Raw genomic sequence first — 72,089 nt, 5'->3', positions numbered from 1 at the left:
GAACCAGAAAGAAAATTTCAATGGACCTTTTAATGTGAGGTGTGGCCATTGATCAATTTTAGATTTCATAGATTTCTGCCTGGCATAATTAAGCCCTGGCAATGGTTCTTAGAACCAGAAAGCAAACTCCAACAGCCTTTTACTAATGCTAGATCTGGCTGTTGATTTATGAAAGATCTTATAGTTTTCTAGCTTTGGAGAATAAGGGTTGGAGCAAGTGCTGGCAAATTTTCCTTGGAAGAGACAACACTTGTTGGGCACATCAGAAGAAGAAAGAAGTCTGAAAGAAGAAACCAGAAAGCAGGAAAATGTCTCCAGACCAAGACTGTTGGTCTTCTGCTGTTATGTCATCATCTATGCTGTGTGGTAAGTTTGGCTGAATCTTACAGTCCCCCAAGGTTTTAGGATACGGGTGGGGTTCATCTTCCACTACTTTATGCTAATCAGGGTAACCCTGCACATCAAATAAAAGAATGCACCACTGAGTATTGTGAATCTTAGGAGTAAAACTCCAGTAGCAACTGAAGTAACGTTGATTTTTTTAATTTTATTTCAAAGGCATGTACCACACCAACTTAGAAGACAGACTATTTACTTGCCAGCCTGCGGGGTTGATAGGAAAAATAGAAATTTAGCCCTAGCAATGGTTCTTAGAACCCGTATGAATATCTAAATGGCCCTTTTTAATAATAGATGTGGTCAATAATTGATAATAGATTTTATATCTTTTTTGCCTGGCATAATTTAGCCCTGGCAAAGGTTCTTAGAACTAGAAAGAAAACCTCTATAGCCTTTTTTACTATGAGGTGTGGCCAGTAATTGATAATCGGTTTTATACCTATTTTGCCTGGCCTAATTTAGCTCTGGCATTGGCTCCTAGAACCAGAAAGAAAATTTCAATGGACCTTTTTAATGTGAGGTGTGGCCATTGATCAATTTTAGATTTCATAGATTTCTGCCTGGCATAATTAAGCCCTGGCAATGGTTCTTAGAACCAGAAAGAAACCTCAACAGCCTTTTACTAATGCTAGATCTGGCTGTTGATTTATGAAAGATCTTATAGTTTTCTAGCTTTGGAGAATAAGGGATGGAGCAAGTGCTGGCAAATTTTCCTTGGAAGAGACAACACTTGTTGGGCACATCAGAAGAAGAAAGAAGTCTGAAAGAAGAAACCAGAAAGCAGGAAAATGTCTCCAGACCAAGACTGTTGGTCTTCAGCTGTTATGTCATCATCTATGCTGTGTGGTAAGTTTGGCTGAGTCTTACAGTCCCCCAAGGTTTTAGGATATGGGTGGGGTTCATCTTCCACTACTTTATGCTAATCAGGGTAACCCTGCATATGAAATAAAAGAATGCACCACTGAGTATTGTGAATCTTAGGAGTAAAACTCCAGTAGCAAATGAAGTAACATTGATTTTTTTAATTTTATTTCAAAGGCATGTACCACACCAACTTAGAAGACAGACTATTCACTTGCCAGCCTGCGGGGTTGATAGTAAAAATAGAAATTTAGCCCTAGCAATGGTTCTCAGAACCATTATGGAGATCTAAATGGCCCTTTTTAATACTAGATGTGGCCAATAATCGATAATGTATTTTATACCTTTTTTGCCTGGCATAATTAAGCCGTGGCAATGGTTCTTAGAACCAGAAGGAAACCTCAACAGCCTTTTACTAATGCTAAATCTGGCTGTTGATTTATGAAAGACCTTATAGTTTTCTAGCTTTGGAGAATAAGGGATGGAGCAAGTGCTGGCAAATTTTCCTTGGAAGAGACAACACTTGTTGGGCACATCAGAAGAAGAAAGAAGTCTAGAAGAAGAAACCAGAAAGCAGGAAAATGTCTCCAGACCAAGACTGTTGGCCTTCTGCTGTTATGTCATCATCTATGCTGTGTGGTAAGTTTGGCTGAGTCTTACAGTCCCCCAAGGTTTTATGATATGGGTGGGGTTCATCTTCCACTACTTTATGCTAATCAGGGTAACCCTACATATGAAATAAGTAACGTTGATTTTTTTTTTATTTCAAAGGCATGTACCACACCAACTTAGAAGACGGACTATTCACTTGCCAGCCTGCGGGGTTGATAGTAAAAATAGAAATTTAGCCCTAGCAATGGTTCTTAGAACCCGTATGAATATCTAAATGGCCCTTTTTAATACTAGATGTGGCCAATAATTGATAATAGATTTTATATCTTTTTTGCCTGGCATAATTTAGCCCTGGCAAACGTTCTTAGAACTAGAAAGAAAACCTCTATGGCCTTTTTTACTATGAGGTGTGGCCAGTAATTGATAATCGGTTTTATACCTATTTTGCCTGGCCTAAGTTAGCTCTGGCAAAGGTTCTTAGAACCAGAAAGAAAACCTCTATGGCCATGTTTAATGATAGGTGGGGCCAGTAACTAATTTATTTTATACCTTTTTTGCCTGGCATAATTTAGCCCTGGCAATGGCTCCTAGAACCAGAAAGAAAATTTCAATGGACCTTTTTAATGTGAGGTGTGGCCATTGATCAATTTTAGATTTCATAGATTTCTGCCTGGCATAATTAAGCCCTGGCAATGGTTCTTAGAACCAGAAAGCAAACTCCAACAGCCTTTTACTAATGCTAGATCTGGCTGTTGATTTATGAAAGATCTTATAGTTTTCTAGCTTTGGAGAATAAGGGATGGAGCAAGTGCTGGCAAATTTTCCTTGGAAGAGACAACACTTGTTGGGCACATCAGAAGAAGAAAGAAGTCTGAAAGAAGAAACCAGAAAGCAGGAAAATGTCTCCAGACCAAGACTGTTGGTCTTCTGCTGTTATGTCATCATCTATGCTGTGTGGTAAGTTTGGCTGAATCTTACAGTCCCCCAAGGTTTTAGGATACGGGTGGGGTTCATCTTCCACTACTTTATGCTAATCAGGGTAACCCTGCACATCAAATAAAAGAATGCACCACTGAGTATTGTGAATCTTAGGAGTAAAACTCCAGTAGCAACTGAAGTAACGTTGATTTTTTAAATTTTATTTCAAAGGCATGTACCACACCAACTTAGAAGACAGACTATTCACTTGCCAGCCTGTGGGGTTGATAGGAAAAATAGAAATTTAGCCCTAGCAATGGTTCTTAGAACCCGTATGAATATCTAAATGGCCCTTTTTAATAATAGATGTGGTCAATAATTGATAATAGATTTTATACCTTTTTTGCCTGGCATAATTTAGCCCTGGCAAAGGTTCTTAGAACCAGAAAGAAAACCTTTATGGCCTTTTTTAATGATAGGTGGGGCCAGTAAATAATGTATTTTATACCTTTTTCGCCTGGCATAATTTAGCCCTGGCAATGGCTCCTTGAACCAGAAAGAAAATTTCAATGGACCTTTTTAATGTGAGCTGTGGCCATTGATCAATTTTAGATTTCATAGATTTCTGCCTGGCATAATTAAGCCCTGGCAATGGTTCTTAGAACCAGAAGGAAACCTCAACAGCCTTTTACTAATGCTAGATCTGGCTGTTGATTTATGAAAGATCTTATAGTTTTCTAGCTTTGGAGAATAAGGGATGGAGCAAGTGGTGACAAATTTTCCTTGGACGAGACAACACTTGTTGGGCACATCAGAAGAAGAAAGAAATCTGAAAGAAGAAACAAGGAAGCAGGAAAATGTCTGCAGACCAAGACTGTTGGTCTTCAGCTGTTATGTCATCATCTATGCTGTGTGGTAAGTTTGGCTGAATCTTACAGTCCCCCAAGGTTTTAGGATACGGGTGGGGTTCATCTTCCACTACTTTATGCTAATCAGGGTAACCCTGCACATCAAATAAAAGAATGCACCACTGAGTATTGTGAATCTTAGGAGTAAAACTCCAGTAGCAACTGAAGTAACGTTGATTTTTTAAATTTTATTTCAAAGGCATGTACCACACCAACTTAGAAGACAGACTATTCACTTGCCAGCCTGCGGGGTTGATATTAAAAATAGAAATTTAGCCCTAGCAATGGTTCTTAGAACCCATATGAATATCTAAATGGCCCTTTTTAATACTAGATGCGGCCAATAATTGATAATAGATTTTATACTTTTTTTGCCTGGCATAATTTAGCCCTGGCAAAGGTTCTTAGAACCAGAAAGAAAACCTTTATGGCCTTTTTAATGATAGGTGTGGCCAGTAAATAATGTATTTTATACCTTTTTTGCCTGGCATAATTTAGCCCTGGCAATGGCTCCTAGAACCAGAAAGAAAATTTCAATGGACCTTTTTAAGGAGAGGTGTGGCCATTGATCAATTTTAGATTCCATAGATTTCTGCCTGGCATAATTAAGCCGTGGCAATGGTTCTTAGAACCAGAAAGAAACCTCAACAGCCTTTTTGTAATGCTAGATCTGGCTGTTGATTTATGAAAGATCTTATAGTTTTCTAGCTTTGGAGAATAAGGGATGGAGCAAGTGCTGGCAAATTTTCCTTGGAAGAGACAACACTTGTTGGGCACATCAGAAGAAGAAAGAAGTCTAGAAGAAGAAACCAGAAAGCAGGAAAATGTCTCCAGACCAAAACTGTTGGCCTTCTGCTGTTATGTCATCATCTATGCTGTGTGGTAAGTTTGGCTGAGTCTTACAGTCCCCCAAGGTTTTATGATATGGGTGGGGTTCATCTTCCACTACTTTATGCTAATATGGGTAACCCTGCATATCAAATAAAAGAATGCACCACTGAGTATTGTGAATCTTAGGAGTAAAACTCCAGTAGCAACTGAAGTAACGTTGATTTTTTAAATTTTATTTCAAAGGCATGTACCACACCAACTTAGAAGACAGACTATTCACTTGCCAGCCTGCGGGGTTGATAGTAAAAATAGAAATTTAGCCCTAGCAATGGTTCTTAGAACCAGGATGAATATCTAAATGGCCCTTTTTAATACTAGATGTGGCCAATAATTGATAATAGATTTTATATCTTTTTTGCCTGGCATAATTTAGCACTGGCAAAGGTTCTTAGAACTAGAAAGAAAACCTCTATAGCCTTTTTTACTATGAGGTGTGGCCAGTAATTGATAATCGGTTTTATACCTATTTTGCCTGGCCTAATTTAGCTCTGGCATTGGCTCCTAGAACCAGAAAGAAAATTTCAATGGACCTTTTTAATGTGAGGTGTGGCCATTGATCAATTTTAGATTTCATAGATTTCTGCCTGGCATAATTAAGCCCTGGCAATGGTTCTTAGAACCAGAAAGAAACCTCAACAGCCTTTTACTAATGCTAGATCTGGCTGTTGATTTATGAAAGACCTTATAGTTTTCTAGCTTTGGAGAATAAGGGATGGAACAAGTGCTGGCAAATTTTCCTTGGAAGAGACAACACTTGTTGGGCACATCAGAAGAAGAAAGAAGTCTGAAAGAAGAAACCAGAAAGCAAGAAATTGTCTCCAGACCAAGACTGTTGGTCTTCAGCTGTTATGTCATCATCTATGCTGTGTGGTAAGTTTGGCTGAATCTTACAGTCCCCCAAGGTTTTAGGATATGGGTGGGGTTCATCTTCCACTACTCTATGCTAATATGGGTAACCCTGCACATCAAATAAAAGAATGCACCACTGAGTATTGTGAATCTTAGGAGTAAAACTCCAGAAGCAAGTGAAGTAACGTTGATTTTTTTTATTTTATTTCAAAGGCATGTACCACACCAACTTAGAAGACAGACTATTCACTTGCCAGCCTGCAGGGTTGATAGGAAAAATAGAAATTTAGCCCTGGCAAAGGTTCTTAGAACCAGAAAGAAAACCTTTGTGGCCTTTTTTAATGATAGGTGGGGTCAGTAAATAATGTATTTTATACCTTTTTTGCCTGGCATAATTTAGCCCTGGCAATGGCTCCTTGAACCAGAAAGAAAATTTCGATGGACCTTTTTAATGTGAGGTGTTGCCATTGATCAATTTTAGATTTCATAGATTTCTGCCTGGCATAATTAAGCCCTGGCAATGGTTCTTAGAACCAGAAGGAAACCTCAACAGCCTTTTACTAATGCTAGATCTGGCTGTTGATTTATGAAAGACCTTATAGTTTTCTAGCTTTGGAGAATAAGGGATGGAGCAAGTGCTGGCAAATTTTCCTTGGAAGAGACAACACTTGTTGGGCACATCAGAAGAAGAAAGAAGTCTAGAAGAAGAAACCAGAAAGCAGGAAAATCTCTCCAGACCAAGACTGTTGGCCTTCTGCTGTTATGTCATCATCTATGCTGTGTGGTAAGTTTGGCTGAGTCTTACAGTCCCCCAAGGTTTTATGATATGGGTGGGGTTCATCTTCCACTACTTTATGCTAATCAGGGTAACCCTACATATGAAATAAGTAACGTTGATTTTTTTTTTATTTCAAAGGCATGTACCACACCAACTTAGAAGACAGACTATTCACTTGCCAGCCTGCGGTGTTGATATTAAAAATAGAAATTTAGCCCTAGCAATGGTTCTTAGAACCCGTATGAATATCTAAATGGCCCTTTTTAATACTAGATGCGGCCAATAATTGATAATAGATTTTATACATTTTTTGCCTGGCATAATTTAGCCCTGGCAAAGGTTCTTAGAACCAGAAAGAAAACCTTTATGGCCTTTTTAATGATAGGTGGGGCCAGTAAATAATGTATTTTATACCTTTTTTGCCTGGCATAATTTAGCCCTGGCAATGGCTCCTAGAACCAGAAAGAAAATTTCAATGGACCTTTTTAATGTGAGGTGTGGCCATTGATCAATTTTAGATTCCATAGATTTCTGCCTGGCATAATTAAGCCGTGGCAATGGTTCTTAGAACCAGAAAGCAAACTCCAACAGCCTTTTACTAATGCTAGATCTGGCTGTTGATTTATGAAAGATCTTATAGTTTTCTAGCTTTGGAGAATAAGGGATGGAGCAAGTGCTGGCAAATTTTCCTTGGAAGAGACAACACTTGTTGGGCACATCAGAAGAAGAAAGAAGTCTGAAAGAAGAAACCAGAAAGCAGGAAAATGTCTCCAGACCAAGACTGTTGGTCTTCAGCTGTTATGTCATCATCTATGCTGTGTGGTAAGTTTGGCTGAATCTTACAGTCCCCCAAGGTTTTAGGATACGGGTGGGGTTCATCTTCCACTATGTTATGCTAATAAGGGTAACCCTACATATGAAATAAGTAACGTTGATTTTTTTTTTATTTCAAAGGCATGTACCACACCAACTTAGAAGACAGACTATTCACTTGCCAGCCTGCGGGGTTGATAGTAAAAATAGAAATTTAGCCCTAGCAATGGTTCTTAGAACCCGTATGAAAATCTAAATGGCCCTTTTTAATACTAGATGTGGCCAATAATTGATAATAGATTTTATACCTTTTTTGCCTGGCATAGTTTAGCCCTGGCAAAGCTTCTTAGAACCAGAAAGAAAACCTTTATGGCCTTTTTAATGATAGGTGGGGCCAGTAAATAATGTATTTTATACCTTTTTTGCCTGGCATAATTTAGCCCTGGCAATGGCTCCTAGAACCAGAAAGAAAATTTCAATGGACCTTTTTAATGTGAGGTGTGGCCATTGATCAATTTTAGATTCCATAGATTTCTGCCTGGCATAATTAAGTCGTGGCAATGGTTCTTAGAACCAGAAGGAAACCTCAACAGCCTTTTACTAATGCTAAATCTGGCTGTTGATTTATGAAAGACCTTATAGTTTTCTAGCTTTGGAGAATAAGGGATGGAGCAAGTGCTGGCAAATTTTCCTTGGAAGAGACAACAATTGTTGGGCACATCAGAAGAAGAAAGAAGTCTAGAAGAAGAAACCAGAAAGCAGGAAAATGTCTCCAGACCAAGACTGTTGGCCTTCTGCTGTTATGTCATCATCTATGCTGTGTGGTAAGTTTGGCTGAGTCTTACAGTCCCCCAAGGTTTTATGATATGGGTGGGGTTCATCTTCCACTACTTTATGCTAATCAGGGTAACCCTACATATGAAATAAGTAACGTTGATTTTTTTAATTTTATTTCAAAGGCATGTACCACACCAACTTAGAAGACGGACTATTCACTTGCCAGCCTGCGGGGTTGATATTAAAAATAGAAATTTAGCCCTAGCAATGGTTCTTAGAACCCGTATGAATATCTAAATGGCCCTTTTTAATACTAGATGTGGCCAATAATTGATAATAGATTTTATATCTTTTTTGCCTGGCATAATTTAGCTCTGGCAAAGGTTCTTAGAACCAGAAAGAAAACCTCTATGGCCATGTTTAATGATAGGTGGGGCCAGTAACTAATTTATTTTATACCTTTTTTGCCTGGCATAATTTAGCCCTGGCAATGGCTCCTAGAACCAGAAAGAAAATTTCAATGGACCTTTTAATGTGAGGTGTGGCCATTGATCAATTTTAGATTTCATAGATTTCTGCCTGGCATAATTAAGCCCTGGCAATGGTTCTTAGAACCAGAAAGCAAACTCCAACAGCCTTTTACTAATGCTAGATCTGGCTGTTGATTTATGAAAGATCTTATAGTTTTCTAGCTTTGGAGAATAAGGGTTGGAGCAAGTGCTGGCAAATTTTCCTTGGAAGAGACAACACTTGTTGGGCACATCAGAAGAAGAAAGAAGTCTGAAAGAAGAAACCAGAAAGCAGGAAAATGTCTCCAGACCAAGACTGTTGGTCTTCTGCTGTTATGTCATCATCTATGCTGTGTGGTAAGTTTGGCTGAATCTTACAGTCCCCCAAGGTTTTAGGATACGGGTGGGGTTCATCTTCCACTACTTTATGCTAATCAGGGTAACCCTGCACATCAAATAAAAGAATGCACCACTGAGTATTGTGAATCTTAGGAGTAAAACTCCAGTAGCAACTGAAGTAACGTTGATTTTTTTAATTTTATTTCAAAGGCATGTACCACACCAACTTAGAAGACAGACTATTTACTTGCCAGCCTGCGGGGTTGATAGGAAAAATAGAAATTTAGCCCTAGCAATGGTTCTTAGAACCCGTATGAATATCTAAATGGCCCTTTTTAATAATAGATGTGGTCAATAATTGATAATAGATTTTATATCTTTTTTGCCTGGCATAATTTAGCCCTGGCAAAGGTTCTTAGAACTAGAAAGAAAACCTCTATAGCCTTTTTTACTATGAGGTGTGGCCAGTAATTGATAATCGGTTTTATACCTATTTTGCCTGGCCTAATTTAGCTCTGGCATTGGCTCCTAGAACCAGAAAGAAAATTTCAATGGACCTTTTTAATGTGAGGTGTGGCCATTGATCAATTTTAGATTTCATAGATTTCTGCCTGGCATAATTAAGCCCTGGCAATGGTTCTTAGAACCAGAAAGAAACCTCAACAGCCTTTTACTAATGCTAAATCTGGCTGTTGATTTATGAAAGACCTTATAGTTTTCTAGCTTTGGAGAATAAGGGATGGAGCAAGTGCTGGCAAATTTTCCTTGGAAGAGACAACACTTGTTGGGCACATCAGAAGAAGAAAGAAGTCTAGAAGAAGAAACCAGAAAGCAGGAAAATGTCTCCAGACCAAGACTGTTGGCCTTCTGCTGTTATGTCATCATCTATGCTGTGTGGTAAGTTTGGCTGAGTCTTACAGTCCCCCAAGGTTTTATGATATGGGTGGGGTTCATCTTCCACTACTTTATGCTAATCAGGGTAACCCTACATATGAAATAAGTAACGTTGATTTTTTTTTTATTTCAAAGGCATGTACCACACCAACTTAGAAGACGGACTATTCACTTGCCAGCCTGCGGGGTTGATAGTAAAAATAGAAATTTAGCCCTAGCAATGGTTCTTAGAACCCGTATGAATATCTAAATGGCCCTTTTTAATACTAGATGTGGCCAATAATTGATAATAGATTTTATATCTTTTTTGCCTGGCATAATTTAGCCCTGGCAAACGTTCTTAGAACTAGAAAGAAAACCTCTATGGCCTTTTTTACTATGAGGTGTGGCCAGTAATTGATAATCGGTTTTATACCTATTTTGCCTGGCCTAAGTTAGCTCTGGCAAAGGTTCTTAGAACCAGAAAGAAAACCTCTATGGCCATGTTTAATGATAGGTGGGGCCAGTAACTAATTTATTTTATACCTTTTTTGCCTGGCATAATTTAGCCCTGGCAATGGCTCCTAGAACCAGAAAGAAAATTTCAATGGACCTTTTTAATGTGAGGAGTGGCCATTGATCAATTTTAGATTTCATAGATTTCTGCCTGGCATAATTAAGCCCTGGCAATGGTTCTTAGAACCAGAAAGCAAACTCCAACAGCCTTTTACTAATGCTAGATCTGGCTGTTGATTTATGAAAGATCTTATAGTTTTCTAGCTTTGGAGAATAAGGGATGGAGCAAGTGCTGGCAAATTTTCCTTGGAAGAGACAACACTTGTTGGGCACATCAGAAGAAGAAAGAAGTCTGAAAGAAGAAACCAGAAAGCAGGAAAATGTCTCCAGACCAAGACTGTTGGTCTTCTGCTGTTATGTCATCATCTATGCTGTGTGGTAAGTTTGGCTGAATCTTACAGTCCCCCAAGGTTTTAGGATACGGGTGGGGTTCATCTTCCACTACTTTATGCTAATCAGGGTAACCCTGCACATCAAATAAAAGAATGCACCACTGAGTATTGTGAATCTTAGGAGTAAAACTCCAGTAGCAACTGAAGTAACGTTGATTTTTTAAATTTTATTTCAAAGGCATGTACCACACCAACTTAGAAGACAGACTATTCACTTGCCAGCCTGTGGGGTTGATAGGAAAAATAGAAATTTAGCCCTAGCAATGGTTCTTAGAACCCGTATGAATATCTAAATGGCCCTTTTTAATAATAGATGTGGTCAATAATTGATAATAGATTTTATACCTTTTTTGCCTGGCATAATTTAGCCCTGGCAAAGGTTCTTAGAACCAGAAAGAAAACCTTTATGGCCTTTTTTAATGATAGGTGGGGCCAGTAAATAATGTATTTTATACCTTTTTCGCCTGGCATAATTTAGCCCTGGCAATGGCTCCTTGAACCAGAAAGAAAATTTCAATGGACCTTTTTAATGTGAGCTGTGGCCATTGATCAATTTTAGATTTCATAGATTTCTGCCTGGCATAATTAAGCCCTGGCAATGGTTCTTAGAACCAGAAGGAAACCTCAACAGCCTTTTACTAATGCTAGATCTGGCTGTTGATTTATGAAAGATCTTATAGTTTTCTAGCTTTGGAGAATAAGGGATGGAGCAAGTGGTGACAAATTTTCCTTGGACGAGACAACACTTGTTGGGCACATCAGAAGAAGAAAGAAATCTGAAAGAAGAAACAAGGAAGCAGGAAAATGTCTGCAGACCAAGACTGTTGGTCTTCAGCTGTTATGTCATCATCTATGCTGTGTGGTAAGTTTGGCTGAATCTTACAGTCCCCCAAGGTTTTAGGATACGGGTGGGGTTCATCTTCCACTACTTTATGCTAATCAGGGTAACCCTGCACATCAAATAAAAGAATGCACCACTGAGTATTGTGAATCTTAGGAGTAAAACTCCAGTAGCAACTGAAGTAACGTTGATTTTTTAAATTTTATTTCAAAGGCATGTACCACACCAACTTAGAAGACAGACTATTCACTTGCCAGCCTGTGGGGTTGATAGGAAAAATAGAAATTTAGCCCTAGCAATGGTTCTTAGAACCCGTATGAATATCTAAATGGCCCTTTTTAATAATAGATGTGGTCAATAATTGATAATAGATTTTATACCTTTTTTGCCTGGCATAATTTAGCCCTGGCAAAGGTTCTTAGAACCAGAAAGAAAACCTTTATGGCCTTTTTTAATGATAGGTGGGGCCAGTAAATAATGTATTTTATACCTTTTTCGCCTGGCATAATTTAGCCCTGGCAATGGCTCCTTGAACCAGAAAGAAAATTTCAATGGACCTTTTTAATGTGAGCTGTGGCCATTGATCAATTTTAGATTTCATAGATTTCTGCCTGGCATAATTAAGCCCTGGCAATGGTTCTTAGAACCAGAAGGAAACCTCAACAGCCTTTTACTAATGCTAGATCTGGCTGTTGATTTATGAAAGATCTTATAGTTTTCTAGCTTTGGAGAATAAGGGATGGAGCAAGTGGTGACAAATTTTCCTTGGACGAGACAACACTTGTTGGGCACATCAGAAGAAGAAAGAAATCTGAAAGAAGAAACAAGGAAGCAGGAAAATGTCTGCAGACCAAGACTGTTGGTCTTCAGCTGTTATGTCATCATCTATGCTGTGTGGTAAGTTTGGCTGAATCTTACAGTCCCCCAAGGTTTTAGGATATGGGTGGGGTTCATATTCCACTACTTTATGCTAATAAGGGTAACCCTGCATATCAAATAAAAGAATGCACCATTGAGTATTGTGAATCTTAGGAGTAAAACTCTAGTAGCAACTGAAGTAACGTTGATTTTTTTAATTTTATTTCAAAGGCATGTACCACACCAACTTAGAAGACAGACTATTCACTTGCCAGCCTGCGGGGTTGATAGTAAAAATAGAAATTTAGCCCTAGCAATGGTTCTTAGAACCAGGATGAATATATAAATGGCCCTTTTTAATACTAGATGTGGCCAATAATTGATAATAGATTTTATATCCTTTTTGCCTGGCATAATTTAGCACTGGCAAAGGTTCTTAGAACTAGAAAGAAAACCTCTATAGCCTTTTTTACTATGAGGTGTGGCCAGTAATTGATAATCGGTTTTATACCTATTTTGCCTGGCCTAATTTAGCTCTGGCATTGGCTCCTAGAACCAGAAAGAAAATTTCAATGGACCTTTTTAATGTGAGGTGTGACCATTGATCAATTTTAGATTTAATAGATTTCTGCCTGGCATATTTAAGCCCTGGCAATGGTTCTTAGAACCAGAAAGAAACCTCAACAGCCTTTTACTAATGCTAGATCTGGCTGTTGATTTATGAAATATCTTATAGTTTTCTAGCTTTGGAGAATAAGGGATGGAGCAAGTGCTGGCAAATTTTCCTTGGAAGAGACAACACTTGTTGGGCACATAAGAAGAAGAAAGAAGTCTGAAAGAAGAAACCAGAAAGCAGGAAAATGTCTCCAGACCAAGACTGTTGGTCTTCAGCTGTTATGTCATCATCTATGCTGTGTGGTAAGTTTGGCTGAGTCTTACAGTCCCCCAAGGTTTTAGGATATGGGTGGGGTTCATCTTCCACTACTTTATTCTAATCAGGGTAACCCTGCATATGAAATAAAAGAATGCACCACTGAGTATTGTGAATCTTAGGAGTAAAACTCCAGTAGCAAATGAAGTAACATTGATTTTTTAAATTTTATTTCAAAGGCATGTACCACACCAACTTAGAAGACAGACTATTCACTTGCCAGCCTGCGGGGTTGATAGCAAAAATAGAAATTTAGCCCTAGCAATGGTTCTCAGAACCAGTATGGAGATCTAAATGGCCCTTTTTAATACTAGATGTGGCCAATAATCGATAATGTATTTTATACCTTTTTTGCCTGGCATAATTTAGCCCTGGCAATGGCTCCTTCAACCAGAAAGAAAATTTCAATGGACCTTTTTAATGTGAGGTGTGGCCATTGATCAATTTTAGATTTCATAGATTTCTGCCTGGCATAATTAAGCCCTGGCAATGGTTCTTAGAACCAGAAGGAAACCTCAACAGCCTTTTACTAATGCTAGATGTGGCTGTTGATTTATGAAAGATCTTATAGTTTTCTAGCTTTGGAGAATAAGGGATGGAGCAAGAGCTGGCAAATTTTCCTTGGAAGAGACAACACTTGTTGGGCACATCAGAAGAAGAAAGAAGTCTGAAAGAAGAAACCAGAAAGCAGGAAAATGTCTCCAGACCAAGACTGTTGGTCTTCTGCTGTTATGTCATCATCTATGCTGTGTGGTAAGTTTAGCTGAAACTTACAGTCCCCCAAGGTTTTAGGATATGGGTGGGGTTCATCTTCCACTACTTTATGCTAATCAGGGTAACCCTGCACATCAAATAAAAGAATGCACCACTGAGTATTGTGAATCTTAGGAGTAAAACTCCAGTAGCAACTGAAATAACGTTGATTTTTTAAATTTTATTTCAAAGGCATGTACCACACCAACTTAGAAGACAGACTATTCACTTGCCAGCCTGCGGGGTTGATAGTAAAAATAGAAATTTAGCCCTAGCAATGGTTCTTAGAACCCGTATGAATATCTAAATGGCCCTTTTTAATACTAGATGCGGCCAATAATTGATAATAGATTTTATACCTTTTTTGCCTGGCATAATTTAGCCCTGGCAAAGGTTCTTAGAACCAGAAAGAAAACCTTTATGGCCTTTTTAATGATAGGTGGGGCCAGTAAATAATGTATTTTATACCTTTTTTGCCTGGCATAATTTAGCCCTGGCAATGGCTCCTAGAACCAGAAAGAAAATTTCAATGGACCTTTTTAATGTGAGCTGTGGCCATTGATCAATTTTAGATTCCATAGATTTCTGCCTGGCATAATTTAGCCCTGGCAATGGCTCCTAGAACCAGAAAGAAAATTTCAATGGACCTTTTTACGGAGAGGTGTGACCATTGATCAATTTTAGATTCCATAGATTTCTGCCTGGCATAATTAAGCCGTGGCAATGGTTCTTAGAACCAGAAAGCAAACTCCAACAGCCTTTTACTAATGCTAGATCTGGCTGTTGATTTATGAAAGATCTTATAGTTTTCTAGCTTTGGAGAATAAGGGATGGAACAAGTGCTGGCAAATTTTCCTTGGAAGAGACAACACTTGTTGGGCACATCAGAAGAAGAAAGAAGTCTGAAAGAAGAAGCCAGAAAGCAGGAAAATGTCTCCAGACCAAGACTGTTGGTCTTCTGCTGTTATGTCATCATCTATGCTGTGTGGTAAGTTTGGCTGAATCTTACAGTCCCCCAAGGTTTTAGGATACGGGTGGGGTTCATCTTCCACTACTTTATGCTAATAAGGGTAACCCTACATATGAAATAAGTAACGTTGATTTTTTTTTTATTTCAAAGGCATGTACCACACCAACTTAGAAGACAGACTATTCACTTGCCAGCCTGCGGGGTTGATAGTAAAAATAGAAATTTAGCCCTAGCAATGGTTCTTAGAACCCGTATGAATATCTAAATGGCCCTTTTTAATACTAGATGTGGCCAATAATTGATAATAGATTTTATATCTTTTTTGCCTGGCATAATTTAGCCCTGGCAAACGTTCTTAGAACTAGAAAGGAAACCTCTATGGCCTTTTTTACTATGAGGTGTGGCCAGTAATTGATAATCGGTTTTATACATATTTTGCCTGGCCTAAGTTAGCTCTGGCAAAGGTTCTTAGAACCAGAAAGAAAACCTCTATGGCCATGTTTAATGATAGGTGGGGCCAGTAACTAATTTATTTTATACCTTTTTTGCCTGGCATAATTTAGCCCTGGCAATGGCTCCTAGAACCAGAAAGAAAATTTCAATGGACCTTTTTAATGTGAGGTGTGGACATTGATCAATTTTAGATTTCATAGATTTCTGCCTGGCATAATTAAGCCCTGGCAATGGTTCTTAGAACCAGAAGGAAACCTCAACAGCCTTTTACTAATGCTAGATCTGGCTGTTGATTTATGAAAGATCTTATAGTTTTCTAGCTTTGGAGAATAAGGGATGGAGCAAGTGCTGGCAAATTTTCCTTGGAAGAGACAACACTTGTTGGGCACATCAGAAGAAGAAAGAAGTCTGAAAGAAGAAGCCAGAAAGCAGGAAAATGTCTCCAGACCAAGACTGTTGGTCTTCTGCTGTTACATCATCATCTATGCTGTGAGGCAGGTTTGGTTGAGTCTTACAGCCCCCCAAGATTTTAGGATCCGGGTGGGGTTCATCTTCCACTACTTTATGCTAATAAGGGTAACCCTGCATATGAAATAAAAGAATGCACCACTGTGTATTGTGAATCTTAGGAGTAAAACTCCAGTAGCAAATGAAGTAACGTTGATTTTATTATTTTATTTCAAATGCATGTACCACACCAACTTAGAAGACAGACTATTCACTTGCCAGCCTGCGGGGTTGATAGTAAAAATAGAAATTTATCCATAGCAATGGTTCTTAGATCCAGTATGAAAATCTAAATTTAATACTGTTGGCCCTTTTTAATACTAGATGGGGCCAATAATCGATAACGTATTTTATATGTTTTTTGCCTGGCATAATTTAGCCCTGGCAAAGGTTCTTAGAACCAGAAAGAAAACCTCTATGGCCCTTTTTAATGATAGGTGGGGCCAGTAACTAATATATTTTATACCTTTTTTGCCTGACATAATTTAGCCCTAGCAATGGTTCTTAGAACCAGAGTAAAACCCTCAATGCCCCTGTTTAATTCTAGGTGGGGCCAGTAATTAATAAGGAGGACCCGGACTGTGGGGGCCATAGGCTTGCTCTGTTAAAAAGTCCTATTGCTAACATGTTGTGAGCTGCCCTGAGTCTAAGGAGAAGGGCGGAAGAAAAATCAAATAAATACATAAATAAATAATATATATTATACCCTTTTTGCCTGGCATAATTTAGCCCTGGCAATGGTTCTTAGAACCGCAGAGAATAACCCACTGGCCATTTTTAATGCTAGGTGTGGCCGGTGATGTGTAGAAGATTTTAGAACTTCTGAGATTGGGGGGTGGGAAAAATGTGTTCTTGGAAAGAGACAGCCCTTGTTCAGCATGGCAGAGGAAGAAACAAGCCAAAGAAGGAAAAAAAGTGAAAGTAAGTTGAGTTGAGACTTGTATTCTTCTGGGCATAATGGAGAGGGGTGGTGGTCTTCTACCAACAGATAGCCCCTTTTGCCAAGGCAAGCAAGGGTAACCCTGCCTTTGAAGTAATAGTCTATTCACTATGACAATCGTTAATTGTTCTACCTTATGATTCTTGACAAATGTATCTTTTTTAAATATACACTGAGAGCATCTGCACCAAAGACAAATTCCTTGTGTTTCCAATCACAGTTGGCCAATAAATAATTCTGTTCTTTCCTATTCTGTTTTTAAAGGTAATATTGCAGTAACGTTTATTTTTATCTCAAGGGAGTGTGGTACAGTGTCTTAGAAGAGAGAAGACTGAATTTCCCGCCTCCAGTGTTGAGAAGAGAAGAAGGAAGAGACAGCAAGAATGAACATGATCTTCGCCAAGAAATGCAGCTCACCCTGTCAATCAAAACTGACCTGTAGGAAAATCAATGGGGTTGTAAGCCATTAATGCACCACACTACACATTTGAATGCTGTCTGTGTCTGTTGATAGGTAGTAGAATTTCTAGTTTTCTTGCCTAGCGTAGTTTCATCTGTGGTTTTTAGACTCAGAAAGAAAAGGTCAAGTATTCTTTTAAGTATGTTTGATGATGTATATAAGATTCAATGGTTTTCTTGCCCCTTGGCTATTAGAGCAGGCAATGGTTCTTAAAACCAAGAAGAATCTCGATGGCCCTCTCTAATGCTAGGTGTGGTCAGAGATTCTTAAAGTAGTAATTAGTTATTTGAGAACGCCCCCAAAGCATCCCACATACCAACATAGACATGGATAGGATAGGGAGATGATGGGGTGCATTGCTTGGGAGAAAGGCTGCACTGTTCCTTAATTCCATCTGCCCTCAGACCCCCACACACGACGGTGGAAATGCCATGGCACCCCTGGGTGAAGGAGGCCTTCCAGTCCCTGAGATATCAGTCTGGGTGAATCACACTGGGAGGGTCCAGAACGCTCAGAGAGAAGGCTCTCCCAGTCCCTGAGGATCCCAAATGGTCCCTGAGCGAGCGATGGGGGTGAATCACACTGGGAGGGTCAAGTGCGCTCAGAGAGAAGGCTCTCCCAGTCCCTGAGGATCCCAACTGGTCCCTGAGCGAGCGATGGGGGTGAATCACACTGGGAGGGTCCAGAGCGCTCAGAGAGACGGCTCTCCCAGTCCCTGAGGATCCCAACTGGTCCCTGAGCGAGCGATGGGGGTGAATCACACTGGGAGGGTCCAGAGTGCTCAGGGAGAAGGCTCTCCCAGTCCCTGAGGATCCCAGATGGTCCCTGAGTGATTGATGGGGGTGAATCACACTGGGAGGGTCAAGGGCGCTCAGAGAGAAGGCTCTCCCAGTCCCTGAGGATCCCAGATGGTCCCTGAGCGATTGATGGGGGTGAATCACACTGGGAGGGTCCAGAGCGCTCAGAGAGAAGGCTCTCCCAGTCCCTGAGGATCCCAGATGGTCCCTGAGCGAGCGATGGGGGTGAATCACACTGGGAGGGTCCAGAGCACTCAGAGAGAAAGCTCTCCCAGTCCCTGAGGATCCCAAATGGTCCCTGAGCGAGCGATGGGGGTGAATCACACTGGGAGGGTCTAGAGCGCTCAGAGAGAAGGCTCTCCCAGTCCCTGAGGATCCCAAATGGTCCCAGATGGTCCCTGAGCGAGCGATGGGGGTGAATCACACTGGGAGGGTCAAGAGCGCTCAGAGAGAAGGCTCTCCCAGTCCCTGAGGATCCCAGATGGTCCCTGAGCGATTGATGGGGGTGAATCACACTGGGAGGGTCAAGAGCGCTCAGAGAGACGGCTCTCCCAGTCCCTGAGGATCCCAACTGGTCCCTGAGCGAGCGATGGGGGTGAATCACACTGGGAGGGTCCAGAGTGCTCAGGGAGAAGGCTCTCCCAGTCCCTGAGGATCCCAGATGGTCCCTGAGTGATTGATGGGGGTGAATCACACTGGGAGGGTCAAGGGCGCTCAGAGAGAAGGCTCTCCCAGTCCCTGAGGATCCCAGATGGTCCCTGAGCGATTGATGGGGGTGAATCACACTGGGAGGGTCCAGAGCGCTCAGAGAGAAGGCTCTCCCAGTCCCTGAGGATCCCAGATGGTCCCTGAGCGAGCGATGGGGGTGAATCACACTGGGAGGGTCCAGAGCACTCAGAGAGAAAGCTCTCCCAGTCCCTGAGGATCCCAAATGGTCCCTGAGCGAGCGATGGGGGTGAATCACACTGGGAGGGTCTAGAGCGCTCAGAGAGAAGGCTCTCCCAGTCCCTGAGGATCCCAAATGGTCCCAGATGGTCCCTGAGCGAGCGATGGGGGTGAATCACACTGGGAGGGTCAAGAGCGCTCAGAGAGAAGGCTCTCCCAGTCCCTGAGGATCCCAGATGGTCCCTGAGCGATTGATGGGGGTGAATCACACTGGGAGGGTCAAGAGCGCTCAGAGAGAAGGCTCTCCCAGTCCCTGAGGATCCCAACTGGTCCCTGAGTGAGCGATGGGGGTGAATCACACTGGGAGGGTCCAGAACGCTCAGAGAGAAGGCTCTCCCAGTCCCTGAGGATCCCAGATGGTCCCTGAGCGAGCGATGGGGGTGAATCACACTGGGAGGGTCCAGAGCGCTCAGAGAGAAGGCTCTCCCAGTCCCTGAGGATCCCAAATGGTCCCTGAGCGAGCGATGGGGGTGAATCACACTGGGAGGGTCTAGAGCGCTCAGAGAGAAGGCTCTCCCAGTCCCTGAGGATCCCAAATGGTCCCAGATGGTCCCTGAGCGAGCGATGGAGGTGAATCACACTGGGAGGGTCAAGAGCGCTCAGAGAGAAGGCTCTCCCAGTCCCTGAGGATCCCAGATGGTCCCTGAGCGATTGATGGGGGTGAATCACACTGGGAGGGTCAAGAGCGCTCAGAGAGAAGGCTCTCCCAGTCCCTGAGGATCCCAACTGGTCCCTGAGCGAGCGATGGGGGTGAATCACACTGGGAGGGTCAAGAGCGCTCAGAGAGATGGCTCTCCCAGACCCTGAGGATCCCAGATGGTCCCTGAGCGAGCGATGGGGGTGAATCACACTGGGAGGGTCCAGAGCGCTCAGAGAGAAGGCTCTCCCAGTCCCTGAGGATCCCAACTGGTCCCTGAGCGAGCGATGGGGGTGAATCACACTGGGAGGGTCCAGAGTGGTCAGAGAGAAGGCTCTCCCAGACCCTGAGGATCCCAGATGGTACCTGAGCGATTGATGGGGGTGAATCACACTGGGAGGGTCCAGAGCACTCAGAAGGCTCTCCCAGTCCCTGAGGATCCCAAATGGTCCCAAATGGTCCCTGAGCGAGCGATGGGGGTGAATCACACTGGGAGGGTCTAGAGTGCTCAGAGAGAAGGCTCTCCCAGTCCCTGAGGATCCCAAATGGTCCCTGAGTGATTGATGGGGGTGAATCACACTGGGAGGGTCCAGAGCGCTCAGAGAGAAGGCTCTCCCAGTCCCTGAGGATCCCAAATGGTCCCTGAGTGATTGATGGGGGTGAATCACACTGGGAGGGTCAAGAGCGCTCAGAGAGAAGGCTCTCCCAGTCCCTGAGGATCCCAAATGGTCCCAAATGGTCCCTGAGCGAGCGATGGGGGTGAATCACACTGGGAGGGTCTAGAGCGCTCAGAGAGAAGGCTCTCCCAGTCCCTGAGGATCCCAAATGGTCCCAGATGGTCCCTGAGCGAGCGATGGGGGTGAATCACACTGGAAGGGTCAAGAGCGCTCAGAGAGAAGGCTCTCCCAGTCCTTGAGGATCCCAAATGGTCCCAGAGCGAGCGATGGGGGTTAATCACACTGGGAGGGTCAAGAGCGCTCAGAGAGAAGGCTCTCCCAGTCCCTGAGGATCCCAAATGGTCCCAGAGCGAGCGATGGGGGTGAATCACACTGGAAGGGTCAAGAGCGCTCAGAGAGAAGGCTCACCCAGTCCCTGAGGATCCCAAATGGTCCCAGATGGTCCCTGAGCGAGCGATGGGGGTGAATCACACTGGGAGGGTCAAGAGCGCTCAGAGAGAAGGCTCTCCCAGTCCCTGAGGATCCCAAATGGTCCCAGAGCGAGCGATGGGGGTGAATCACACTGGGAGGGTCTAGAGCGCTCAGAGAGAAGGCTCTCCCAGTCCCTGAGGATCCCAAATGGTCCCAGATGGTCCCTGAGCGAGCGATGGGGGTGAATCACACTGGGAGGGTCTAGAGCGCTCAGAGAGAAGGCTCTCCCAGTCCCTGAGGATCCCAAATGGTCCCAGATGGTCCCTGAGCGAGCGATGGGGGTGAATCACACTGGGAGGGTCAAGAGCGCTCAGAGAGAAGGCTCTCCCAGTCCCTGAGGATCCCAAATGGTCCCAGAGCGAGCGATGGGGGTGAATCACACTGGGAGGGTCTAGAGCGCTCAGAGAGAAGGCTCTCCCAGTCCCTGAGGATCCCAAATGGTCCCAGATGGTCCCTGAGCGAGCGATGGGGGTGAATCACACTGGGAGGGTCTAGAGCGCTCAGAGAGAAGGCTCTCCCAGTCCCTGAGGATCCCAAATGGTCCCAGATGGTCCCTGAGCGAGCGATGGGGGTGAATCACACTGGAAGGGTCAAGAGCGCTCAGAGAGAAGGCTCTCCCAGTCCCTGAGGATCCCAAATGGTCCCAGAGCGAGCGATGGGGGTGAATCACACTGGAAGGGTCAAGAGCGCTCAGAGAGAAGGCTCACCCAGTCCCTGAGGATCCCAAATGGTCCCAGATGGTCCCTGAGCGAGCGATGGGGGTGAATCACACTGGGAGGGTCAAGAGCGCTCAGAGAGAAGGCTCTCCCAGTCCCTGAGGATCCCAAATGGTCCCAGAGCGAGCGATGGGGGTGAATCACACTGGGAGGGTCTAGAGCGCTCAGAGAGAAGGCTCTCCCAGTCCCTGAGGATCCCAAATGGTCCCAGATGGTCCCTGAGCGAGCGATGGGGGTGAATCACACTGGGAGGGTCAAGAGCGCTCAGAGAGAAGGCTCTCCCAGTCCCTGAGGATCCCAAATGGTCCCAGAGCGAGCGATGGGGGTGTATCACACTGGGAGGGTCTAGAGCGCTCAGAGAGAAGGCTCTCCCAGTCCCTGAGGATCCCAAATGGTCCCAGATGGTCCCTGAGCGAGCGATGGGGGTGAATCACACTGGGAGGGTCAAGAGCGCTCAGAGAGAAGGCTCTCCCAGTCCCTGAGGATCCCAAATGGTCCCAGAGCGAGCGATGGGGGTGAATCACACTGGGAGGGTCTAGAGCGCTCAGAGAGAAGGCTCTCCCAGTCCCTGAGGATCCCAAATGGTCCCAGATGGTCCCTGAGCGAGCGATGGGGGTGAATCACACTGGGAGGGTCAAGAGCGCTCAGAGAGAAGGCTCTCCCAGTCCCTGAGGATCCCAAATGGTCCCAGATGGTCCCTGAGCGAGCGATGGGGGTGAATCACACTGGGAGGGTCAAGAGCGCTCAGAGAGAAGGCTCTCCCAGTCCCTGAGGATCCCAAATGGTCCCAGAGCGAGCGATGGGGGTGAATCACACTGGGAGGGTCTAGAGCGCTCAGAGAGAAGGCTCTCCCAGTCCCTGAGGATCCCAAATGGTCCCAGATGGTCCCTGAGCGAGCGATGGGGGTGAATCACACTGGGAGGGTCAAGAGCGCTCAGAGAGAAGGCTCTCCCAGTCCCTGAGGATCCCAAATGGTCCCAGAGCGAGCGATGGGGGTGAATCACACTGGGAGGGTCTAGAGCGCTCAGAGAGAAGGCTCTCCCAGTCCCTGAGGATCCCAAATGGTCCCAGATGGTCCCTGAGCGAGCGATGGGGGTGAATCACACTGGGAGGGTCTAGAGCGCTCAGAGAGAAGGCTCTCCCAGTCCCTGAGGATCCCAAATGGTCCCAGATGGTCCCTGAGCGAGCGATGGGGGTGAATCACACTGAAAGGGTCAAGAGCGCTCAGAGAGAAGGCTCTCCCAGTCCCTGAGGATCCCAAATGGTCCCAGAGCGAGCGATGGGGGTGAATCACACTGGAAGGGTCAAGAGCGCTCAGAGAGAAGGCTCACCCAGTCCCTGAGGATCCCAAATGGTCCCAGATGGTCCCTGAGCGAGCGATGGGGGTGAATCACACTGGGAGGGTCAAGAGCGCTCAGAGAGAAGGCTCTCCCAGTCCCTGAGGATCCCAAATGGTCCCAGAGCGAGCGATGGGGGTGAATCACACTGGGAGGGTCTAGAGCGCTCAGAGAGAAGGCTCTCCCAGTCCCTGAGGATCCCAAATGGTCCCAGATGGTCCCTGAGCGAGCGATGGGGGTGAATCACACTGGGAGGGTCCAGAGCGCTCAGAGAGAAGGCTCTCCCAGTCCCTGAGGATCCCAAATGGTCCCTGAGTGATTGATGGGGGTGAATCACACTGGGAGGGTCAAGAGCGCTCAGAGAGAAGGCTCTCCCAGTCCCTGAGGATCCCAAATGGTCCCAAATGGTCCCTGAGCGAGCGATGGGGGTGAATCACACTGGGAGGGTCTAGAGCGCTCAGAGAGAAGGCTCTCCCAGTCCCTGAGGATCCCAAATGGTCCCAGATGGTCCCTGAGCGAGCGATGGGGGTGAATCACACTGGGAGGGTCAAGAGCGCTCAGAGAGACGGCTCTCCCAGTCCCTGAGGATCCCAACTGGTCCCTGAGTGAGCGATGGGGGTGAATCACACTGGGAGGGTCTAGAGCGCTCAGAGAGAAGGCTCTCCCAGTCCCTGAGGATCCCAAATGGTCCCAGATGGTCCCTGAGTGAGCGATGGGGGTGAATCACACTGGGAGGGTCTAGAGCGCTCAGAGAGAAGGCTCTCCCAGTCCCTGAGGATCCCAAATGGTCCCAGATGGTCCCTGAGCGAGCGATGGGGGTGAATCACACTGGAAGGGTCAAGAGCGCTCAGAGAGAAGGCTCTCCCAGTCCTTGAGGATCCCAAATGGTCCCAGAGCGAGCGATGGGGGTTAATCACACTGGGAGGGTCAAGAGCGCTCAGAGAGAAGGCTCTCCCAGTCCCTGAGGATCCCAAATGGTCCCAGATGGTCCCTGAGCGAGCGATGGGGGTGAATCACACTGGGAGGGTCTAGAGCGCTCAGAGAGAAGGCTCTCCCAGTCCCTGAGGATCCCAAATGGTCCCAGATGGTCCCTGAGCGAGCGATGGGGGTGAATCACACTGGAAGGGTCAAGAGCGCTCAGAGAGAAGGCTCTCCCAGTCCTTGAGGATCCCAAATGGTCCCAGAGCGAGCGATGGGGGTTAATCACACTGGGAGGGTCAAGAGCGCTCAGAGAGAAGGCTCTCCCAGTCCCTGAGGATCCCAAATGGTCCCAGAGCGAGCGATGGGGGTGAATCACACTGGAAGGGTCAAGAGCGCTCAGAGAGAAGGCTCACCCAGTCCCTGAGGATCCCAAATGGTCCCAGATGGTCCCTGAGCGAGCGATGGGGGTGAATCACACTGGGAGGGTCAAGAGCGCTCAGAGAGAAGGCTCTCCCAGTCCCTGAGGATCCCAAATGGTCCCAGAGCGAGCGATGGGGGTGAATCACACTGGGAGGGTCTAGAGCGCTCAGAGAGAAGGCTCTCCCAGTCCCTGAGGATCCCAAATGGTCCCAGATGGTCCCTGAGCGAGCGATGGGGGTGAATCACACTGGAAGGGTCAAGAGCGCTCAGAGAGAAGGCTCTCCCAGTCCCTGAGGATCCCAAATGGTCCCAGAGCGAGCGATGGGGGTGAATCACACTGGAAGGGTCAAGAGCGCTCAGAGAGAAGGCTCACCCAGTCCCTGAGGATCCCAAATGGTCCCAGATGGTCCCTGAGCGAGCGATGGGGGTGAATCACACTGGGAGGGTCAAGAGGGCTCAGAGAGAAGGCTCTCCCAGTCCCTGAGGATCCCAAATGGTCCCAGAGCGAGCGATGGGGGTGAATCACACTGGGAGGGTCTAGAGCGCTCAGAGAGAAGGCTCTCCCAGTCCCTGAGGATCCCAAATGGTCCCAGATGGTCCCTGAGCGAGCGATGGGGGTGAATCACACTGGGAGGGTCAAGAGCGCTCAGAGAGAAGGCTCTCCCAGTCCCTGAGGATCCCAAATGGTCCCAGAGCGAGCGATGGGGGTGAATCACACTGGGAGGGTCTAGAGCGCTCAGAGAGAAGGCTCTCCCAGTCCCTGAGGATCCCAAATGGTCCCAGATGGTCCCTGAGCGAGCGATGGGGGTGAATCACACTGGGAGGGTCAAGAGCGCTCAGAGAGAAGGCTCTCCCAGTCCCTGAGGATCCCAAATGGTCCCAGAGCGAGCGATGGGGGTGAATCACACTGGGAGGGTCTAGAGCGCTCAGAGAGAAGGCTCTCCCAGTCCCTGAGGATCCCAAATGGTCCCAGATGGTCCCTGAGCGAGCGATGGGGGTGAATCACACTGGGAGGGTCAAGAGCGCTCAGAGAGAAGGCTCTCCCAGTCCCTGAGGATCCCAAATGGTCCCAGATGGTCCCTGAGCGAGCGATGGGGGTGAATCACACTGGGAGGGTCAAGAGCGCTCAGAGAGAAGGCTCTCCCAGTCCCTGAGGATCCCAAATGGTCCCAGATGGTCCCTGAGCGAGCGATGGGGGTGAATCACACTGGGAGGGTCAAGAGCGCTCAGAGAGAAGGCTCTCCCAGTCCCTGAGGATCCCAAATGGTCCCAGAGCGAGCGATGGGGGTGAATCACACTGGGAGGGTCTAGAGCGCTCAGAGAGAAGGCTCTCCCAGTCCCTGAGGATCCCAAATGGTCCCAGATGGTCCCTGAGCGAGCGATGGGGGTGAATCACACTGGGAGGGTCAAGAGCGCTCAGAGAGAAGGCTCACCCAGTCCCTGAGGATCCCAAATGGTCCCAGATGGTCCCTGAGCGAGCGATGGGGGTGAATCACACTGGGAGGGTCAAGAGCGCTCTGAGAGAAGGCTCTCCCAGTCCCTGAGGATCCCAAATGGTCCCAGAGCGAGCGATGGGGGTGAATCACACTGGGAGGGTCTAGAGCGCTCAGAGAGAAGGCTCTCCCAGTCCCTGAGGATCCCAAATGGTCCCAGATGGTCCCTGAGCGAGCGATGGGGGTGAATCACACTGGAAGGGTCAAGAGCGCTCAGAGAGAAGGCTCACCCAGTCCCTGAGGATCCCAAATGGTCCCAGATGGTCCCTGAGCGAGCGATGGGGGTGAATCACACTGGGAGGGTCAAGAGCGCTCAGAGAGAAGGCTCTCCCAGTCCCTGAGGATCCCAAATGGTCCCAGAGCGAGCGATGGGGGTGAATCACACTGGGAGGGTCTAGAGCGCTCAGAGAGAAGGCTCTCCCAGTCCCTGAGGATCCCAAATGGTCCCAGATGGTCCCTGAGCGAGCGATGGGGGTGAATCACACTGGGAGGGTCTAGAGCGCTCAGAGAGAAGGCTCTCCCAGTCCCTGAGGATCCCAAATGGTCCCAGATGGTCCCTGAGCGAGCGATGGGGGTGAATCACACTGGAAGGGTCAAGAGCGCTCAGAGAGAAGGCTCTCCCAGTCCCTGAGGATCCCAAATGGTCCCAGAGCGAGCGATGGGGGTGAATCACACTGGAAGGGTCAAGAGCGCTCAGAGAGAAGGCTCACCCAGTCCCTGAGGATCCCAAATGGTCCCAGATGGTCCCTGAGCGAGCGATGGGGGTGAATCACACTGGGAGGGTCAAGAGCGCTCAGAGAGAAGGCTCTCCCAGTCCCTGAGGATCCCAAATGGTCCCAGAGCGAGCGATGGGGGTGAATCACACTGGGAGGGTCTAGAGCGCTCAGAGAGAAGGCTCTCCCAGTCCCTGAGGATCCCAAATGGTCCCAGATGGTCCCTGAGCGAGCGATGGGGGTGAATCACACTGGGAGGGTCTAGAGCGCTCAGAGAGAAGGCTCTCCCAGTCCCTGAGGATCCCAAATGGTCCCAGATGGTCCCTGAGCGAGCGATGGGGGTGAATCACACTGGGAGGGTCAAGAGCGCTCTGAGAGAAGGCTCTCCCAGTCCCTGAGGATCCCAAATGGTCCCAGAGCGAGCGATGGGGGTGAATCACACTGGGAGGGTCAAGAGCGCTCAGAGAGAAGGCTCACCCAGTCCCTGAGGATCCCAAATGGTCCCAGATGGTCCCTGAGCGAGCGATGGGGGGTGAATCACACTGGGAGGGTCAAGAGCGCTCAGAGAGAAGGCTCTCCCAGTCCCTGAGGATCCCAAATGGTCCCAGAGCGAGCGATGGGGGTGAATCACACTGGGAGGGTCTAGAGCGCTCAGAGAGAAGGCTCTCCCAGTCCCTGAGGATCCCAAATGGTCCCAGATGGTCCCTGAGCGAGCGATGGGGGTGAATCACACTGGGAGGGTCTAGAGCGCTCAGAGAGAAGGCTCTCCCAGTCCCTGAGGATCCCAAATGGTCCCAGATGGTCCCTGAGCGAGCGATGGGGGTGAATCACACTGGAAGGGTCAAGAGCGCTCAGAGAGAAGGCTCTCCCAGTCCCTGAGGATCCCAAATGGTCCCAGAGCGAGCGATGGGGGTGAATCACACTGGAAGGGTCAAGAGCGCTCAGAGAGAAGGCTCACCCAGTCCCTGAGGATCCCAAATGGTCCCAGATGGTCCCTGAGCGAGCGATGGGGGTGAATCACACTGGGAGGGTCAAGAGCGCTCAGAGAGAAGGCTCTCCCAGTCCCTGAGGATCCCAAATGGTCCCAGATGGTCCCTGAGCGAGCGATGGGGGTGAATCACACTGGGAGGGTCTAGAGCGCTCAGAGAGAAGGCTCTCCCAGTCCCTGAGGATCCCAAATGGTCCCAGATGGTCCCTGAGCGAGCGATGGGGGTGAATCACACTGGGAGGGTCTAGAGCGCTCAGAGAGAAGGCTCTCCCAGTCCCTGAGGATCCCAAATGGTCCCAGATGGTCCCTGAGCGAGCGATGGGGGTGAATCACACTGGAAGGGTCAAGAGCGCTCAGAGAGAAGGCTCACCCAGTCCCTGAGGATCCCAAATGGTCCCAGATGGTCCCTGAGCGAGCGATGGGGGTGAATCACACTGGGAGGGTCAAGAGCGCTCAGAGAGAAGGCTCTCCCAGTCCCTGAGGATCCCAAATGGTCCCAGAGCGAGCGATGGGGGTGAATCACACTGGGAGGGTCTAGAGCGCTCAGAGAGAAGGCTCTCCCAGTCCCTGAGGATCCCAAATGGTCCCAGATGGTCCCTGAGCGAGCGATGGGGGTGAATCACACTGGGAGGGTCTAGAGCGCTCACAGAGAAGGCTCTCCCAGTCCCTGAGGATCCCAAATGGTCCCAGATGGTCCCTGAGCGAGCGATGGGGGTGAATCACACTGGAAGGGTCAAGAGCGCTCAGAGAGAAGGCTCACCCAGTCCCTGAGGATCCCAAATGGTCCCAGATGGTCCCTGAGCGAGCGATGGGGGTGAATCACACTGGGAGGGTCAAGAGCGCTCAGAGAGAAGGCTCTCCCAGTCCCTGAGGATCCCAAATGGTCCCAGAGCGAGCGATGGGGGTGAATCACACTGGGAGGGTCTAGAGCGCTCAGAGAGAAGGCTCTCCCAGTCCCTGAGGATCCCAAATGGTCCCAGATGGTCCCTGAGCGAGCGATGGGGGTGAATCACACTGGGAGGGTCTAGAGCGCTCAGAGAGAAGGCTCTCCCAGTCCCTGAGGATCCCAAATGGTCCCAGATGGTCCCTGAGCGAGCGATGGGGGTGAATCACACTGGGAGGGTCAAGAGCGCTCAGAGAGAAGGCTCTCCCAGTCCCTGAGGATCCCAAATGGTCTCAAACTGGAAGGATCCTTTTGGCTCACCAGTCCTGCTCCTTCAGATTCTTAGAACTAAGCTCAGTAGCAGCCAAATCTGTTAGGTAGGTAGGTAGGTAAATAGATGGGTAGGTAGGTAGGTAGATGGATAGGTAGACAGGTAGATGGATAGGTAGGTAGGTAGGTAGGTAAATAGATGGGTGGGTAGGTAGATAGATAGATAGATAGATAGATAGATAGATAGATAGATAGATAGATAGAAAGATAGAAAGAAAGATAGATAGATAGATAGATAGATAGATAGATAGATAGATAGAAAAGATAGATAGATAGATAGATAGATAGATAGAAAAGATAGGTAGGTAGGTAGATAGATAGATAGATAGATAGATAGATAGATAGATAGATAGATAGATAGATAGATAGATAGATAGATAGATAGATAGTGGCCCTTTTTAATTCTCTATGTGGAGTAGATTTCTTGCCTGGCTTAATGTTGGTTCTTAGAACCAGAAAACATCTGAATGGCCCTTTTTAATGCTAAGTGTGCCATTGATTTAGAATAGATTTTATAGTTTTCTGCCTGGCATAAATTTAGCCATGGCCATTGTTCTTCAGACCAGGGAGGAAAACACCTGAAAAGCTCTTCTTAATGTTAGGTGATAAATTTATTAGTTATTGATTTATAACTCATTTAACAGTTATTGATGAAAGGTTTCTAGTTCTCCACCTTAGAATAATTTTAGCCTGGGCTGTGATTAAAAATGTATGTTGTTTTGACTGGTAAATGTTAATCATGACAAACACTATGTGGCCCTCACCTCATGAAGGTGTTTTGTTTTGTCACACACATTTGTCATCTTTATTCCTGAAATATCTGTAAATGGTGATTGAAGCTTGGTAATATTCTGCTTGACATGTACTTTTTGAAATGCAGCTGAATTTTACTTACACTATTGTTAAGTAGCTGTGATGCTGATGGTAGACAAGATATTGCCTATTTTTAATTCCTGTAGTTCCTTAATATCCTTTCATATATCATCTCTTTGCCAAGAGATACCTGTTGTGATATTAAAATTTTCAACATTAAAGTTGTGTTTTCTTTCTTCTGAGAGCTGTGGTTTCTTTTACATCTCACCTTTTTTTTAAAAAATCAGAAATCAGAAATAAAAAATGTGAAATGTTTTTTTAAAAAATAGTTTTTATTAAGTTTCTTTTAAAAAAATACCTATATCAAAAAAGACAATACAATACAAAAATACAAAAACCACCACAACAAAAAATTCAGAATAATATGTAAACTTATATTTTAAGAGGAGGAAAAATAAACCATTCTCTCAGAGTCTTCAGAGAGAGACAGTATACAAATCTAATATATTATTATTATTATTATTATTATTATTATTATTATTATGACAGTTATCAATATCTATATAACAAAATTTATATAAAATATTTTCATTTTCTGGCTTGAATATTCGGTGTCCTTTGGTATATTGAAAATATGCCCCAATTTTGGTGGAGGGGTATGAACGTTGTTTGATGGTGGGCAATTTGAGCACTGAGCACGATGTTATATGTTGTGTGAATTACCATGTTACCATTATTATAAAAATTAATTTAAAATTTATATATTTTTTCCAAGCAGCACGAAGCTAACAACTTCAGCCTGATGATGGTCGCATAGACACTCAAAATATTACACAGAGTAAAAGCCGAACTCAGAACAATCTACATACATATACCGGTGAAAATCTACGAAAACACACACACACACACATATATATTGTTTATTGTTTATATATCTATCTATATATATCTATCTATATCTATCTATATCTATCTATCTATCTATCTATCTATCTATCTATCTATATATATATATATATATATATATATATATATGTAGATTGTTCTGAGTTCGGGTTTTGCCCTGTGTAATATTTTGCATGTCTATGCGACGTTTCGGTGAAATCACATTCACCATCATCAGGCTGAAGCTTGGAACTTCAGCCTGATGATGGTGAATGTGATTTCACCGAAACGTCGCATAGACATGCAAAATATTACACAGGGCAAAACCCGAACTCAGAACAATCTACATACATATACCCGTGAAAATTTACGAAAACAAATATATATATTTGTGTGACATATATATATATATATATATATATATATATATATATATACTGTATATATTGTTTATTGTTTATATATATATATATATGTATATATATATATATATACACCCGTGAAAATTTACGAAAACAAATATATATATATGTGTGACATATATATATATATATATATATATATATTTATTGTTTATATATATATATATATATATATATATATACAGTATATATATATATATATATATGTAAACAATATATGTAAAATTGTTTTTAAAAAGAATTATACAAAATTACTTAAAAAATCTAGAAAACCCCCATGTTCACTCATCCACATTCATCCAGTTCAATCATTCATAACATCGGCTGGAGACAATCTCATCACTCAGGGGCCCCATGCCCCCAGCAGAGGTAGGTTTTCAGAGCTTTATGAAAGACCAGGAGGGAGGGGGCGATACGTCTCTCCAGAGGGAGTTTGTTCCAGAGGGCTGGAGCCACCACAGAGAAGGCTCTTCCCCTAGGCCCTGCCAGCCGACATATGTCCGACAGGACCTGGAGAAATCCGACTCTGTGGGACCTAGCCGGCCACTGGGGTGCATGAGGCAGTGGGCATTTTGTTCCCAAAATGCCCAATTTGCAGTAGGGAAATGCATGGTCACATTGCCTTAGAACCGGTGGACTTCAACTCCCAGAATTCCTGAGCTAGCATGATTGGCTCAGGAATTCTGGGAGTTGAAGTCCACAAGTCAAAGAAGAGCCAAGTTTGCCTACTTCTGCCTTAGAAGAAGGTGAAGGCTCCATAAATACATTCAAAAATAGATCGAGGGAGACACGCCTTCAAACGATGCGCTTGGCCATCTGAAACATTGTCTTGGCTACAGTTGAGCAACTTGATGAACTGTAAGGAGTGAATCACTCACGGCTGATATGGCAAGAGTTGTTTCCTTGGCCCAATTCATCCAGGTTGTTGACTCTCGTTTGCTTTAAGCTATGAGAACGGGCCAAGATTGACATATAGCAGGCCAAAGGAATTTGGACTTCACACCAACCTAAGTATAAACAGGATGGAGATTCTGAGTGACTCATGATTGGTGGCTGAAAATTTGGGAAAGAACCGAGCCTGACAACCGGTATTTAGGTCAGTAGTTCAGAACGGACACTTAGGTTGGGGCAAGAACCCTCTGCTCTTGGCATGAGAAGGATTTTGTCTGGGGACCCAGTTTTCACCTCTCACCATCTATGAATGAGTAGATGGGAGGAGGAGGAGGAGGAAGCTACGTAACATACAAAATCAGAGCTCCATGACTTGGACAAGGTTTGTTTGTTTGTCTCTGTGTTGTTTATTTGAGGATGACTCCATCCCTAAAATAGAGCTAGCAAATTAGCACCCCACTTCTGTTGTTGTCCTGGTTTTGGAACCACATATGGTGAATTTTATGTCGAGCAACTATTTGGGCAAATGAATGTGTCCTTCATTTGAATCATACTGGCCTGCAGATGTTGATATGATAAGAGTTTTGACTCATGTAAAAGAAATATTGCTTAGTTTCCCTTCAAAATCCTCATAGCATTTCTTTCGAGGTGAGATACACTAAGATTCCACCCTCTATTTTTAGATTAATTTGGTGGCAGGTCTTATCAATGTCTGACCTGCACCATGGCCTTTTAAGATGTCCAGCAAGATAGCCAATATTTTCTACTTCCTTTAGGGAAAGTCCAGGTAAGGAGGAAACAGCATATCTAATGGATCTTCCAAGGACTCCTGGGAGGCTCCTAAGGCTTTCTCAGGAACCTGTGAAATCAAAATGATTGGCTAGATATTGAAGATATTTGCAAAAATGTCAAACCATGTCCCTCTTCTCCTTATGGTTTGTTTTTATTTGCTAAAATATAGTTTTTTCATGGAAAATGTTTTAACATATTTAACTGTTAACATAATTACTATGGAAATATTCTGTGCATCAATTTTTAAAATTTTTAATCCAGCAGAATACAGAGAGCCCGTGACGGCACAGTTCAGCCCCAAATGTCTGTTGTTAAGTGAGACATTTGTTAAACGGGTTTTACTCTAAGACATTTCTTGCCACGGTCCTTAAGCAAATCATTGCAGCTGAGAAGCTACTAACTCGGGTTGTTGAGTAAATTTGGCTTCTTCCCCTTTGACTTTGCTTGTGAGAAGATTGCAAAGGGGGTTCACATGACACAGTAATGGTCATCATAAATGTGAGTCAGTTGCCAAGTGTCTCAATATACAGTGGTACCTCTACTTATGAACTTAATTTGTTCCGTGACCAGGTTCTTAAGTAGGACTTTGTAAGAAGAAGCAATTTTTCCCATCAATGTAAAAGCAAATAATGTGTGCGATTGGGGAAACCACAGGGAGGGTGGAGGCCCTGTTTCCCCCCAGGAGATTCCTAGAGGTCCCCACAGAGGCTTCTCCCCACCTTTTCCAGCCCTGTTTCCTACAGGGAGATTCCTAGAAAGGCCGCACAGAGGCTTCTCCCTGCCTTTTCCGGCCCTGTTTCCTCCTGGGAGATTCCTAGACAGGCCCCACATAGGCTTCGCCCCACCTTTTCCGGCCCTGCTTCCTCCCAGGAGATTCCTAGAGGCCCCACGGTGGCTTCCTGCCTTTTCTGGCCCTGTTTCCTCCCAGGAGATTCCTATAAAGGCCCCACGGAGGCTTCTCCCCGCCTTTTCTGGCCCTGTTTCCTCCCAGGAGATTCCTATAAAGGCCCCACGGAGGCTTCTCCCCGCCTTTTCTGGCCCTGTTTCCTCCCAGGAGATTCCTATAAAGGCCCCACGGAGGCTTCTCCCCGCCTTTTCTGGCCCTGTTTCCTCCCAGGAGATTCCTATAAAGGCCCCACGGAGGCTTCTCCCCGCCTTTTCTGGCCCTGTTTCCTCCCAGGAGATTCCTATAAAGGCCCCACGGAGGCTTCTCCCCGCCTTTTCTGGCCCTGTTTCCTCCCAGGAGATTCCTATAAAGGCCCCACGGAGGCTTCTCCCCGCCTTTTCTGGCCCTGTTTCCTCCCAGGAGATTCCTAGAGAGGCCTCACGGGGGCTTCTCCCTGCCTTTTCTGGCCCTGTTTCCTCCCAGGAGGCCCTGTTTCCTCCTCTCCGTATCGAGGCCCCACGGTGGATTCCTGCCTTTTCTGGCCCTGTTTCCTCCCAGGAGATTCCTATAAAGGCCCCATGGAGGCTTCTCCCTGCCTTTTCCGGCCCTGTTTCCTCCCAGGAGATTCCTAGAGAGGCCTCACGGGGGCTTCTCACTGCCTTTTCTGGCCCTGTTTCCTCCCAGGAGATTCCTAGAGAGGCCCCACGGAGGCTTCTCCCTGTCTTTTCTGGTTACAGTTTCAGACGCTCGGGTTTGTAAGTGGAAAATGGTTCTTGAGAAGAGGCAAATAATCTTGAACACCCGGTTCTTGTCTAGAAAAGTTCATAAGTAGAGGCCTTCTTAGGTAGAGGTCCCACTGTACTTTTTAACTCGTGCTGCTATGTCTGTGATCTGTTTTATGCTCATTTGATATGCTGGGTTTGAACGTGGTAGGTCTAGATGTCGTTTGGAGGTGTTTCTGACACAAAGAAAGACAGAAGATGGGAAGAGGAAGCTCTTGTGTCATTCAAGGGTTTGCCAAAACCTGCAGCTCCCACCTGAAACTTTGACTTCATAAATAGGACTTAGCACTAGAGATTGGACTTATATACTGCTTCACAGCCCTCTCTGAGCGGCTTCACCTCCCAGAATTCCTCAGCCAGACCTCAGTTGGCCTTCCTCAGAATTCTTCAGCCAGCCACTGGTGGACTTCAACTCCCAGAATTCCTCAGCTGCACCTCGGTTGGCCTTCCTCAGACCTCCTCAGCCAGCCACTGGTGGACTTCAACTCCCAGAATTCCTCAGCCAGAAATTCAGGGAGTTGACATCCACTTGGCATCAAGCACCCAAGATTGAAAACCCCGCAACGGCTATGAAACGAAAGAGACCGTCACTGACACACGCCGAAGGACGCATTCAAAAATCAGCTTCTTTTATTTTGTGCTCTGTCTCGAGATAAGGTACGGCTTGATTTTGGTGTGTGTGTGTGTGTGTATGTCTGTACGACAAAACGCTTGAGAGGCAGCTTCGAGGAAACGGACCCCGTCCCCCAAATCTGCGCTCAAAATCACCAGCCATTCTTGTCCTTAGTAGTGGTCAACGGCATCGCTGCTTTTCTGCACACCCAAACTCTTCATTGGTCACCAAGAATTGGTCAACATCTTCTGCAGCTCCTTTCCCGACCTGGGTGGGCTTTTGAATGCAGGAAAGACCCCGAAAAACCCGTGTGAGCTGGAAGGGTCCGTGGGCTCCCCTGGAGATAAATCTTCTAAAGGTAGTTTTGTCCTGAGCTCCTCCCTACGAGACGGTCATGGCTCAGATAGAAGAACTTGCGGGAAGCGACTGACAGGCCGAGAGGCAGGAATACGGAAGCCCAAGCAGACCGGACTGTCGCCTTAGCAGCCAGCAGGGGACGGAGCAAAATAATACACAGCCATGAGGATAAAATAAACCATCACCAGCACGGTACCTGGGTGGGAGAGAGAAAAAACAAAATGGAGAGATACAAATCTAATTAATAATAATAATAATAATAATAATAATAATAATAATAATAATAATAATCTGTCTCGCACGGCAGCTGGCCAGTAATTGGCCCCAAATTAAAATTCAAAACAAAGGTTTCAAAATGAACAAGAGTCTATTTGTGAGGACGTTTGTTAAACTGCACAAAGGAAAACCGAAGAATGTCTTTAAACTGCCAAAGTCCAGGCATGAGGCCAAGTTGATAAGATAAAAGTCAAGAAAAAGGAGGGGAGCAACAAGAACAGATCGTAAAATGGGTGTGCGGGGTCTCTAATAAATGCTTCGAGCTCTAAGCACGTAGCACTTACAAGCAGCATTTTGATTAACGGGAAGTATAATCTCCACTGTCCTCGCCACTCTCTGTAGGGGCTTTCTATCTGAGGCTCCGCAGCCATCAAACCCAACAGGTTTGTTAAAAAGTTCTCCATTGTGTCTCAATGTGGCCAGGGTAGAAGGAGAAAAATGTAGGATGCATAGAAGGGGCTCTGCTTGGAGGTGTCCAGTAATTAGCTCCAAATTAAAACTCAAACACACCTTCCAAATCCTCCCTTTTATATATTCTCTGGGAGTGCAGACTATGCACAGCTGTGCTCACTTCCTCCTTCCGAGCCTCCGTAGCTGCTCCTGCCTCCCCTGCATCCTTCTTACCCGCACATTCAGGACCGGGTCCCTTATCTCTTCTTCCTCCTACTCAGACCCTGCCAAAGCGCCAATTGGGGGTTCTATAGCCTCTGCAGGCTCCTCACACCCAGTATCTCCCTCCTCCTCCGGCTCACTGTCCGACTCCTCCGACAGCCACACAGGGCTACCATGCCCAAATGGCCCCAGTTCATCAGGCTCAAAGTCCGTCACCAGAGGACCTGGCTGCAAGCTAACCACAACAGTTAACAGGAGACAAGTTGTCCCTCTGTAGCCCCGGACTTCTGTCTGGCCTGATCGATTACTAGAAAACATGAGCCACTCAAGGCCTGACTCAAAAGCAAAGTTTCTCTCTCAAACAAAGTTCTGAAATAAAAGAGTTAAATCAAAGGAATGTGATCTTGGCTGCATGACACTGGCCAGAAAAGAGTCATAAATCTCCCATTAATTGTCTCTTTCCTTCCTTCCTCCCTCTCTTCCCTTCCTTCCTTTCATTTCTTCCTGCTCTTCCTTCCTTCCTTTCTTTTCTTCCTTCTCTCCCTCTCCTTCCTTCCTTCCTTCCTTCTTTCCTTCTTCCCTTCCCTTCCTTCTTTTCCTTCCTTTTCTTCTGTCCTTCCTTCCTTCCCTCCTCCCTTTCCTTCCCTCCCTCTCCTTCCTTCCCTCCCTCCCTCTCCTTCCTCCCTTTCTCTCCTTCCTTCCATCTTTCCTTCCTTTCCTTCCTTCCCTTCCCTCCCTCCTTCTCCTTCCCTCCTTCTTTCTTTTCCTTCCTCCTTTCCTTTCCTTTTCTTCCTTCCCTTCCCCCCTCCCTCCCTTCTTTTTCTTCCTTCCCTCCCTCCCTCCACTTCCCTTCTTTCTTTCTTTCCTTCCCAATTAGCGATAGCACCCATATACTGCTTTCCAGTGGTTTATAGAGTCAGCCTCTTGTCCCCAACAATCTGGATTCTCCTTTTACTGACTAGAATCCTCTTCTTTCTCCTCCTCCTCTCTGCTATCCCACTCCCCCCTTCTAGTTCTGATGTTGTCGCCTAGTTGGGTCATGAAACGTCTGCAAGAAAACCACCCAGCTCCGAGACCACCAAGCTCAGCCCCACATCTCAACCCTGAGCTGCCCGTATTCTCTTCTCTCGCCATCGACGTCTGTCAAACGTCCTCACCTTGGAAGTAGTCACACTTGCCGTCCATGAAGATGTAATTCATGAGGACCACGCTGAACATGCTGGCGTAGACGTGGAGGTCACTGAAGACCAGGATAAAGTCGGTGGGCTGCCCGAAAAGAAAGGAACAAGTCAATCTCCCGGCAGCCACAAGGACTGACAACTGAAAGCCAAATATTTACAATATTTTTTGATGAAACTTTCAAAACTTTAATAAGATAAACTAAGAAAACATGAGAGGAAGCAACTTTGTTTTCCTTTCGCCTCTCGGCCCCATGCAGGGGCCATATCCAATGCAGATAATTTTTTTTATAGTCCACAACTATAATTTACATGGTTACATATTTTTGCTGATAAGTGAAAAGGAAGGCAGCCTAGCATAGATCTATTTCGAGCTTGTTATGCTCTCATCAGTTAGACATACCCTTACTGGGATTTGAACCTGTGGCCTACTGCATGCAAAGACCAGGGAAGAGCCATACGGTTGATTTTCTGTCGAAATCACTCTGGTATTCCCAAATATTTCGGAGGCGAACCTGTAGCTCAGAGGTTAACATTCTGTCTTGCAAGCGGTAGGCTACAGGTTCAAATCCCAGTAAGGGTGTGTCTAGCTGACGAGAGCATAACAAGCTTGAAATAGATCTATACTAGGCTCCCTTCTTTTTTCATTTATCAGGATATATATATATAAATAAGGAAGGAAGGAAGGGAAAAGATCGATAGATGCAAGGAAGGAAGGAGAAAGGGAGGGGGGAAGAAAGGAAAAGGATGGAAAAAGAAAGGGAGGGAGAGAAGGAGGGAGGAGAGGGAAGGAGAAGGGAGGACCAAGGTTCTAAACGACACTGCCAAGCAAAAGTATGCAAATATTCCTATTAAAGCATATATATTCTGGGAACTATTGAGGAGGAGCTGTCCTCCCCCTCTTTCTCACACACCAGTTGCCTCTTGCTCCCCTGGAATGCAGCCCCTCCCTCCTGGAAATCCAGAATCCCTCCTATTCCAGGGAAGACCCAGACTGAGAAGGAAGGATGGGACCCACTTCCAGGACCTGGAAGAGAGGAAAGACCCCCCCCCTCCCCGAGAGACAGATTCTCCCTCCGTTACTCACGTAGAAGACCGTGAAGAGCACCAGGATGGGGATCTGCAGCATGCAGACCTGGACCGCGATGCAGTTCCCGATCTCAATGCTTCAAAAAGAGGACACAGAAGGCGATGTGAGTAAGGCAACATACAGTGGTACCTCCAACTACGAATGCCTCTAGTTACAAACATTTCTGGATAAGAACCGAGTGTTCAAGATTTTTTTGCCTCTTCTCAAGAACAGGGCTGGAAAAGGCGGGGAGAAGCCTCCATGGGGCCTCTCTAGGACTCTCCTGGGAGGAAACAGGGCTGGAAAAGGCGGGGAAAAGTCTCCATTGGACTTCTCTAGGAATCTCCCAGGAGGAAACAAGGCCGGAAAAGGCGGGGAGAAGCCTCCATGGGGCCTCTCGAGGACTCTCCTGGGAGGAAACAGGGCCAGAAAAAGTGGGGGAAAGTCTCCGTTGGACTTCTCTAGGAATCTCCCCTGAGGAAACAGGGCCAGAAAATGCGGGAGGAAGCCTCCGTGGGGCCTCTCTAGGAATCTCCTGGGAGGAAACAGGGCCTCCACCCTCCCTGTGGTTTCCCCAATCGCACGCATTCTTTGCTTTTACATTGATTCCTATGGGAAAAATTGCTTCTTCTTACAAACTTTTCTACTTAAGAACCTGGTCATGGAACGAATTAAGTTCATAAGTATAGGGACCACTATATACATTTTTATTTTTTCTCCACAATTTCCATTTAAGTGTTAATGTAATCCTTGTTTACCAAGGTTGTGCACATGCAGAAAAGTTTGGATTGAGATTAGTTGTGAATAACTACTCAGCCTCACACAGATACACTGACCTGAATTAAAGTTTACTCTGAGAAATAACCTATTCAGATAAACAGCCTAAAGTCACACACATTAATGTCAGAATAACAATCCAAATATTACCAAGTACATAATCTTTCTCAGCAGTCGTCTTTGTCATAATCATCAAAAATATCAAGCCTAAGCACATTTTAGCTGTAATACATGACTACAATGCAGAGAGATTGCAGAGCTAACCTAACAGTGAGTAGCTAGACAAAGAGAAACAGAGAGGGCGACTCAGAGAAATAAGCTATAGCTCCCCTTGTGGCGGTTTGCAACACCTGCACCCAATATATTGCCAACCCAACAGTTATGGACAGAGTCCTAACAATATATATCAATGCATATGCCTTAAAATACACTGCTGAAGAAAATAAAGCGAACACTTAAGCAACACAATGTAACTCCAAATAGATCAAACTTCTGTGAACTCAAACTGTCCACTTAGGAAGCAACACTGACTGACAATGTCACAGGCTGTTGTGCACATTCAACTTTGCACAGAACAAAGTATTCAAGGAGAATATTTCATTCACTCAGATCTAGGACGTGTTATTCCAGTGTTCCCTTTATTTTTTTGAGCAGTATATGTTGTAAGCTGCCCCGAGTCCTCGGAGAGGAGCAGCATATAAATCCAATTAATAATAATAATAATAATAATAATAATAATAATAATAATAATGATGATGATGATGATTGGCAAGCCACTCCCATCTGGTCACATGGCTGGCAAGCCACTCCTACCCAGTCACATGACCCTCAAGTCACACCCACAGAATAAGCCACGCCCCACCATAGGTGGCCCGTGAGCCATAGGTTCTCCATCTACGACTTAAGTCAGAGATATGCAAAGTTGGCTCTTCTATGACATGTGGACTTCAACTCCCAGAATTCCTGAGCTAGCATGATTGGCCCAGGAATTCTGGGAGTCGAAGTCCACAAGTCATAGAAGAGCCCACTTTGCCTACCCCTGGCCTAAGACATTCAAAGCCCAAACAGTCTTCAAGGAGAGACTTTGCAACCCACCTTATCAACCAAACCTTGTGGATTGACGCACTTACCTCAAACTGAGATTGTTCTGCAAAGCAAACTGGATTCCGTTGATCAGCTCCGGAATCTCGGGCACCATGGCTAGCATAGTCACGCCGATGAAATACTGGAGGAACATAAGAAGAGCCATGCTGAATCGGGCCAAAGCTCATGGAGTCCAGCATTCTGTGGCCCCACAGTGGCCCACCAATTGTCCATGGGGATCTTGAGCAGAAAGAGAAGGCAAGACCCTCCCTTTCCCTTGACCCTCAACAAATGGGACCCAAGGGAACCCTGCCTGCCTGCCACAAACATAGAAGCGGCACTTGGACATCTGTTTCAATCACCACCATGGATACACTTGGCATCCCTGAGTCTGTCTCATCCTGCCTTGAAGCCCTTCCTTACCTGAGACACTGGTGAGTTGCTCAGAATGGGGCTGATGTGCTCAGTGGCTAGATCCGCGCAGGCCGACATGCCCAGGGTGGCCACTAGAAGAATGACCACGGCTCTCCAGCGGGACCAGTGGACCACTGCGCTGTGATGGTGACCAGGCACTAGGGGAAAACCGGAAGAGAGTCCTCAGAGGAGGGGGGCGGCATACAAATCTAATAAATAATAATAATAATAATCTTTGCACAGGCTCCTTTGCACCTAACCAGACCGGTTATAACTCGAGGATTGCATCAGCTTCCCCGACAGTCTGAATTTTTGATCAGTGACCATTCGTTAAGTGTGAAAAACGGTCCTAAGTTGCTTTTTTTTCAGGTGTTGTAACTTCAAACGGTCCCTAAAAACCAACGGTTATAAATCGAGGACCTGTCCGTCTAGCGCAGGAAATTTTCAGTCTGGTTTTTCCTCTGGATGGCAAACCCTTCCTTCCACCTTGCCGTGGAAATAAACTTTTTGGGGTGCCGTTTATTTGGAAATTTTTCCTGGGATGGGGGAGGGTCCACCTTGAGCCATATACGGATTGATTGATTGATTTAAATTTGCATGCTGCCCACTCCAAAAGGACTCTGGGTGGCTTACAGAAGATTAACAATTGTATTGCAATAATAACAATAGTAAAAAATCCCATTAAAATCTCACTAATACAATCATACTGCATCATACGTCCCGATCAAGTACAACTTACTGTGGCAGTCGCTGATGTGGATGTCGTAAATGTGGGAGTGGGTCTTCAGGGTGAAGATGAGCCCGACGATATACGCCACCGGCAGCATGAAGGACACTGTGTATACCAGGGGTCTGCCATGAGGAGAGCAATGTGCTTGATATGATACAATTAATATAATATTAATATAATTTTCAAAATCTACTCAGCGAGAGCTACTCACTCAATATGGCTGTAGTAGAGAGTCCCGTTGTTCTCCATCTACCAAGACGGAAGAAAAGGGTCAGAGATGCCTAAAGACCCCTAACCCCCCAACATTTCTCCCTTAGACTCTCCACGATTGACCTCTCCAGGTTCCTAAGAGGCCAGTAAGGGGTGTACATAAGTGCACTGGTGTGCCTTTAGTCCCCTGTCCAATTGTCTCTCCTTTCTCTCATTTATCATATATATTTTCTTTCTTTCATATATCCTCTCCTCTAAGTTCACTTTTACCCTTATATATATTACTCCATGTCTATTTTTCTTCGTATGTATTTATGTACAGTATTGGACAAATGAATGAATGAATAAATAAATTAAATAAATAAATAAACAAACATCCGAACTTCCTTTGACATCCCCTCCCAAAAATCCCCAACCCAGCAAGGCCTATGCTCCTAAAGTGCCCAGGTGATGCCACCTTAAGACTCCCCAGGTGTGCCCAGGTGACAAATCCAAGCCTCCACAGCCCACCTGGGAACCAGCCCAGTGCGGTGGGGAAGTGTGACGGCTTTTCCTCGGTGGCTGAAAGAGTAGAGGAACGATTCGCCCGGAGATGCCGTCTTGAAACCCGCGAGAAGGTCATTTTGCTCACCAAATCAAAGTGGCAGCTCTCGCAGACGTAGTGCCCGGGTAGTTCGTGGGTAAAATTCTGGCATTCCCCACAGATCAGCCCTCCCGTAGACTTTGGAGAAGAGAGTCGGGGCAAACACACCTGGTAAGCAAAGGAAGGTGGGGAGGAGCGTTCATACAGGTGCCACCTTTGAGGGCAAAACCAACTATCTCCCATCTCCTCCCACTTAGGACTATTACTGTAACTGTATGATTTTTATTAATATTGATTGTTTCTTCATTGCTTATTTCACCCCTATGACAATCATTAAGTGTTGCACCTCCTGATTCTTGACAAATCTATATTTTCTTTTATGGACACTGAGAGAATATGCACCAAGACAAATTCCTTGTGTGTCCAATCACACTTAGAAACATAGAAACGGAAGACCGATGGCAGAAAAAAGACCTCATGGTCCATCTAGTCTGCCCTTATACTATTTCCTGTACAGTATTTCATCTTACAATGGATATATGTTTATCCCAGGCATGTTTAAATTCAGTGACTGTGGATTTACCAACCACGTCTGCTGGAAGTTTGTTCCAAGGATCTACTACTCTTTCAGTGAAATAATATTTTCTCATGTTGCCTTTGATCTTTCCCCCAACTAACTTCATATTGTGTCCCCTTGTTCTTGTGTTCACTTTCCTATTAAAAACTCTTCCCTCCTGAACCTTATTTAACCCTTTAATATATTTAAATGTTTCGATCCTGTCCCCCCTTTCCCTTCTGTCCTCCAGACTATACAGATGGAGTTCATGAAGTCTTTCCTGATAAGTTTTATGCTTAAGACCTTCCACCATTCTTGTAGCCCGTCTTTGGACCCGTTCAATTTTGTCAATATCTTTTTGTAGGTGAGGTCTCCAGAACTGGACACAGTATTATTCCAAATGGGGTCTCACCAGCGCTCTATACAACGGGATCACAATCTCCCTGCTTCCACTTAGCCAGTAAAGAATTCTATTCTGTTCTATTCTATTCTATTCCATTCCATTCCATCCAGATCACAGTCTGATTGGCGCAGTCACAGAGAAACCCTTGTATGTCATAGTCTGGATCCCAGTTCCTTGTGGTTGTGGCTTGTCGGACGCAACTGAATCAGAGAAGGAGGAGGAGGCGTGGGGGCTGGACGAGTGTGTGTCACTGTCTATGGGGTTTTTAACACTTTTAGTAATTTGCATATTCTTTAAAAGTAATTTAGATTTTTTTTAATATACACTGCTCAAAAAAATAAAGGGAACACTTAAAACAACACAATATAACTCCAAGTAAACCAAACCTCTGTGAAATCAAACTGTCCACTTGGGAAGCAGCACTGATGGACAGTCAATTTCTCCTGCTGTTGGACATATTCAACTTTGTACAGAACAAAGAATTCAATGAGAATATTTCATTCATTCAGATCTAGGAGGTGTTGTTTGAGGGGTCCCTTTAATTTTTGGAGTAGTGTATATTGTTACATTTATAATGTTGTATGTGGCTCTGAGTCACTTCGAGACGGGCGGCATAGAAATCTAAATAATAGATAATAAACTATCCATCTCCCTGCCCGACAGTCCATCCATGCATTAGGGTTGATTGGAGATGGACCAGGTGGACCCCCCTTGCACAGCTTACCTCCCACCGACAGAAACAAGAGAGCGGAGCTGATCCCAGCCGAGCGGCTGTTGAACCTTTGTTCTTGATGTCGGATGCCGCCAATCACCATGCAAAGGCCCTGCAAGTGGGGAAGGGTGTGTGTGTTAGGGAGAGACAGGTGAGGAGGGAGGGAGTGGGAGAGAGGGAGGGAGGGAGAGAGAGGAACAGGGAAGGAGAGGGAGAAAGAGATGGAGGGAGGGGGAGAGGGAGGGAGAGGGAAGGAGACAGGGGAGAGGGAAAAGGAGAGGGGGAGAGGGGGAGGGGGGACAGAGAGGAGAGGTGGGGAGGGAGGGAGAGGGAGGGAGGGAGGGAAAGAAGGAAGGAGTAAGAGAGGGAGGGAGGGAGAGAGGGGATGACAGACAGGGAAGAAGGAGAGGTGGGGAAGGAGGGAAAAAGGGAGAGGGAGGGAAGGTGGAGGAAAGAGGGAGGGAGAGAAGGAGAGAGAAGAAAAGAAGGAAGAAGGGAGAGGTGAGGAGGAGGGAGGGAGAGAGAGAGGGAGAGTAGGAGAAGCACTTTTGATCTTTTGGTGCTGAACTTGGGGTCCCATAGGATTCCCCCAAAGCCCAAAACGGACCGGAGGCCCAGGACCCACCGGGATGAAGAGGACGCAGCCCAAGAGGGTCCCGGTCAGGGCGGACTTGACAATCTCCTCATAGCACTTGTTCTTCTCACGTGCCCCCTTGATGAGGGCCGTGATGTAGAAGGTCAGCTCCGTGATGGAGCCAAAGGTGGCGTTGACCACGGCCCCCACCGCGAAGTTGCTTTGGGCCGAGATGCTGCAGGAGAGAGAGGGAGGGAGTCAAGGAGTCCATCTGGAGGGGATCTCCCTAGGCTACTCAAGGAAGGGAATAACAGAGTAACACAAGAGTTGGAAGATAAGATAGATAAGATAATTTTAGGCCAAGAAAAAAAAATGATTTCCAAAATATATAAATATATGCTACACTATAAAATGGAGGAACATATCGTTAAAAATAGTATACATAGTTGGGGCAAAAATTTTGGTTATAGCATAAATTTAGATAAGTGGGAATCAATTTGGACCAAGAACTATAAATTAACAAAATCTACAGCTTATAAGGAAAACATATACAAAATGTATTATAGGTGGCACCTTCCACCGGCAACATTAGCCAAAATGTATAAAGGAACAAGCCCAAAATGTTGGAGGTGCAAAAAAATGGGGGACATATTACCACATTTGGTGGACCTGCTCAAAAATAAAAAAATTCTGGAACAAAATGCAGAATTGGATAGAAGAGATCTTACAAATGAAGATAAATAAAAAACCTGAAGCCTTTCTCCTGGGAATTATAGATCAAAAAATTGAAAAAAACAAACACTACTTATTAATTCATATATTAACAGCAATTAGAATAACGATAGCTCAAAATTGGAAGCAACCCCGAACCACCTGAAGACGATTTGATAATTAAAAAAATATTAGATTGTGCTGAATTTGACGCACTAACAATTAAATTAAAAAACAAAGAGGATTCCGAACACGATAAAACCTGGATACATCTTTATAACTGGTTTAAGAAAAGAAATAAAATTCAAAAGAAAAAATCAAATTAACAATACTTTATATCCTTTTCATTACATAGAAAAAAAAATATATACAAAAGACATATATACAAAAAACCTTTTTAAAAAAAAAGATCTGTATGACATTAAAGAAATTGAATATGAATAAAAGAAGGCGGATAAGAAAGAATTAAATGATTTAAAAAACAGTGACAACCTACAAGAGAAAATGGTATACGCTGAGGACACAACATGTTTCACCAGAAAATAATTTAAAATCAAAAATCATTCAAAACTTACCTCCTGAAGGGAATACAAGTACAAATATTATAAAATATGCTAAGTGAATAGTTATTGTTATTAATGTACTTAAATAAGCAATTAGATCTTTTTTTTAAAGAATATTTTTGTTTGTTTGTTTGTCATGTTTGTTTGTTCGTGTATTTGTTACGCGTTGATTTAGCCTTGTATTAATATAAAATATATATTGTATGTAAATGTGTATATATTTGTAATAAAAAATTTAAAAAAAAAAAAAAAAAGAGTTGGAAGGGACCTTGGAGGTCTTCTAGTCCAGCCCTCTGCTCAGGCAGGAGACCCTAAACCACTTCAGACAAACCTCCAAAGGTGTAGAAGGAAGGAAGGAAGGAAGGAAGGAAGGAAGGAAGGAAAGAAGGAAGGAAAGAAGGAAGGAAAGAAGGAAGGAAGGAAGGAAAGAAAGAAAAAGAACAGCAGAATAACAGAGTTGGAAGGGACCCTGGAGGACTTCTAGAATGTAGCCTGACCCCTACACAGGCAGGAAACCCTCTACTATTTCAGACAAGTGACTAGCCACTCTTTTCTTAAACACCTCCAGGGATGGAGCACCCACAATGTCTGGTGGCAAGCTGTTCCACTGGTTAATTCTTCTCATCATTATCATATCATATATCATAATAGCAGTAGTAGTAGTTATCATCATCACCATCATCATTATTATTACACTATTATTACTACCGTGACTAAAATGATTTTGTAAAAGTGAACTGATGACTAAATAATTTTGTATAAAAACAGGAAAAAATGTAGATAGGTAGGTAAGTAGGTAGGTAGGTACATAAGAACCTAAGAAGAGCCCTGCTGAATCAGGCCAAAGCCCATCGAGTCCAGCATTCTGTGTCCCACCAATTGTCCATGGGGATCTTGAGCAGAAGAGAAGGCAAGACCCTCCCTTTCCCTTGACCCCAACAAATGGGACTCAAGGGAACCCTGCCTGCCTCGACCAATATAGAGGCGACACATGGACATCTGTTAGACAGACAGACAGACAGACAGACAAAGAAGCAGTAGCCCTCATGATCTCCAGAACCTTTAAAAATGTAGTTAAACCTGCTAAACTCTAAGCTTCCGTCGGTCCCTACTGACTTCATCGGAGCATAAAATCCCCACTGAAGAGATGCTGGCTTTTATGTGATGGTGCTCAATTTAGTCCCTGCGTGCGTAATAATTCACATATAATTCACATTGTTGTTCTCTGCCTTAGCCATGCTGACAGATGACAATGGGATTTCTCTTGCCCCTTTCCCCCTTGTGTATTGCCTCTTTCTCTGCTGGGGGCGGGGGGCACTGAGGGACATTACACAAAAGCTTCAATGGGGACTTTACACTCTGACGAAGTCAGTAGGGACTGACGAAAGCTTAGTAGTTTTTAGTCATTTTAAATAATTTTTTAAACATTCTGGAGATCATGATGGCTACTGCTTCTTTATCTGTAACTATACCTGGAACGCGCGCGCACACACACACACACTTAGAAGAGAGATCAGGAAGAGGACCACACTTGTATTTCTTGTGACCCGAGGGTCGCAAGAGGCTCACCTGGCAATGGCCATGCCGATGTAGTAGGAGAGGGGCATGATGGAGAGCAAGGCCAGGGTGAACTTCGTGACAGAGCTGGTGTAGTAGTTGTGTTTATCGCCGTAGCCCAAAATCAGGGTCACCATGACGAATGGGAGGAGATCTGAAGGTTTCGTGGGTCAGGAAAAGGCACCTGGAACAGGGGGGTCAGCAAACCGCCACCCCCTCTCCCAGCAACTGATCATGCTGCCTAGTTGGGTCATGAAACGTCGGCAAGAATCCACTAAGCTCAGAGAACACCATGGACACCATAGTCATTGTCCTCCTCCTCCTCTTCCTCCCCCTCCTCCTCTTCCTCCCCCTCCTCCTCTTCCTCCCCCTCCTCTTCCTCCCCCTCCTCTTCCTCTTCTTCCTCCTCCTCCTCCTGTTCCTCCTCCTCCTCTTCTTCCCTCTCCTCCTCCATCTCCTCCTTCCTCTTCCTCCTCCTCTTCCTCTTCCCCCCCCTCCTCCTCCTCCTCCCTCCTCTTCCTCCTTCTCCTGTTCCCCCTCCTCTTCCTCCTCCTCCCTCCTCTTCCTCCTCCTCCCTCCTGTTCTTCCTCCTCCCTCCTTCTCCTGTTCCCCCTCCTCCTCCTTCTCTTGTTTCCTCCTCCCTCCTCTTCCTCCTCCTCCTCCTTCTCCTTCTCCTGTTCCCCCTCCTCCTCCTGTTCCTCCTCCTCCCTCCTCTTCCTCCTCCTCTCTCCTCTTCCTTCTCCTCCTCTTCCTCCTCCTCTCTCCTCTTCCTTCTCCTCCTCTTCCTCCTCCTCTCTCCTCTTCCTCCTCCTCTCTCCTCTTCCTCCTCCTCCTCTTCCTCCTCCTCCTCCTTCTCCTGTTCCCCCTCCTCCTCCTCTTCCTCCTCCTCCCTCCTCTTCCTCCTCCTCTCTCCTCTTCCTTCTCCTCCTCTTCCTCCTCCTCCTCCTTCTCCTGTTCCCCCTCCTCCTCCTGTTCCTCCTCCTCCTGTTCCTCTTCCTCTTCCCCCTCCTCCTCCTTCTCCTCCCTCCTGTTCCCCCTCCTCCTCCTCCTCCTCTTCCTCTCCTCCACCACCACCACCACCACCACCATAGTCCTCAGGTGTTTTGCAAACCTGAATTGATGGAACCCTCCTTCGCCTTTTTACCAGGAATGAGATGCTCCCAGTTGCTCGCGCCTATTGGTCTTCGGAAAGCTGGTCGCGAAGGGAGCGCGAAGCTCCACCCACCTGCCCAGACGCCCGCCATTTTGGGTTCTTTCACCCTTCGCAAAGCCAAAATGGTTGTGTCCGGGCCGGTTGGGTGGAGCCTCGCGTTCTCATTTGCGACCGTCTCTCCAACTACTGACAGGCAACGAGCTACCCCTGCCGGTAGCTGACCTTATGGAGATCGGTCATAGAGAGTGACAGGCCTACCGTTCGGGCCTTCTGAGGCCTACTGGTTAGTAGGCCTCGGAAGACCCCGGAAGTTGAGGTTGATGTCGCGGGAGATGCCCACACCTCCCCTCCCCACCATCTCAAAGGATACTGACAGCAAAGACATTGATCCGTCAACGGCGTATTTGTAATAATACGCGCTAACCGCCCGGTAACAGCAGAGAACCAACTTCCGCGTCTAAGGGACTTCCGTCTGGAGCAGAGAAGCAAGACAAGAGGAGAATAAAACAGATTAGGGTCATTTTGGGGTTCTACAAGATGGCCTAGAAGTGGCGCTCTGGCCTCACAATGAGGGAGCCATGAGTTCGATCCTAGGGTAGAGCGAGATATTTCTCTCTTGGGACATAATGAGAATATATCTGACACACAAAACTCCTCATTGGCGACAGGGAACGGCAGACGGGCCGTAAAAAACACTGAGCTCTGGTCAGTTGCCCAAACTCCACCCCAATGCAAGGGATTATGGGAGGCCACAATGCCGTTGCTCATGTTTGGGTCTATTGCAGGTAGTCCTCGACTTACGGCCACCACTGAGCCCCAAAGTGAGATTGTTATTAAGTGAGTTTTGCCCCATTTTATGACATTTATCGCCACTGTTGTTGGGTTTTTTTAGTATAAGTTTTTTTCTCCAACTTAAAAACATACATGACAACACATTTCCCATCAATACCTAGCAGTGTTATAAACCATTATAAAATTTCTCATATAAAAAAATTAATAAAATATTCTAAATCATATTTCAATTCATCAATAATTTGTCTAAAAAAGAGTAATGAAAAAAAGCTTATAACAATAAAAATGTCATATAAAAAAGCTGAAATATAACTTCAAGAACTAATTTTAATCTAAAAAGCATCTTTTTCACCTACCAGGCAGGGGCCACCATGTGGGGGGGGGGGAGTTGCACATGTGTATGGGGGGAAGGGATGTGGGCACACGCACGCCTGCTAGCACACCCACATCCCCCCTTTTCGCACGTGAACCAAAAAAGTTTCGCCATCACTGGTGTAGAATTTCGATCCCGTGACCCGTGGGGAGGAGGCCGCGTTAGTCATAAGCGTGAAAAAAACCCAAATGGTGGAAAGTCCTTTTTATTTTAAGCGCCGGCGTAACTTCCGACGGTCGCTCAATAAGCCGTCGTAATTAAAGGACCCGCCTGGAAAGTCCCAATCCGCTTTCTCACCTTCCGTAGCCGCTGAATGTGGACGCACTCGGGGGGCAGGAGAAGAATGGTGGTGATGGTGCGCAGGCTCATTTTGGCTGTCGGGATGAAGAAAACCAGGAGCCAACAGATGACGCAGAGCAGAGTGTGTGCGAGGACCAACACAGGGAAGCCGGCCAGGAGCCAGACGTAGCTGCTACTCCGTCGCTACATTGGGGGGGGGGGGAAAGAGTAAGAGTTATGGCTGACGAGGTGGAGTATTTCCCCCATTTGGAGGAACACGCTTCTGGACGACTTGCAAACAACAAAATAAATATAAATATAGATTAAATATAAATATAGATTAAATATAAATATAAATAATATAAATATAAATAATATTAATATAAATATAAGTATAAGCATAAGCATAAATATAAATAATATAATGTAAATGTAAATGTAAATGTAAATGTAAATGTAAATGTAAATGTAAATGTAAATGTAAATGTAAATGTAAATATTTGTCCTAAAAATGCAAGTTCCAGGTGTATTATAAATGAAGAGGCAACAGCCATTGGGATCTCCGGAACATTTAAAATTTATTAAAAACTACTAAAATTAATTATGCTTTCGTTAATCCTCTACTAAAGTCGTTAAAATCCCCATTGAAGACAGTTGATTTTATATAGTTGCCTGTGACATGGGCAATGAGTCAATTGAGCAGCACTGTATAAAATCAACTGTCATAAATATAAATATAAATAAATATATTAAATATAAGTATACCCTGTCTTTGTAGGTTTTTTGTAATTGGTTTAGTTGCTCCAAATGTTTCATTCCAGCCCTAACCAGGTGCTAACAATGTTCCCAGCTCTTACCAGCTTGCAAGCTCTTTCATTGTTACTCTGTGAAAAATGTTTTCCAAGCCCTAAGTCTTTGCAGGGTTTTTTCCATTGCTCTACTTGCTCTGAATGTTTCTTTCCAGGTGCTAACGATGTTCCCAGCTCTAACTGGCTTGCAAACTCTTCCATTGTTACTCTCCCTGAATAATTTTTTTTAAAGCCCTTAACCAGGGGATAAAATAATGTGCTGAAGCTGACCAGACTATGGATGCTAGCCAGATGAATACCTGGTCAGCAGATATTTTTCCCTATTTTCCTCCCCCAAAACTAAGGTGCGTCTTATCTTCTGAAAAATATTGTAAATTGCTTCTTTCCTGGCCAAACAAAGGTGGAGGCAGCCAGGACCCAAAGACCCCTTACCCAGTAACCACGGCCACCCGTCTTGCACGAATTGTGTCGTGGGAGCAATGGCGTGGTGTCCTTCAGCCCCTTGATCTCAGCGACGACGTGGTTCTTGCTGAACTTCATCTGGCAATCTGGACTGCAGCCTTTCATCTGCAAGAGGGCGAGAAGAAGCGATGAGATTCCTCCCTCCGAAATGCGGGCTATCCAATCTGGAGCAAGGGGCTGATCTGGTGAAGAACTGTGGTTTAGAACAAGTTCCTGCCCCCTGTGTCAGGCCGAACGAAACCATCGTTTTGAGTTAGAGACTTTGGCCTGCCACAAGTAGAAAAGGGCTGTGGGAAATGGGGTTGGGTGGTTGCACGAGAGGGAAAGATACCAGCCACTACAAAATTCCTTCAAGAGGTTCAAGGTCATCCTTTGTTCGGCACCAGCCGGAAGTACAGGGGAGGATCGTGGACGTTGAGAGAATTGGGAATGGTCCACGTGGTGAACTTGAGGGTGTGGGGACAAGGGATGAACCTTGACCTGGGAAAAATTAGCGTCGGGGTGACTATAGATCGTAACCAACATGGCAGGGAGTCAACCTATTCTCCAAAGCACCTGAGGGTAGAACAAGGAGCAATGGGTGGAAACTATATAAGAAGAGAAGCAACTTAGAACTAAGGAGAAATTTCTTGAATTAATCAGTGGAACTACTTGCCTCCAGAACTTGTGAAGGCAAGTTTTAAAGAAGTTTTAAAGAAGATGTTGGATAACCATTTGTCTAAAGTTGTGTAGGGTTTGCTGCCTAAGAAGGGGGTTGGACTAGAAGACCTCCAAGGTCCCTTCCAACTCTGTTATTATTATTATATTATTAATAATGAATTGGAACTTGGAAGAAGGCCAAGGCCTGGACTCTGATTTATTTCTTGGACATTATTTGGAATGCTGACAGCCTGCAGGCGCGATCATCCAGAACAGAAATGCAACTTGGGAGATACTTGACTTCAGCCTTCCCAGAATCCTGGAATCAGCTGGGAGGAAGTGGAAACTCTAGGATCTTGGGAAAGCCACCCACCGGGGTGAAAAAATATCCTTCCATCAGCCCCAAACGCCTCCCCTTCGAGGTGGACCTCCAAACCTTCGTCCTCACCTTCTGAATTACTTTCCCGAACGGCCAGAGAAAATATCCAGCAAGCTTCCAGCAAAGTTTTCCTAAAATCGGGAAGAGAATTGAGGAAAAAGATGATGGAAGGTATACACACTGCTCAAAAAAAAATTAAGGGAACCCTTAAACAACACAATATAACTCCAAGTAAATCAAACGTCTGTGAAATCAAACTGTCCACTTAGGAAGCAACACTGACGGACAATCAATTTCACAGGCTGTTGTGCACATTCAACTTTGTACAGAACAAATTATTCAATGAGAATTGTCTTTCCTTTATCTCATATATCATATATATTTTCTTCCTTTCATATATCTTCTCCTCTATTTTTACATATTATCTTTATATATATTACGAGTCCACGGAGAGGGGGGCATACAAATCCAATAAATAAATGAATGAATGAATGAATGAATGAATGAATGAATGAATGAATGAATGAATGAATAAATAAATAAATACTTCATGTCTATTCTCTTCCATATGTATTGTGTATTGGACAAATGAATAAATAAATAAAATAAAAGAATATTTCATTCCTTCAGATCTAGGATGTGTAATTTGAGTGTTCCCGTTATTTTTTTGAGCAGTATATTTCTCCTTAGATGGAGAATTGCTTGTGTTGCACACACATGAACATGTATGTGTTCTGTATCAGCGATGAGCCACCCCCCCCAAGAAATAGGTCCACACACACACAGATTGGACAGGATTTAAGCAGGTAATTCTAATAGTTTAGTAGCAAGGAAGTGTAAATAGTTAAAATACATCAGCAAAGCTAGAAATAAGTCTATTCGCCTCAGCTGCTCATTAGAATCTTAAATAGTAAATCAAACTCTCAAATAGTTTCTCCTTGATCACCATTCTCTAATTAACATGACTCACACTCAGTTGGCAGGAAGCTCCGAGAGACAGATTTCAGTTTTCTTAATTTGTAATTCACAGAAAATGTCTACAATCACAATCCAATCAGCCATCTCTTGCATTCAAACATTGACCTACGCACTGGCTCGTCACAAGTCTCACCCTTAAAGACCCAAAAGGCGTAGCCAAGTTTTCTATAGATCTATTCACACAGAGACCTCCTCCTGTTCAGCCACTCCTGTCTGCTGACACTCCTGCGTACTCTGGCATCAAGAAGAGTTTCTTCCTCTTCTCCCGAGTCCCTCATGGGCACCTCTGGTGGTGTAACAGGCCCTGGTTGGCTTTGAGCCTCTGACCCCACATCCTCTCCGACCTCCTCGCTATCAGACTCAGGTGACAAGTCCACTGGCCTAGGATGCCAACCCCCACCCGTTTCTCGATCCTCGGAATCCGTGATCAGCTGAGCGGGACGCGGATGGGCCACAACAGTATGGCGCCATGTTCCTCCTCCTACTCAACGCTCTGATTCCTCCCATTCTCCAAGGATATTTGGCATCAACATCCTCACCGTATGGAGCTCCCAGCACGGTGAGGAACATCAGGAGGGAGATCAAGACGTAGAGTAAGGAGAGCCACCATCCAAAGAAGAGCAGGTAGAAGAAGTTGCCGCAGGTCAGCATAGAGCCTGGAGAAGACAGGACCACAAGTCAACTCTGGACACCACCTGTTGGAAATCTTAAAGACAGTCTTGTTCACTGGAGAGCTAAGTCAATCCTTGATTCAGAGATCCAGCAGGGAGTTGGGCTAGACTTGAGGACCTCCAAGGTCCCTTCCCTCTCTATCATTCTGTAAGTCTCCTGAATGAGAAGGGGGTCAGACTAGATGGCCACCAAGGTACCTTCCCTCTCTATCATTCTGTAAGTCTCCTTAATGAGAAGGTGGTCAGACTAGATGGACACCGAGGTCCCTTCCATCTCTTTCATTCAATGTGTGTGTTTGTGTATGAAAGAGCAAACTGTCCCATTCTTTCCTTCCAAAAGTAGCATTTTGTAACAACCGTTCTGATTGGATGGTGGCGAAGTGTCCCATGTGGCCAAAAGGCTTTGGCTGAATTTGGATTTTTGTGACCAAAGGGCTGGGGCCAAGCGCTAGGGGCCTTTGGGCGAGGGAGTGAAGGCAGCGGCCGATCAGTTGCTGCAGAGGAAAGAGCTTCATCCAACTAGCGGAGGCCAAAAGTCCTATTCCCCTTCAGAATGATCTAATCCTAGAATAGCAGAAGAAGATGCCCTGGAGTTTACCTGTTGGACTTTTAATGATAGTCAGGTCTGAGTAGAGTTCTTTGACAATTTCTGACCGGTCTTCCCAAGGCCGAGCCGTGACGTGACTCTTCCATTTCTTAAATCCAAACTGTTGTGAAGAAGCATGAAAAATGTAAATTAAAACGAATTTACTAAAGGAATACCAAAGGAGTATAGCATGCATTCCTTGACAAATTTTCCCTTGCTAGGTGAGACAGTTTGCTCACTCTGCTTGCTAGATGTTTGCAAAAGGGGGATTTCGTGACCCCCCAGGCACTGAAAACAGTCAAAAATATAAGCTTGTTAATCATCTGAATTTTGACAAGGTACAGGTACTCAACATGACCGCAAATGGGCCCCAAATTCATCTGGTTAAATGAGGAATTAGTTGCTGGAAATGGAATCGGACATCGGGCACATATTATCACAGGTGGTGGACATGTATGAAAGTAAAGAAATATCGGACAACCGTACATACATGGTTAGAAAAAAATGACTTTCCCCACCTCCTTGTTGACTTCACTGGTCAGAAGTTCATAAACAGGGACCGCGCGACCTTGGGACACTGCAACTGTCGAAGTACACGCCAGTTGCCAAGCCTTTAAATTTTGATCAGGTAACTGCAAGGATGCTGCAGTGGTTGCAAGTGTGAGAACCAAAAGTGGTATGCTTCCAGTTTGGGTGAACTGGTAGCGCAGTCCCATGTAGCCATGTTTTTGTGTCTGGGTGCATGCGTGAAAGGCGCACGTGAATAAAAGAGCATGCGCGGGAGACTGTGTACATACGTGAAGTGGCATGCCTCACATTTGCGAACCGGTAGGGAAAGTAAGTGAAAACCGTGGCTGCTAACAACCAGGTTTTAAGTCCCTGTTTTAGGGCACTTTGGTCACTAAATGAAGCGTTATTAAAAATATCTTCCTTTCTCTAGTGACCATTGCTAAGCTGGCTACTGTGTCCCTTCAATCTCCCAGTACACACACACCCAAACTCCACTCTTCCGCACGAATCCCAATGACCGGTGAGGTCCCACAGAGTTGGTGTCCTTAGGGTCCCATCGACCAAACAAGGCCGGCTGGCAGGGCCTAGGAGAAGAGCCTTCTCTGTAAGGGCCCCGGCCCTCTGGAATCAGCTCCCTCCCTGGAGATTCGCACTGCCCCCACCCTCCTCACCTTCCGAAAGAGTTTAAAAACTCATCTTTGCTGCCAGGCTTGGGGTTCTGTAGATCTTCCCCCCTGACCAATGAATGTTTTTAGTATGATTGTTGAATGAATGGCATTGATAGTTTTTTTAATTAGAATTTTAAAGATTGTTTTTAATGTATTATTAATTGGATTGTTATTACTGTTTCCTGGTTTTTCTCTACATGCTGTGAGGCGCCCCGAGTCTGCATTGGTTGCCGATCAGTTTCCAGTCACAATTCAAAGTGTTGGTTATGACCTATAAAGCCCTTCATGGCACCGGACCAGAATATCTCCGGGACCGCCTTCTGCCACACGAATCCCAGCGACCAGTTAGGTCCCACAAAGTGGGCCTTCTTCGGGTCCCGTCAACTAAACAATGTCGTTTGGCGGGGCCCAGGGGAAGAGCCTTCTCTGTGGTGGCCCCGGCCCTATGGAGCCAACTCCCCCTGGAGATTAGAATTGCCCCCACCCTCCTCGCCTTTCGTAAGTTCCTTAAAACCCACCTCTGCCGCCAGGCATGGGGGAATTGAGATATTCTTTCCACCTAGGCCTTTACAATTTATGCATGGTATGTTTGTTTGTAGGTATGATTGGTTTTAGAAATAAGGGTTTTTTAGTTGTTGTAGTATTGGATTTACATGCTGTTTTTATTATTGTTGTTAGCCGCCCCGAGTCTACGGAGAGGGGCGGCATACAAATTCATTCAATCAATCAATCAATCAATCAATCAATCAATCAGTACAAATCCAATTAAATCTTAAATCTTCCTCCTTCCCCAACCCTTCACATGCCAAACCTTGTAATTGTTGGAGAGACGGTGAGCTTCCACTTCGTTCTCCGCCATAAGCGTCATCTTCTGTAGGCACCCGTCACAAGTCGGAACGTCCTCGGAATGATGCAGGCAGCAGCCCTGGCTGGAGACCACTACACAGAGAACAGAGGGGGGCTAAAATCCGGTGGAGACCTCAGCCTGGCACCCCTATTCCTTGCAGCAAGACATCTTACTAAGCCACAATTTAATCAGCCAATGATTTAATGTCTGGGCAACTGAATGGAGCTGAGTGTGAGTGGCCGTCTGCTCTTCCCTGTCGCCACTGTGGAGTTTTGTTCGGCAGATAAATTTTCATTTTGCCCAGAGAGAGAAATATCTGCCTCTACCTAGGATCGAACTCACAGCCTCCTGATTGTCAGGAGAGAGCTCTGCCTCTAGGCCAACGCACCACCCAGGAGGGGGCTCCACTTACCGGACGCTACCAGTACGCTCTCCGGGATTGTCGTGGGTGTGCGCACATCCGGTGGGCCTCGCGCGTGCCCATCGGCGCAAGATTTGGTTTATGCGCATGCGCACTAAGCGAAATCTCATACGAGGACATTCCCGTGCGTATGACTGTGCCGATTTTTGGCAGTTTTTGGCTTCTGTGCATGTGCAAAAGCAAAGAAATTGCCGAAAATTGGTGAAATCTTGTGCACAAAAATGTCCTCCTGCGAGATTTCGTACGGGTGCCAAACTTCTTGTGGGATTGTTGTGGGGGTTTCATCCCCGGAGTCTTTCTGCCATTTGTCAGAAATGGTGCTAGGGTCTCCTGTTTGGGGGGGGGGGTTTGGACTAGATGACCTTACAAGGTCCCTTCCAACTCTGTTAATCTCTCTAACTCGCCGTGTCACATGATGTTTTGCAGCGCTTTCCATGCCTTCGAAGAGCTGGGGTGGGCGGGGCCTGCGTGGGATGGCCCCCGGGCTACGGGTCGCCATATTTGACACCACCAAATTACAGCGAGTCCTCAACTTACGACAATCCATTTAGCGACCGTTTGAAATTTGCGCCGAAAAAACGGACTCAGGACCATTTTTCATCCTTGTTGGATTGTTTAACAACCTTGTTTCTATTTGGATGTTTGAAAAGTGACTCACCTTTATGACTTGGCAACCGACTCATATTTATGACGGTCGCAGTGTCCCAGGGGGAGGGGGGAGGAGTGTCACACGATCCTCTTTTTGCGACCATGTGATAAGCCAAGTCCACGGGAATGCCGGATTCAATTAACGACCACGTGACTGATTTAACAACGGCAGGGATTTGCTTAGAGATCAGATCCACTTAGCAATCACGTGACTTGCTTAATGACAATGCTGTCTCAATACATTTTGGGCTCCGTTGCGGTCATATGTCACGGACCCAGTAAAGAAACCCAGGTCGCCCTCGACTTAACGGCCACAGCTGACCCCAAATATTTCCATTGTTAAACGAGACATTTGTGAAATGAGTCCTGCCTTATTTGATCAGCTTTCTTGCCCCCGTCGTTAAGTGGATCAACGCTGTCATTAAGCAAGTCACGTGGTTGTTAAGTGAATCTGGTTTTCCCCAATGAAGGTCGACAAAGGGGATCCCCATGACGCCAGGGACACTGTGTCGTAAATACGAGTCACGCTTCCGGATTTTGATCACAGGGACGACACTCCAACGGTCGCAAGTATGAAACAGAGGCTTTTTTCAGTGCTGTTGTTAACTTCGAATGGTCGCTAAGCGAGGCCTGCCTGCAACATAACCCATTGGAAGTGAGAAAGGTCTCCTCAGGCCCCGTGGCTTGGACTTGAACCCACCTCCCTTTTCCCTAAACTGGCCTTACATTTGAGTGGGTGGGTTGAGCTTTTTTCCAGCCTCCTCAATGCGTCCATTCTCCTTAAAATGCGTTTAATTGCTCCGGATAATTTGATTTGCAAGGCTGGTTTGCATGATAAAGTCCATTTGTTTTCCTGTTCCCAACGCCTGACAGCGTAATTCCTGCTATGCCGCCTGAATTTAAATTATGGCTTTAAAATCATTTAAGAATAAATAATTAAAGAGTATAAATATAAACACCATAAAGGATTTTGATAATTGCCGAGGCTCCCCAGCGTTTGGAGATACAGCTAGTTCTGGGCTTACGACCGGATCGTTTTAATCACCGCGGGAAGCGACAGCGGCATCGACAAAAGTGATGTTAGGGCCGTTTTTCTACACTTAACGATTGTCACAACACCCCCACCCTCACACAATCAGAAAAACCTGTATTTAAGATGGTTGAGGTGGCCTGGGGTCATGTGATCCCTTATGACAATGATGGCAAACCTATGGCATAAGTGCTACAGGTGGCACGCAGAGCCACATCAGAAGGCGTGCAAGGCATTGCCCTATGTCAGTTCCAGCACACCTGCGTGTGCTAGCTGGCTGATTTTCGGCCTTGGGGAAGGCAGGGAGAAGCCTCCATGGGACCTCTCTAGGAATCTCCTGGGAGGAAACAGGGCCAGAAAAGGGGAGGAGAAGCCTCCGTGGGGCCTCTCTAGGAATTTCCTGGGAGGAAACAGGGCCAGAAAAGGCGAGGAGAAACCTCCGTGGGGCCTCTCTAGGAATCTTCTGGGAAGAAACAGGGCCAGAAAAGGGGAGGAGAAGCCTCCGTGGGGCCTCTCTAGGAATCTCCTGGGAGGAAACAGGGCCAGAAAAGGGGAGGAGAAGCCTCCGTGGGGCCTCTCTAGGAATCTCCTGGGAGGAAACAGGGCCAGAAAAGGGGAGGAGAAGCCTCCGTGGGGCTCTCTAGGAATCTCCTGGGAGGAAACAGGGCCAGAAAAGGGGAGGAGAAGCCTCCGTGGGGCCTCTCTAGGAATCTCCTGGGAGGAAACAGGGCCAGAAAAGGGGAGGAGAAATCTCCATGGGGCCTCTCTTGGAATCTCCTGGGAGGAAACAGGGCCAGAAAAGGGGAGGAGAAGCCTCCGTGGGACCTCTCTAGGAATCTCCTGGGAGAAAACAGGGCCAGAAAAGGCGAGGAGAAGCCTCCGTGGGACCTCTCTAGGAATCTCCTGGGAGAAAACAGGGCCAGAAAAGGCGAGGAGAAGCCTCCGTGGGACCTCTCTAGGAATCTCCTAGGAGGAAACAGGGCTGGAAGGACGGGGAGAAGCCTCCGTGGGGCCTCTCTAGCAATCTCCTGGGAGGAAACAGGGCCTCCACCCTCCCTTTGGTTTACCCAATCGCATGCCTTATTTGCTTTTGCATTGATTCCTATGGGAAAAACTGCTTCTTCTTACAAACTTTTCTACTTAAGAACCTGGACACGGAACGAATTAAGTTAAGTAGGGGTACCACTGTATTTCGGTCATAAATCGAGGACGCCCCGTATGGACTAAATAAAGGCGCCTTCCGCCTTCTCCTCTTACGAGCATCTCTTGTGGCTGAGACCCCTTTACCTGAGGGGATCCTGAGGGGAAGCAACGGATGGGAGTCCGAATGCATGTCCGTCAGGACTCCATGGACGTTGTTGATGGCCGCACAGTGCCGGTCGCAGAGGGAGCCTCTCCGGTGAAGGTCACGCCTGTGTCCGAGTTCTTTGGGGAACTCTGAAAAGGAAGACCGGGAGGGGGGGGAGACCGTGGGTCCCAAAAGTTGACTGATGACCCAAAAGGTCTTTCAGCAAGGCAAGTGAAAGAAACCTTTGGAATTTCACCCACTCCTGTGATGCGGACAATAATAAGCCTTTTGATGGCTTTGTGCCTCCTCCTTCCTTCTCGCTCCCCGTTCGTCCCTCCTCCCAGCTCCCCCCTCCTCATCTCCCTCCTCCTCTGCACAAAACCCACTCCTTTCTAGCACAGATGATGTTCCATAGTTGGGTCAGGAAATGTCTTCAAGGACAGCACCGGAGTGTCCGTTTCGACGGAACTAGTAGAATCCCACCCCGGCCACGGACCCACTGAAAAATGACCAATGGACCGATTTTGTCACCGTAAGATTCTTAATGAAACCAGCGAAGTCACAATCCAGGAAAAGAACGTGAGAAACCCCACCGCATGTTGCTGAAGAGGATACACCCTGCTCCTCTGAGATGCTCATGTGATGCCCACCAAGCTAAATCAATTGCACAACCGCAGCTCCTCCAAATATTGATGGAAACTCGGCACGGATGCCTCAAGGATTAGCCGCCTTCCCTGGAGCAAAGATCTCGAGCTTATCAAAGGTTGAAATGGTTTTTACTCAACCCTCCGATGAGGAGGTCCATTAAGGAAAGAGATCCACCAGGGGAGAAAGTATAATAACAATAATAATAATAATAATAATAATAATAATAATAATAATAATAATATATTAGATTTGCATGTCGCCCCTCTCCAAGATAAATGAGTTTTGAAAGTTTTTGGATGGATGAGATTGATGGATGGTGGATGTAGACAGACAGATAGATAAATAGAGAGATAAATTATAGATAGATGGATAGATAGATAAGATGAAGAAAGATAGATGATAGATCAAAGATCCCTTTTTTTTTATCCTCACCTCCCCCCAACCCCCCGTTTCTGATCCAACCTGTTTCTGGTTGACTTGTCTCTCGACAGGCGGACAGACTTTGAAACCAAATTCTGGGTTTCCTGTTGTTTTTTTTAATTCTGAAGGGTGCCGGGTGGGTGAAAAGGAAGCCGTCTTTGCAAACGGCTTCCTGTGCATTTATTTTCCTTTTTAAAAAATATCATCAGAAGAGAACCGACTTCACCGTTTTTATGAAGCACTATTACCATCTGGCAGACGGTACAGGGCAATAAAAACAAGATCAAATAGGTGGAAAATATCTATCTATCTGCCTATCTATCTATAGTTCATCTATCTATCATTATCCATCCATCCATCTATATCATCTCTCATTTCTTATCTATCATCTATCTATCCATCTATCCTTTCTCTCTCTCTCTCTCTCTCTCTCTCACACTTTATCTATCATCTATCCATCTATCATCTATCCATCTATTATATATATATATATATCCATCCATCCATCTATCTATATCTTATCCATCCATCCACCCATCTATGCACCCATCCAACCATTTATATTTACCTACCTACCTACCTGCTTACCTGCCTATCTATCTATCTATCTATCTATCTATCTATCTATCTATCTATCCATTTATCCATACATAATCTATCTCATCTATCATCCATCCATCCATCTATGTCATCTATCCATCTATTATCTATATATCTTCTATCGATCCACCTATCATCCATTCATCCATCCATTCATCTATATCATCCATCGATCCATCCATCCACCTATCATCTATCTTTCTTCATCCTATCTATCTATCTATCTATCTATCTATCTATCTATCTATCTATCTATCTATCTATAATTTATCTCTCTATCTATCTGTCTGTCTACATCTACCATCCATCAATCTCATCCATCCAAAAACTTTCAAAACACATTTATCTTGGAGAGGGGCAACATGCAAATCTAATATATCATCATCATTATTATTATTATTATTATTATTATTATTATTATTATTATTATTGTGCTTGGTTTATATGGATGTAATTATTTGATGTATGGTAGGAAAAAATAAAAAATAAATCTTTTTTTAAAAAGATATTTGCTAATTTTACCATCTTTCCTGCTACCATTGTTAATTGAATCACTGCAGTTGATAAAATAGCCAATCCCGTTGTTAAGTGAATCATCCGTTTCCCGCTTGACTTTGAATGTCAGAAGTTCGCAAAAGGGGATTACGTGACTGTGACCCTCATAACTTTGAAGCAGTTGCCAAGCATCCGAATGACCCTCAGGGTCCCGATACAAAGGTCAAAAGTGTGAAAAAATTGTCACTTTTTTCAATACCGTTGTAACTTTGAACTATTGTAACTCAAGGACCACCTGTACATAATGAAATAAATATTCTATATCGTGTAATTTCAATTTTATGCCCTGTTGGTGAACTGCCCAGGAGCATCTACCTGAGGATCGCTGGAATTCGATTCCGGGGCCGCACCCCTCTTTTGTGGTTTTCCAGCAAAAACATAATAAGGCCCTGCCCTTTGCAAACAGAGGAACGAACACGGCTGCAAACAGTTTTGGAAAAACTAAAACACAGACAAACCCGGCCAGATTCGGTCAAAAGGTTGTTATCGGCACCAGTGTTTACCTAAGAGATAAACAAGGACTGTGGCTCTTCAAAATACAGAGAGTGATTAGAAAAGAGGTCAGAATAGAAAATGAAATAGAATGGAATAAGAGTAGAATAGAATCTTTATTGAGAATAGAATAGGAATAAAATAGAATAGAATAGGAATAGACTAGAATGTTTATTGAGAACAGAATAGAATAGTAGAAGAATATAATATATAGAATATAGAATAGGATATAGAACATAGAATATATGCCGTATTTTTTGGAATATAAGATGCACCTTTTTCCTCCCTAAAAGAGACTGATAATTTGGGTGTGTCTTATACTCTGAATGTAGCTTTTTTTATAGCCCTAATTAGCTGCTAACGATCTTCCCCGCTCTTACCTTGCAGGCTCTTTCATTGTTTCTCTTTGAAAAGAATGTTTTCCAAGCCCTAAGTCTTTGCAGGGTTTCCCCCCCCATTGGTCTAAGTTGCTTCGAATAAGTTTCTTTCCAGCCCTAACCAGATGCTAATGATGCTCCCGGCTCTTACTGGCTTGCAAGCTCTTTCATTGTTACTCTCTCCGAATAAAGTTTTTTTAAAAACCCTAATCCCTAGAGGTATAACAAGCAGGAAGAGGGAGATTGTGATCCCCTTATATAGAGCGCTGGTGAGACCACATTTGGAGTACTGTGTTCAGTTCTGGAGACCTCACCTACAAAAAGATATTGACAAAATTGAACGGGTCCAAAGACGGGCTACAAGAATGGTGGAAGGTCTGAAGTATAAAACGTATCAGGAAAGACTTCATGAACTCCATCTGTATAGTCTGGAAGACAGAAGGAAAAGGGGGGACATGATCGAAACATTTAAATATGTTAAAGGGTTAAATAGGGTTCAGGAGGGAAGTGTTTTTAATAGGAAAGTGAACACAAGAACAAGGGGACACAATCTGAAGTTAGTTGGGGGAAAGATCAAAGGCAACATGAGAAAGTATTATTTTACTGAAAGAGTAGTAGATCCTTGGAACAAACTACCAGCAGACGTGGTTGGTAAATCCACAGTAACCGAATTTAAACATGCCTGGGATAAACATATATCCATTGTAAGATAAAATACAGGAAATAGTAAAAGGGCAGACTAGATGGACCATGGGGTCTTTTTCTGCCGTCAGTCTTCTATGTTTCTATGTTTCTAATCAGGGGATAAAATAATGTGCTGAAACTGACCAGACTAAGGATGCTAGCCAGATGAATACCTGGTAAACAGATTATTTTCCTTATTTTCCTCCCGCAAAATTAAGGTGCGTCTAATACTCTGAAAAATACGGTAGAATATAAAATAGAATAGAATAGAATAGAATGGAATGGAAAAGGAAATAGAGTAGAGTGTAGTAGAATTGAATAGAAAATAGAAAATAATACAAAATAGAAAATGATAGAAAATAGAAAATAGGAATAGAACAGAAAATAGAAAATTTAAAAAAAATAGAAAATAGGATTAGAATAGAATAGAATAGAATTTTGTGACCGTTCCTCGCATTTGCAACCTTTGTAGTCTATACGAGATGGTCCTAGACTTGCAACAGTTTGTTTAGTGACCATTCGAAGTTACGATGGCACTGAAAAATGGGATTTATAATCCTTTTTCACAGCTATGACCTTTGTAGCCTCCACATGTTCAAAATTCAGGCACTTGACATGACTCACATTTGTAACGGTTCCAGCATCCTGGGTGGTCACACAATCCCCTTTTGCAACCCTCTGAAAAGCAGACACAACAGGGAAAAGCCAGATTCACTTAACAACTGGGTTACAAACTTATCAACTGCAGCTCAACAATGGAAGCAAGAAAGGTCGTAAAATGGGAGAAAACTCACTTAACCGATGTCTCACTTAACAACAGAAATTTTGAGCTCTGTTGTGGTCGTAAGTCGAGAACCACCTCTAAAGCAAAGAGAAAGAGAAGTAAGATCTTAAGGACCGTCATGATTTCGTTTAGCAATCGCTTAATGACCAATCCCGGTCGCTAAACAAGGACTTCATGTACAGATTTAAATCTAAATAAAATCTTGATTGGGTCTTAGGCTGCCTTTATTTTGAACTACTGCTCCTACTGCGTTTTCTGCCACAACTAAGTGCCAAATAGTTATAATTTTTTGTAAGGGAGGTGAGAGGAATGAAGCCTGTCAGCTGTGTGATTGATGGGCCCAGGATCCTGAGCAATATTTCCGAAAATAGATGTTTTCAGACCACCTGAGGGAGGAGAAGAGAAAATGGCCAGGGAAAATATAATTTAGTATGGTATTGCCGGAAAGAAAAAAAAAATCAGTGACAAAACTGAGGACTAGTCAGGGTAGACGAATTCCAGGTTAATGCTGGAATTGTTACAGGTCTTGTTTCTACTCATTCATTCATTCATTTATTTATTTATTGGATTTGTATGCCGCCCCTCTCCGTAGACTCGGGGCGACTAACAACAATAATAAAAACAGCATGTAAATCCAATACTAAAACAACTAAAAAACCCTAATTTTAAAACCAAACATACATACAAACAAACATACCATGCATAAATTGGAAAGGCCTAGGGGGAAAGAGTATCTCAGTTCCCCCATGCCTGGCGACAGAGGTGGGTTTTAAGGAGCTTACAAAAGGCGAGGAGGGTGGGGGCAATTCTAATCTCCAGGGGGAGTTGGTTCCAGAGGGTCGGGGCCACCACAGAGAAGGCTCTTCCCCGGGTCCCGCCAAACAACATTGTTTAGTTGACGGGACCCGGAGAAGGCCCACTCTGTGGGACCTAACTGGTCGCTGGGATTCCTCCTACTCTCTGCAACACAACATAACATAATTTTGATGACGAAGGGAACATTGGTGATACAGGCCAAAACACCACCAAAGTGCATTACAGCAGCCACCAAAGCCCACCAGAACTTACAAATGGCCCAAGGGTGTTTTTTCGGGAGGCAACTGGAGCTTCTTATTTTTTCTTTTGAAGAAGTTTTGCTTCTTATTGAAGAAGCTTCCTCGGCTTTGACGGTATGATGGGGAGGGGAAGGATTGATATTCCTTGTGGACAGCTGATCATTTGTGTCCTTTTAGAGCCATAATGGCAAACCAGTGGCACGCGGAGCCATATCGGGGGGCACGTGAGACGTTGCCCTATGTCAGTTCCAGCACACCTGCGCGTGCTGGCATGTGATTTGATTTTCGATCTTGGGAAAGGCCATTTCGCCCTCCAGAGGCCTCACTGAAGCCTGGGACAGTAAAAAGACGGTCAAACCAGAAATTCAGGAAAATGCACTTCCGTTTTGCCTGTTGTGGTGATTTTTGCCCTCCGGAGGCTTCAGGGAAGTTTCCCTGAAGCTCCAAAGTGCGAAAAATGGCCTAACAGGAAAACCAGAAGTTTGGAAAAACTGACTTCCGGTTTGCTCATTGTGCTGTTTTTTGCACTCCGGGGCTTCAGGGAAGCTTCCCTGAAGCCTCCAGAGGGCGAAAAACAACACAACAGTTGAAACGGAAGACCATTTCCCCAAACGTCCGGTTTGCCCATTTTTTCCATTGTCCCAGGCTTCAGTGAGGCCTGTGCGTATGCACAGGGACGGGCTGAGGGGAGATGGTGAGCATGCGGAGCGCAGAGGAGTGCACATGCATGAGAGACAGAATGGGGCTGGGCATGTGCACCCCCTTTTGGCACGCAAACCAAAAAAGGTTCCCCATCACTGTTTTAGAGGGTCGTTGAGGCCACTTGGAGGTTTATCTGTCTCCTCAGGGACTCCAACGTGGTGCAAATGGTCCCCGTATCCTTCTCCCACTTATGACTGTAGGACTGTTAACTTATGGCTCGTATCCTTACAATTTTTATTAATGTTGATTGTTTACTGATTGCTTATTCGACCCCTATGACAATTATTAAGTCTTTTTTACCTCATGACTCTTGAGAAATGTACATTTTCTTTTATGGACACTGAGAGCATTTGCATAAAAAATCCTTGTGTGTCCAATCACACTTGGGCAATAAAGAATTATATTCTGTTCTGTACTGTTTTGTTCTGTTCTATTCTATTCTATATAGAAACATAGAAACATAGAAGACTGACGGCAGAAAAAGACCCCATGGTCCATCTAGTCTGCCCTTTTACTATTTCCTGTATTTTATCTTACAATGGATATATGTTTATCCCAGGCATGTTTAAATTCGGTTACTGTGGATTTATCAACCACGTCTGCTGGAAGTTTGTTCCAAGGATCTACTACTCTTTCAGTAAAATAATACTTTCTCATGTTGCCTTTGATCTTTCCCCCAACTAACTTCAGATTGTGTCCCCTTGTTCTTGTGTTCACTTTCCTGTTAAAAACACTTCCCTCCTGAACCCTATTTAACCCTTTAACATATTTAAATGTTTCGATCATGTCCCCCCTTTTCCTTCTGTCTTCCAGACTATACAGATTGAGTTCATTAAGTCTTTCCTGATACGTTTTATACTTCAGACCTTCCACCATTCTTGTAGCCCGTCTTTGGACCCGTTCAATTTTGTCAATATCTTTTTGTAGGTGAGGTCTCCAGAACTGAACACAGTACTATATACTGTTCTATATTCTGTTGTTCTGTTTTGTTTTGTTCTATTCTATTTTTTCACTGTCAAACTATTCACTAAGGCTGCATTACTATTACTAATAGTCTTCTCATCGTTCCCATCACCCATCTCCTCCCATTGATGGCTCTGTTACTGTAACTTGTTGCTTGTATCCTTAAGATTTTTATTAATATTGAATGTTTCCTGATTGCTTATTCGACTCCTATGGCAATTATTAAGTCTTTTTTACCTCATGATTCTTGAGAAATGTACATTTTCTTCTATGTACACTGAGAGCATTTGCATACAAATTCTTTGTGTGTCCAATCACACTTGGCCAATAAAGAATTCTATTCTATTCTATATTCTGTTCTATATTCTGTTCTGTTCTATTCTATTCTTCCACTGTCAAACTATTCACTAGATCTGCACTACTATTACTATTAGTCTTCTCATCGCTCCCATCACCCATCTCCTCCCACTTATGACTCCATGAGTGTTGCTTGTATCCTTATAATTTATATTAATATTGTTTCCTGATTGCTTATTTGTACCCTATGACAATCATTAAATGTTTTTTACCTCATGATTCTTGACAAATGTCTCTTTTCTTTTATGTACGCTGAGAACATCTGCACCAAAGACAAATCCCTTGTGCGTCCAATCACACTCGGCCAATAAAGAATTCTATTCTATTCTATATAAAAATTCTATTCTATACTATGTAAAGATTCTATTCTATTCTATGAAAAGATTCTATTCTATTCTATATAAAGATTCTCTTCTCTTCTATTCTATATAAAAATTCTATTCTATATAAAGATTCTGTTCTTTATATAGAATATGTAAAGATTCTATTCTATTCTATATAAAGATTCTATTCTATGTAAAGATTCTATTCTGTTCTATTCTATTCTATTTTCTTCTCTTCTCTTCTATATAAGGATTCTATTCTATGTAAAGATTCTGTTCTATTCTATTCTATTCTATATAAAGATTCTCTTCTCTTCTATTCTATGTAAAGATTCTGTTCTATTCTATTCTATATTCTATTCTATTCTATATAAAGATTCTCTTCTCTTCTCTTCTATATAAAGATTCTATTCTATTCTATATTCTATTCTATTCTATATAAAGGTTCTCTTCTCTTCTATGTAAAGATTCTGTTCTATTCTATTCTATTCTATTCTATATTCTATTCTATTCTATATAAAGATTCTCTTCTCTTCTATTCTATGTAAAGATTCTGTTCTATTCTATTCCTTTCCGTTCTGCTCCGTTCCAGTCTAATCTGTAGTCTGCAATTTTCCCCCAATAAATCTGTTCCTACTCCTTTTTGACTGAGAAGCGAAACCTCTACAAAGGAAAAAAAAACACACCAGAAAGTCCAGTTTCCTCCTGAAAAAAAAGCACCTTTGGGACAACCCTGACCTGGATAACCGAGAATCGCTACAGACTTTTAGCCGTACAATTTTGGATAAAAACCCTTGGAATGGTGTGGGTGCAAGAATGGATTTCCAGAAGGAAGAAAAAACTGCCCCACTCAGGTGTGACCCTGAGGACCCAGAGAAACCTCCAAGTGGCCTCAACAACTCTCCAAAAGGATGCAAATGACCAGCTGTCTGCAAGGAGTATCATTCCTTCCATCTTCCACCATCCGGTCAGAACCGAGGAAGCTTCTTGGAGGAGAAGCGAAACGTCTTCATAAGAAAAAGAAAAACTAGAAACTCTATCTGTGGTTTGGAAATGAAACCCCCTTGACCTCAATGACTGAGAATCTCGACAGACCTTTTAGGTGAGGCCTGTTTTTCTAGATAAGGTGCGAAAACAAGAAAACGCACACATGCAAACAGAATCTGACGCAGCAGGAACACAACCACAACTGTAATCTCATTTGTTCAAAGCCTCCAACGTGATGGGACCTTTTTTTGGCCTGCTCACCTTGAATGGAGGGGGAAGGTGACCAGCGGTGGGATTAGCATGGGATTGTTGAAGAAGACACGCGGTCGAGATTAAGATCGGCTTTATCTGGAGAAGGTCCCAAACGGCACGTCGGGGTGGAAAACTCCACACCTGGCCTACTCCCTTGGTGAGGTCACTTACAACGTGGAGTAAGGAGTGGGCAAGAATGTTTCTCCATGATCTGCAGCCGAACTGTGGCAAAAAAACTCTATGTACCGATAATAGGATAATAATAAATATAATAATAGAATAGAATTCTTTACAGAATAGAATTCTCTATAGGCCAAGTGGGATTGGACACACAAGGAATTTGTCTTGGTGCAGATGCTCTCAGTATACATAAGAGAAAATATACATTTGTCAAGAATCAAGTGGTACAACACAATGATTGTCATAGGGTTCAAATAAGCAATGAAGAAACAATCAATATTAATAAAAATCTTAGGATAGAAGCAACAAGTGACAGTCATACAGTCACAAAACGGCAAACTCACTTACCCAACGCTGAAGGTTGGGCTCAATTGTGGTCGCAAGTTGAGGACTACCTCTAATTTATCCCAGCTTTTATTACTGTACTTCATACAAAATGTTGAATAAAGACATTTATTTCATATTCGATAAAGTTCTTGACTTAATGACCACAATAGAAGAAAGAATATTCCTGAAGCCGCAAATTTAATCCCAATGAAAGTAGAAAGGCTGATGAATCCAAACAGAAGCCTTCATAATGTGCGAAAAAGCACATTAAATTCTTGGAAACCGATATCGCTTGTTATTCTAACGCCTTCCCTTTCTGTCTCTCTCTCTCTAAATTGTTTTTTTTTTCAGTTCTACTTTCTCCAAATTCTGCCCCACTGTCCTTCTAGTTTCTCTGTGCTAATTTAATTTTAACGCTTGGTTAAACTTTCAAAATAGAGACATCATAGGACAGAATATCGGGGCTGTGCTTTTTCCCCATTTGCCCTACAAAACACTGATATTGGATATTTTACCCCATTTATAAATTGTCTTTACATTTTAGATTAGATTTTTAAATATATACATACATACACACACACACTACTCAAAATAATAAAGGGAACCTTTAAATAACACAATATAACTCCAAGTAAATCAAACTTCTGTGAAATCAAACCATCCACTTAGGAAGCAACACTGATTGACAATCAATTTCACAGGCTGTTGTGCGCATTCAACTTTGTACAGAACGAAGTATTTAATGAGAATATTTCATTCATTCAGATCTAGGATGGGTAATAATAATAATAATAATAATAATAATAATAATAATAATAACAACAACAACAACAACAATAATAATAATAATAATAATTTATTAGATTTGTATGCCGCCCCTCTCCGAAGACTATTACTTAAGTGTTCCCTTTATTTTTTTGAGCAGTGTATGTATATGCCAGTTTAGATTCAATGTTTCTCATGACTGTCAGATGAAATTATTTAGATTGGTTTTGTATTTAAGGTTTTTACATGTCAATATCATAGACATGAGTCTGGGTGGCTGGTTGTTAAAACAGGATAGAAACAACAACCAATTATTAGTTTTGGTTGTAAGCTGTCCCTTGGGGGTTGGGGAGCATACAAGTTAAAAATAAGCAAGTAAGAAAATAAAATATAATAAAATAAAATAAAATAAAATAAAGACCACAACTAACCTTAAATAAAAGCCAAACGCAGCATCCCACAATCCATATTTGGTCTTTACTGAGCTTAGTGGTTTTCTTGTAGACGTTTCATGACCCAGCTAGGTAACCAGGTGGGGGCAGGACTCCCACGCCCATGCTTCCCAGCCACCCTCACGCCTCCCAACTAAGTGCAGGACTCCCACGCCCATCCTCCCCAGTCATGGGGGGGGGGAGGACTCTCAAGCCCATCCGCCTTCCCACCCCAGCCAGGCACTTTCCTCGCAATCCCCCCCCCCCGCCTTGGACTCCCTCTCCCCTTCTCCCCAGCGGCCGGCCGATGGGCTCTGTAGTCCCGGAGGAGGGGGGCGTGGGAGCGAGGGGGGGAGGCAAGCGGAGAAGGGGGGGGCACTCACCGTATCCGTCCTGCGTGGAGCGGCGTCGGCGGCTGTCCAGCTCCCACTCGCGGGACATGGCCGGGGAGCGCGGCGGGGCTGGTGCTGCGAGCGGAGCCGGGGCGGGTGTGGCGGCTCCCGGGGCGAGGGCGGCACGTGCGCGGCGGCTCTTCAAGGCGGGCGGGGGCGGGGAAGGGCAGCCCGGCAGGGCCCCTCTCGGCCGGCCCCTCCCCACGAGGGGGTCAAGGGCTAGGGGAGAACCTCTGCAGCTCAGTTTGCCTTCCTTCCGCACCTTTCATGACCCAACTAGGGAACTTCATCAGTCTCAGGAGGAGGAGGGTTTGTGGAGAGGAGGGAAGGAAGGAAGGAAAGGAAGGAAGGAAGAAGGGAAGCAGGAACGAAGGAAAAGGGGGGAAGGAATGAAGAGGAAGGGAGGGAATAAAGGAAGGAAGGGCTGTGGGGGTCCTTGGTGCTCTCAGATTGATGGCTTCCTTCCAGACCTTTCATGACCCAACCAGGTAACATCATCAGAAGGGTGGGGTGGTTGTGGAGGAAGTGGAAGAGTAGAAGGAGTGAAAAGGGATATCCTTGGTGCTCTCTGAGCTTTGTGGTTTCCTTGTAGGCCTTTCATGACCCAACTGGGGAACATTATCATTGCTCCAAGAGAGAGGGGGGGTTTGTGCGCATTAAAGGAGAAGGAAGAGAAAGAGGAGGAAGAAAAGGGAGGGGAGGAAGCTGAAGGAGGGAGAAGCTCAGCCCAAGTTGTTAACTTAAGCCAGTGTGTTCACAAACCTTGGTTGTGCTATAGAGCTCAGACCTTTCATGACCCAACTTCATCAATGCTAGGAGTAGGGTTGGTGGAGAGGACGAGGGACGGAGTACAAGCTTGGTTGCTTTCTTGCAGATGTTTTGCTGGTTGGGGGGGGGGTGTTGTTCTGGGAGCTGAAGTCCGCAGGTCTTAAAATAACCAAGGTTGGAAAACTCCTGCTCAAAATCCACCTTCCCTCCCTTTTATTCCAAGCAGCCAAGATGAAATTCAACGGAGTTTGTTGCAAAAAAGTTTAGGGCATAAGTACTAGGCCGGTACTAACCAACTTTTGGAGGTAGTGACTCCTGATGCAATCCCGCCCCACCCCTCCAACATCTAACCTAGTTTAATTTCTCTCCCTTTTTCTTTTTTTAAAAGGTGAGAACCAAAGCCTGGGAAAAGTACCGTAGTTCTCAATCTACAACCAGTTGCTTAAATCAGAATTATGACGGAATCCTCCACGGGTACTTTTAAAACCTGAAGTTTGGACAGTCATATG

The 72,089-nt window shown here is 44.9% G+C and overlaps 1 protein-coding gene across 1 annotated transcript; it reads right to left on the bottom strand.

The window, feature by feature from the left end:
• Positions 1-34,615: 34,615 nt before the first annotated feature.
• LOC139168794 (uncharacterized) lies at positions 34,616-71,424 on the bottom strand. The gene is given in 22 exon segments (XM_070754495.1): positions 34,616-35,173; positions 37,023-37,131; positions 38,131-38,209; positions 40,020-40,114; positions 40,396-40,544; positions 41,126-41,238; positions 41,328-41,365; positions 41,958-42,035; positions 42,037-42,077; positions 43,593-43,692; positions 44,206-44,389; positions 46,998-47,139; positions 48,509-48,526; positions 48,529-48,610; positions 49,601-49,786; positions 50,824-50,958; positions 51,941-52,002; positions 53,389-53,505; positions 54,119-54,227; positions 56,096-56,223; positions 59,518-59,667; positions 70,804-71,424. Coding segments are annotated over 22 exon segments (2,247 nt in total). The 5' UTR covers positions 70,862-71,424; the 3' UTR covers positions 34,616-35,099.
• Positions 71,425-72,089: the final 665 nt, after the last annotated feature.

Source organism: Erythrolamprus reginae, chromosome 6 (assembly GCF_031021105.1).
Source record: "Erythrolamprus reginae isolate rEryReg1 chromosome 6, rEryReg1.hap1, whole genome shotgun sequence".
NCBI lineage: Eukaryota > Metazoa > Chordata > Lepidosauria > Squamata > Dipsadidae > Erythrolamprus > Erythrolamprus reginae.
The sequence above is the reverse complement of the archived record's forward strand: the minus strand, read 5'-3'. Positions and strand labels throughout refer to the sequence as shown.